This window comes from Rhinichthys klamathensis, unplaced genomic scaffold, assembly GCF_029890125.1.
Source record: "Rhinichthys klamathensis goyatoka isolate OS25496 unplaced genomic scaffold, OSU_Roscu_1.1 h1tg000237l_1, whole genome shotgun sequence".
Taxonomy (NCBI): domain Eukaryota; kingdom Metazoa; phylum Chordata; class Actinopteri; order Cypriniformes; family Leuciscidae; genus Rhinichthys; species Rhinichthys klamathensis.
The window spans coordinates 471,308-543,396 of record NW_026606760.1 but is presented as its reverse complement, the minus strand read 5'-3'; the positions used below and the strand labels follow the sequence as shown (position 1 = coordinate 543,396).

At 37.6% G+C, this 72,089-nt stretch overlaps 1 protein-coding gene across 1 annotated transcript; it reads left to right on the top strand.

Moving 5' to 3' along the window:
* The first annotated feature begins 12,856 nt into the window (after positions 1–12,856).
* ube2e3 (ubiquitin-conjugating enzyme E2E 3 (UBC4/5 homolog, yeast)) lies at positions 12,857–57,912 on the top strand. Its single transcript, XM_056265703.1, has 6 exons — positions 12,857–13,004; positions 14,604–14,810; positions 15,855–15,905; positions 46,687–46,819; positions 53,944–54,091; positions 57,336–57,912. Exons 2-6 carry the CDS (start codon positions 14,611–14,613, stop codon positions 57,431–57,433), a joined length of 630 nt encoding a protein of 209 aa, XP_056121678.1. The 5' UTR covers positions 12,857–13,004; positions 14,604–14,610; the 3' UTR covers positions 57,434–57,912.
* The last annotated feature ends 14,177 nt before the right edge of the window (positions 57,913–72,089 follow it).

Genomic DNA, 72,089 nt, shown 5'->3' with positions numbered 1-72,089 from the left:
GTAGTAAATGAAAAAAAAGTGTAAATGCACTTTTCGTTGTATATATGCTATACTTTAGATGTGGTTTCCTAAATATGGCTCATCCATCCATCCATCAATCCATCACAGGTTTTATTCTATGCAAAAAATGCAAAACAAAAAGCTCACAGAAAAAAACCACACACATTGATTACAACATAATCAGTTATTAATATGTTTTAATATGTTAATTAATATGTTTTTGCACGTGTTCATAATTTTTGGCCAATCTGCCATACACAGATATTATTTCGCCACAATTTGGCATGTTTCATTGTGTTATCACAAATAAAACAATTGATGGTAACACTTTTTTATTTTAATGTGACGTACACGTTACTACATATACTAACTAACTATAGTATATAGTGAACAGTAAATGATGCATAATTAATTACCCCTAAACCAAACCCTAACCCTAACTGTAACTCTATATAGTTAATTAATATTACTCAGTACTTATTTGAGTAAGTAGGCTACAATGTAACTACGTCACCTTAAAATAAAGTGTAACCCAATTGACTCCAAGCATAACTACGCAATATGCGTACAAAAACTTAAATTTGACTACTGAAGTTTTTACCACCACAGTGATACAAGAATACACATTAAGCATGTACATCTGTACCAAGGATAAAAATCTGCATTCACATAATGTACTAGTGTAGTGTGTTTCTACAATTCTAGTGAACCATAGTCAAACATATGAGCATGTTCTAACCTACAATGTCACAAAATAGTATATCCTACAACACATTTATTGCACTATATGTAGTAAGTATATTCCTGTTTGTCATTGTGAGGCAGGTAAGGTGTGGAATTATTCAACACTCATAAGTAACAATATTAATTCAGTCTATTTCCATTTGAACACACAGCCGGTGGCAGCGTAGCAATTGTGCTGTCAGAGGACAATGGACCCGGTGGAGATGCAGAAAGAAAAGAGGAACGGGAGGGGGCTGTTGATGATTTGAGTTCAGCGGCACGTTAAAGCATCACGCCAGAGGCAAATAAAAGACTATAAAACACTCCTGGACGGCACCCTCCACATCAGGTTTCCACTCCATCATTGTAAACCACTTTCCAATCTTTGAATACCACCAATGACTGACAGTGTAGGATTCTATCCTGAGAGTTTCACATCTCGGATTTAGTGCACTCACCCAATTCTGCTATTATTATCGGAGTAATTCCACAACTTTGTAAATTCACTGCATATGTATTCTTGCATTCTTTGATAAATAGAGAAAAGTTCAAGTACTTAAATGTGACAGCAATAATCAATCATTTAGTGGCTTGAGTGTTTTACAAATTCAAAATGGTTCACACTATTGTTACTTATTGAAGATTTTGTAGATTACGTATTGTAGATTTATTCTGAACTTCACAAAAGCGTAGATTCTTTTATTTCTCCACTCCAGAAGTATTGCAGGTTTTGTATTCATACTGTATAGATGTGCAAAAATGGCCCTCATATTTAAAGTCCCCATGAAATCAAAATGGAAGTTTTTAGGCTTTTTGTATGAATAAGTTAGTCTTACTGTTATCTATAAGCTAGTGTGCTCCAAAACAATGACACAATTCACATTTAGAAGATATAAGCATTCAAAACTTAGTCTCTCAATCTGCCAATGTGAATCAATGATGTTGATGACATCAGCTTCTCATCAGATTTTCTGTCCAATCAAATGCTCTCTAGAATCTACAGCATCCCGCTTTAATAGACACTGAAGCTGTGGCTAAAATTGCTCACTTTTTCACACATTTAATATTTTCTACATGGTGAATACACACTATATTGTACTATAAAAGAATGTACGTAATTCTAAAATAACACTGGAATGAGCACAATCCCAATGCCTGCACTAGCGACTATCCTGAACTGTAATGTCAACAAAAACAGATAGTAAAAATGATAAAAGTACATTTATCTGTTACATATTACAAGGATATAATTAAATGGTTTATGTTACATGCAAAACAAAACAAAATTCTTGAATGCACGGCTACGTTTGAGTGTCAATGGAAAAACATGCTTTTGGCCACAAAATATGTAGTTATGGCATCATCCAGCAGGTGTTAACTGGGCCACGCTAACCAGCCAAACCTGGACCCATTTAACATTTTGCAGAGGTCTCAACAATGCGTTTTTTTTTAAGTTATGATGACACACCATCTTATAAAAAGATTATAGCACAAGAGACACAGTGGCACGGTTAAAAAGGTCCATCTGATGCTTATGTACACTGACCAACAATTAAAAATAGAGCCGATGTACATTACCAACTCACTCCCAAGACCTTGGTTGATTATCTGAGTAGTTAGGTAGACCAAATGAAAAAAATTCCCATCCTAGTGGGATGTTTCATTGACAACTAAAAGAAAACACAAACATCCAAACAGTAGCTTCCAATAGATGAGGCACTGTTTTTTTTCTGCTGAAAATAGAGTTTTTCCACTGCAGACAGGGCACCATTCACTGGAATCTCATCAATCAATGATGCCTTATCTCTGCTGCAAGTGTCTGGCATACTTCCATGCAAATTTGCACAACACAAACAAACACACGCTCACAAGTCTGGCGCAGTTTGAACAGACAGAACAAAGAGAAGACAATACATAAATGACCAGTTATCAATTTCTTCTCTGTTGGTAACAGAAAAATATTTACTTTTAGCATAACCTTTCTTGTTTACAAAAGCAGTGAGTGAGTACAGTGCCTGTCAGCGACAGAATCAAAAAGATCAGAAAGATGGCTGTTATCAGAACAATAGTGAGGAATCATCTGAATTTATCTGAAGAAATATTCATCCACTTAAATGCTTTATTTATAAGGCTGACACAGTAGGTATGTTTGAAATTGAGAATAGCAAGTTATATGCATAACGATCACCACCAGGTGCATGCTGGGTACAAATGCGGTAATGTCATGCACAAAGAAATACTTTCATGACGCAAGGTTTTCAGAGCCAACACTGTAAAAAATGATCGTGATTTTAACGGTAAAAGACTGTAAAAATGCTACAGTGAAAAACTGTTAATTGGATAACAGAAAGTTTCCTTACTATGTACGGTAAATAACTGTGATTTATATAATTGTACATTTAATGTAATTTTACTGTAAAATACCATTAAATTTACAGTTTTTGGAAGTGAAAAAGAACAAGTCATTGTATAATTTACAGTGAAAAAATGTAAATTGACATTCCCACTATTCCCTGCGTGACACTTCACATTTAATGTATTTTTTTTTAAATAACTGTTTCTTCATAATTTTCTTATTTTTTTCTAATCAGTTATGTACATTAGGGTTTTATGTTAGATTTTTTAAATTTCAACATGTTACCATGATGGTGTTTAATGTTTGTGTGAATGACACTGTGCAGCTTTATTAACTTTCTTGTGGAAGAGCTGCTTATGATGAGCTTTGATTGATCATTTGACTCTCATCACTGCTGTGATTGTTGGCTGTCAGTGTATTACAATGGAACAAAACAGATATTAATACTTCAAAAGGTCAGTAAATTAACATTATATCAGATAATGAAATACGGTTTATTGCTGTTGAATTATATACGGTTAAAAGTCTGTAAAAACTAAAATGTTGCTACCGTATTTTTAACAGGAAAACTCTGGTAACCAGAGCTGCCAGGTTTTCCCCGTAAATATAACGGATTTTTTTTACAGTGAAGCACTGCAGATGATCTTCACAAACTGCGAAAGCTAAACGCATGATGAGAAATAGAGGGTATGCATTGACATCACTTCCCGTCAGGACACGCCTCCTCAGTGAGACGAGTGGCAAAACCTCCTTCAACACGACTGGCTTTGGTTGGGGAAACTGAAAACGGTTGAGTAAAACAAACGATTATCTGCTTAAAATTAAAGGCTGTTGGACTCGACAGTGTTCTTTACAACTTACCAAAGACCCAGTGGTCCATGGACATTGACACGTGGCCAGGAATCGGGTTGACATTTATTGACACCAGGGAAATACATAACGCAAAGCCTGTGAATGCTTAATCTGCTAAACAGTATAAATAAAATATAGAGCTAAATCCTGATGATTACTTATATCATTGTTATATTGTCATATCACCCAACCCTAAAACTTGTTAGAGCACTAAGGCATTATAGACATAACAATATGAGTTTCTGTAAAGCTGCTTGGAAACCATGTGTATTGTGAAGCTATATGCCAACAAATAAATTGGACTTGACTTAAAAAAGGGATTTGTTGGTGAACTTTAAGTGATGAGAACATTAATGGATATTCTGGTTGTTTCAATATATTTTGTAGACTTTTTTAAAAAGTTATTTGGATCATTAAGCTGCTACCATCTGGCAGATGATAGGCTACAGAGCAGTGTAAACTGAATTTAAGAACTGCTTTGTGCTCCTATTTATTTATTCATCTAAAGTTGCTTTGTAAGGAAAACTGGGTTTGTAGAACATTACCCAACCATCCCCCTTTGTAGAACACAAGGCTCATAATGGATGTTTTTTAATAAACGCTGACAAACTTTACAGTTACGCAGAATATAAGATGGTAAATATTTAAATGAGTTATGAATACAATATATAACCTAGAGTATGATTTTACCCCAAAATTCAACATATCTGATATCATATCTAATGTTAACTGAAAATCCACGTTTCGCTGCCTGTATCCAGTTGTTTCTGTGAATTGCAGCGATTCATTTGCTTCTCTTTTCTGTAGCTTTCAGCAGTCTGTAATAAGATAACTCCGATTGCTTGTTGAATCTTTTTGTACAGTCAATCGCACAGCACTTTCCCATTTTAGATGTTTTCACTGAATTCAAGCTGAACACCAACTTTGCTACTCAGTGGGTGTAAAAGCAGTGATTCCTACCTACTGTGACATCATGTGCATACACAATGCTGATAACGTAGCTTAGCGCTTAATGTTTATTATTCTAAAAAAATTCTGGCAAATGGAGCTTCAGTACACAGATGTGCCAAATATATTAAAAATTAAATAATAATAATAATAATAATCATATTTTGGATGGATGGAGACAGATAAACAGAAAGACAGATAGATACAGTAGACAGATATATATACATATCGATAGATCAACAGACAGACAGATAGACAAAAAGATAGACAGACACTTCACTTCAATACTGTAATGCTGGGTAACCTAAAAAAACAACAAAAGAGTTGGATCCAAATGCAGAAATAGTTTAATAACAAAATAAACATAACAAAACCACTGCGACCAGAGAACAGATAACAGAATTAGCATCACCAAACATACATCCAACAAAGGACAACACCAGACAAAGAACAAGAGAAACACTTGGGTATAAATACACTCAAGGGGAGATTGGCAAACAAGACACACCTGGGAACAATCAGGAACTAATCAGAAAAACTACAAAAAACTACAAAATTTGGCACAGAACAGGAAATGACATAAGTCCACACAAGACAAGGGGAACACAAGACAGGAATCATGACAGATACACTTGTCTACAGTGCATACTCAGTTCATTACATTGAGGGAAAACAGAATGTACTGTCGAATTCTATACTATACGTCATAAGTCATATACTATATAGTAATTCTTATAAAAATACAAAACATGTCCGCACAAGTTCGTCCAGACCAATCAACAGATAGACAGATAGATACAGTAGATAGATAGAGTCATATAGATAGATCAACAGACAGACAGTACAAACAGATAGATAGATATAGATAGACAGATAGATCAACAGACAGATAGAAAAACAGATAGACAGATCAAGAGACAGATAGAAAGACAGATAAATATAGGCTATAGATAGATCAACAGACACAGATAGATAGATAGATAGATAGATAGAGATAAACAGACAAACAGAGAAATAGATCAACAGACAGATAGACAGATAGATAGATAGATAGGTATTGTTAAATGGGTACTTGATGTCTTACTGATGGTGCAATGTGAGTACACAAGACATAAAAGGTTTGGAAACATTGGTATATACAGCATATACTTCACAGCATTCCTAGTACTACTAAGCATTTTGGACATTTCGAGGCTCTGAGCCAGTGTCAATAAGCTCAGTATTGTGTCACAAATGTAGAGCCCGGTGTGCTATTCCTCCCCTCTGACATCAGACATGTGTTCATAAGTTCACACAAGCTCCTATTCAGACAGGGTCTCTGTAAAAAGCCTCAGTAACTGGTCTCTCACACTTGAGCAGGTCCTCAGCGTCGCACTTCAGCGCATCTACAGTGCCGTATGAAAAGTGGCCCATCATTGAACCTGTGAGGTCAGGAAATGCAGAACAGATTGCACACAGCTGCTCTCTTAGTAATATCTGCATACAAAAGCCGTTGGAACAAAACGCTCTGTTGCTGCAAGATATTGGTATTCAAACAATGCTAATTGAATTAGTTATAGAGACTCTCTTTCAACACTACGGAATACGCATAAACACATCTCATCTACTCACGCACTGCGTGTCAGCCAAAATGCACATGGTATAAAGTAAAGTTGACTTTCAAAAGCCAGTCCTCTAGTGCTATTAAGAAGTGTTGTCATGAATCAGTAAAACTTCACTGCAATAGAAACAGCAACCAGCTGTGCTATTAAATATTAATGTCCATTTCCGCCTCTGTATGCTGACAGCCTAATTAGGAGCTCATTAATATTCAAGAGCACAATCATTTAGGGTTAAAGCAATCCCAAAATGTACTCTCATTTAACCTTTAAGGCACGAAACATGGATTTTTAGTGGAGGCAGTGTTGTATGTTTTTTAGCGATGCTCTGGGTAAAGTAAACTTGATATTTACAACAGGACTCTTTTTTTCATCATATCAGGTTTTAAACGGCTTTGAGTTGCAGAGGATTTGTTGCATTCAAACGGTTTACACAAATGGTTGTAGGTCAACCACAACCCCACATGGATTTTCAGTTTCCAAAATACTGCATCATTCATTGTTATAGACCCCCCAAAAAACCTCTTAAGCGAATTTCTCTTGGCAAGCACAATATCCATAACAGCTCCCTTGTTATAGGCACTATTATTGTCTGTCCCAATGCTCTTTCCTTCCTGTATATGTCATTCAGCGCATTTTCCAGTACACACGAGTATATTCAATCAGAAACAGCTTCCCTAAATGCAACATGGCATTTATAGGCCATCTTGTGCTATAAATATATAGAGAAAAGGAAATAAAAGGATCCTAATTCATGTGTTTAAGGGGAGAGTTCACCCTAAAATGAAAATGAAGTCTCATTTACTCACCCTGGTGTTGTTCTAATGCAGTATGACATTTTTTATTTTTCTGACCACAAAAGGAGAAATAAAACAAAACGTCCCAACACGTGCTGCATTTTCCCACTTGGAATATACGGCACGTGTTGCATGGGATCCCTCTGTGATCATTTTGCGTCTTTTTTAAAAGCTTGATGCTGGTCGCTATTCACTGCCATTATATGAATGAGGGCAAGCGGGTCATTTTTTTTTTAATTCCACCTTTTGTGGTCCGAAAAAGAAAGAACAGCATACGGCATTAGAACAACACCAGTAAATGATGACTTCATTTTCATTTTAGGTTGAACTATCCCTTTAGAGTCAACATGATATTGATATCAAAATGAACCCTTTTGACTTTCCTAATGCACATTCAAAGACTTACTGCCAATAATTCATCGGTTGTGTCCACTCTTCACAATTTAAGCAATTCACAATGGATCAAATCAAGTCTCATCCTACATTTTTTCTTGCTTCACACTGAAACGTTAAAGTATGGAAGTAAAATGGGTTGCAAACAGCATTTCGACTTTAAAGGGGTCATGAGTCATGAAATTGATTTTTTCCTTGATTGCATTAAAAGTTAGCCTGGATGCCAGCCCGAACCCCGCCCACAACATTTTTTGGTCGGGAAGTTCGGTTTGGACTCGCTCCATTGAGGAGTAATTATGATCAGTCAAAAAATGTTCGGGCCAATCAAATTGCCAGGGCGGGCTTTATACGATGATGGACAGATGATCTGCAGGGACGTAATCATCACGTTATCAAAGAGCGCTTAACTGGTTTCCCTCAGAGATGACTGCCGCTGGAGAACTGAGATGTATAGATTCCGCTATCGCGTCTGTTGTAAAAGAAATCGACAGCGCATTCATTTTAATAGACGAACAGAGAACTGCAATCAAGGCATTTGTCGATCGTCAAGATGTGTTTGCCGTCCTTCCTGCGGGATTCGGCAAAAGTTTAATTTATCAGCTGGCTCCGATGGTCACTAAGAAGATGGGACGCAATGAAAACCCTGTGGTCGTTGTGGTTTCTCCTTTGGTCGCACTCATAGGACCAAGTAAAAGAAGCAACACTCGTTATTTTACTTCTTCCAGCGTGCGTGCATTTGAGTTCTGTAGTTGACAACTGTGCTATGCAAAGTAGTTGACTTACTGCGTTGCTCTCATTGGTTGTAGGTCTATCCAATTGAGTGCAGAGTTTTTTTTTTCCTGGTTCGGTTAAGACACGCCTCATAATCAAAGCCCTATGGAGCAGTATCAGACTCACATTCTGACTAGAATATGAGTATGACGAAGTCAGGCTAATTAAAAGTGTCATATATTCTCAAAAATGATTATTTTCAACACTCATTCTGGCCCAAATGATCAGTTTTAGGGGATGTGTGCTTTAAGGCTCGTCCGTAAACGGCAACTGTTCTGATTGGCTAATGCATTGAATAAATTGCATGAGAAAAAGTATTCAAGTCTCTGCTATTGCATGTAAAGGTTTTTAAAACATTATTAATATAAAACCGTCGTTTAGAGAGAAAGCATTATGGAATTGTTTTGTCGAGACCCTTTTAAAGACAGCAGTCACACTAAAGAGATTTAAAGTGCCCCTATTATTCGATTTAAGGTCTTCTACAATATACAGTTTACATGCATCCTAGGTCAAAAAACACTTTCATGTTCTCATAATATACATTGCAGCATCACTGCTTTTCTCACAGTGTCTGTAAACGATTTAATCTTTCTAAACCCCTCTTACTCTGATCTGATTGGCCCAATCTGTTGTGATTGGTTGACTGCAGGGGTGTCCAAAGTCGGTCCTGGAGGGCCACTGTCCTGCAGAGTTTACAGTAGCTCCAACTTTCCTCAACACACCAGCCGGAAAGTTTCTATGCCTAAAGACCTTAATTAGCTGGTTCAAGTGTGTTTAATTGGGGTTGGAGCTAAACTTTGCAGGACAGTGGCCCTCCAGGAACAGGAATCAGGATTGGACACACTCCTGGTCTACTGCATACAGTGCGTGTCAGAAACTAGATGCCTATTACCATATCTGAATTTCAGGATTAGAAGCTTCCACAGCACTTTTACACAGTGATATAAACAGTTACGATGCTGTCAATTTTATCGCATCAATTTGAGTGAGAGTCCTCATCCTTTGGAAGGGCATGCGAAGTGAATTTACTTTCGCGGCGCAGTAAACAGCATCTTCTTGAGATTTCAACAACACGAAACGAACTCTTCCAGGCCTCGGATAAAACGACAGTGTTTAAGGGCGAGTCAAAGTAGACATTGTTCACAGGTAGTCGCTTCTATTCTGTTGTTTCTTAATTTTCAACATTCCTGTCCTCACAAGCCATCTAGCGTTTTATCTCTTTTCTTATATTTGATTCATATCATGGCTTTTGTATTTCACTCTAAGCTCCCGTGTCATTTTTTTTGACATCCAGTGGCAAGCACAAACCCACACGGTTCTGTTTTCTTTTCCTTCCCCCTGCTGTCAATGCGCTGTCACACACGATAAGCACAAGAAGCGAGACACCCGCACACATCACGCTGCCGAGGCTCTGAAAAAATAGAAAAAACTAATACAGCCTCCTAAACCTGCCCTGCTCCCATCTCACCTGGAGATTATCACTTAGAATGTGCTTAGAGTGACGGCCTTGTAGCAGACGGGGAAAACAGCGTTGCACTCACAGCTCTCTAGTTTACTGAAGCGTGACATCATTTGCTTCAAAAGTGTTCTTTAATCTAACATTTCAAAGCAGGCGAAACTGAAACCGAGTTCCTACGAGGCATACAAATGATACAGAGATTAACATCTCAGTCCACTGACAAAGAACAATCACAGTTTATCACAGATAAGGGCTCTGAAAAGGTATCTGGACACTTGAAGTCATACAACCTGCAAACAAATTGTGCTAGACCTTTTCTGAGCCGTTTTAACCAGTTTGTGTCAAGATGATCATCATACACGCATAAACAGCTCAAGGAACTTGAATAATGTCATCAGCAAAATAAAGGTAAAGATCTTACTTTTGGACTGAAAACTAAAAAAAAGAAGAATGCTATCTAAAGCTAGCTGGGTGGCCACTAGTAGTAATGCAGAATAAATTGTGCATTTTGGAGATACCTGAGTGGCCTTACTGTACAGAAATACACATGCAACCTCAGAGCTATTTTTAAAAGCTGTCAGAGGAAGGATGACTAACAATCCAGCAAGGGAAATAATTAGGCAGTGTTCCTTAACATGTCAAAACATTTATTACAAAAAACAGACAATTTCATCTAGTGGAGTGTCTAAATATATATCTATTCAGATTTACTATAATAAATTAACAATGAGATTTTTAAAATTGTATTGGCTACACTTCTTCAACACTTGTCTACAGTGCATACTCGGTTCATTACATTGGGGTAAAACAGAATGTACTGAAGAATTCTATACTATACGTCATAACTCATGTACTATACTACAGACTATGACTTGTAGTATTCTAGAATCTATACTATACTATACATATATAGTCAAGTACTTTATACTGTATAGACTATTAAAAATGCAGAACATGCTGTTCGAACAAGTCCATCCAGACCAACTTGTTAGAGCAATACAAAGGCCTGCAATAGATTACACAGAACTCAAACAGTAGGAATATGCTTTAGAGCAGTATGTACTATAAAGAGCATTTATATTACTATAGTATGCTAATATATGCTAGTACATTGTACTACATAAAGCAATATACTATTCACTATAGAAAAGTCAATACATTATAAAGCAACATGTTGGCCTACTTTAAAGTAATGCTAAAATACAGTAATTAGAATGCAGTATGTACTATATACTTTAGAGACATCACACATTAGAATAAGTATATACTATTAACAATAGAGAAGTCAAGCTGTACATACAGTATACAGCCACACAGATTGTAGACAACAGAGAAGCATACTAAAGAGCAGGGATCTCCAACCCTGCTCTTGGAGAGCTACCATCCTGCAGACTTCAATTCCAACCATTCTCCAACCGAGTGTACAGCCGATGTACGCTCAACAGCTGCCCGAATTCGCTCGTTGGACGAGGATTAGATTGGAACTACAAACATGACGGATGTGCAAGTCCAAAGGTTAAGTAGAGAGGCTTTGATAAAGGGACTGATTAATAATCAGTATCTACCCTGATGAAAAGATAATTTTTTTTCAATGCTATCCACATTATATTTAATCTGCAACACTACAGCATTGTGAACTTTTGTAAAGATACGTTTGGTCATTAACTTTTAAATGCATTATTATGCAAATTACAATAACATTAGGAGAATTCTCCGCATGAAAGACCCACGACTGGCTGTGCTACTACATGTGTCTCCGAAATGGTAGGACATTAAATTAAATTGAATGTGGAGGATTTTTACTGTGACAAGATGATTGACAGGGCAGTTTAAACGGTGACAGGATGCAAGTGACTAAGCGACAGAGCTTTCCGTTAAAGCCGCAGTTATGACGAAGCACTCAAAATTATGTACTTTTTCTTCACAAAAACATTACATTCTTTTAGGGCATATAGGTAGGCAAATTAGTAGGCTATGCAGCGACAGTACTGACTATAAAAAGCCAAAAAGTATATACTATAACAGTAGGCTACATACTGCAGTGTAGACAAATGAGAAGCCATATAGTACAAAGTGTGGACTACTCATATAAAGCAGAATGCAAGTATTAGAAGTCAAGAATACTGTAGAGGACAATGTAATATAGGCTATAGAGAGCAGTAAGAAGTCTAATGTTAAACTAATGACTTTGGAAAAGTTCAGCAGTAGCATATTATAACACTACAGATAAATCATACAATACTTTACAGACAACAGACAGAACATAGACACTTTTCTGACCATAGAGTCACACTACATACACAGCAGAATAGACTACTAAGTCGTGTATTATTATAAAGCACAATGTTATTGACTAGAAGTCCCAGCAGTAGACTATTTTTATGGCACTACAGACAATATATAGATAAGTCATATACTATTTTCCATAGCAAAATGTATTGTAGACTATAAAAAAATAATAATGCAGACTATACCACTGATCAGAAACTGTAATACAGACTATAGGGAGGTAAAACAGCATAAATTACTCAGCATAGAGAAGTACACTCTATAGAGTATAGAGTACAGACTGTAGTGAAGCAGACAATAGAGAAGTCATGCAGTAAGTCATGCAGTGCTGCACAGGGACTCCCACCTGCACTGGAATTCCAGCCAAACTTCTCACCCACGCTCAAAGTTTCCGTGAGCTGATTGCTCTCACCATGGAGCCCTCACAACAACAACATGTCAAAACTTCCTCCTGACGCCACAACATCCCCTCATTCTCGACGACACGAGACACGACGGTCGCCGGTGATGTCTTCTTGTCTTCTCCACACGCATGGTGTCACAATTTTAAATCCATCTCAGGTGGAGCATATCGAGAAGTGATACAGTTTCACGTTGGTTTAACTAAAGGTTATGTGGGACCATCCAACGCAGTAGACGCTTATGTCCACGCGCTGTACAGCGCCACCCGTCGGTTCCGAGTAAAACTGCAGCGCCTCCTCTCCTTCCTACTCTCCAATGTTCACAGCTCGGCCGGAGCCCGTCGTCTTCCCGGCTCCATTTCAACTGGATTTTTAACACTCCTTACCACCCCAGATCAGGACAGGACCGCGTCTAAGGTAAAGGAGAAGCTCCAAGGGGGTCGTAGAGTCCACATTAGGCGGGGTAACATCGTCCTTTCTTAGTGTTTTCAGCTCTGAAGAGAGGGGAGCTCGAAACTGACTTCACGCATCAGTTGGTACACCATGCTGATACTGGAGTGCCTCCTACCATAACAAACCTCTTACAAAGGATTTTAAAAGATCCAATCTGAATCTTTTCGCCCCGGCGTGCGTTAAACGACTCGAATTTTTCTCGCAATCCGCTCGCGATATCGCCTTGTTCTCCTAAAGTGAAGGGGGTGGACATGCTGCGAATAGGTGCAATTATTGCTTTCCTTTGCAGCTCTTGAAATCTCCTTCTTCTCAGCGATAGATTCTGCTGGAACAGCCGTGTGTTTTTCTCGTTTAGTCTCACAAGCTCAGCCACTTGCACCTATTCAGCAGATGGAAAGCGAAAAAACTCAAGGCTGTTTTTGCAGAGGAGGGTTTTGTGAACGTGTGATGGTCGCTCTGCAGCTTGTAACATTAAGCGCAAAACTGATACAATGTTATCGCGGATCCATGTGAAACGTCATAATGGTTGCAACAATGTTGCCGCTGCGCTATTTACAAATACTATCAGCTCAGTCGCTAATGGATTAAGTTGGTGTGTATGTGGCTTAACGTGTAAAAACGTGGACGTTTTGTCCTTCAGAATGACAACAGTTTGATGTAATTGGATCGGCTATAGGTTTGCTTGTGTTTTCAGAGTCCAAATATTGGAGTCCTTTTGATTGTTGCTCTTATGGCAAGCAGTTTTAGCGTTCATTCCCTAAACGAATACCTATTTTTAACGTTTACTAGTAGTAAGTATCAATGTAAGCAATCCATTAGATACTAGTTGTGACTAGTTGCTATAGTGTTGATTCATTACTATTATTCATTCCAATAGTGACAAGTAACTATTTTTTTTTTGGCTAGTTGCATGTTTATGCAATTAAATTCTATGATAATCTGTGATTCAGATATCAGCTATTCACTTCCATATAGTATGCATTCCAGCTGTTGCTGGTACCTTTTCAAGTTTTACTTTTACCTGTTCAGATACCTGTGATTATTAATGTTTTTTTTTTCTTATAACTATTCAAATAGTTGCTAATCTATTTTAGTTTCCCTGAAAGGCCTAATTATTAAGAGACTTGTGTGGATTCTAGTTGTTACTTACATCTTACTAGTAATTTTTAAATTGAACTTTAAAGTAGCCATTCTGACTTGTGCACACTTATGACTTTTAACAAGGAAGTGTTACTTGTATACCAGTGTGTTTCTAATAACTAAGTACTAGTAAAGCTGAAGTGGATAAAAATAGATACAGAAATACATGTTTAAAGAGCTTACAACTGATTGTTTGTAGAAATAGTCTTCAAGAAGTTTCTGTGAAAACAAAATGTGTTTGCTTATTTTCCTGGCAAGCTCATCAAATATGACTTGCTTCTGTTTGTGTTTAGAAACTTAAGGGTTAGGGTTCCAGGCAACGTTGAGTTACTGAGCAAATTTTCTTAAACCCCAGAAGAACTTTGGGCTATTCTGTGATCGCAGTCAGCCCTGGTTCAGAACCTCATGTTGTCCTTTACAAAGGTGGAAAATGTCCAGTGAAAGACAACGGTCAGATGATGAAAGTCCCAGCACCAGCAGCGGTAGTTCCGATGCGGATCAGAGAGATCCTCCGGTGCCAGAACCAGAGGAACAAGAGGAGCGAAAACAACCCACGCCTCCACAACAGCAGAAGAAATCCACCAAACTGTCCAGCAAAACAACAGCCAAATTATCCTCCAGTGCGAAGAGGTAAAGTTGCGAAGATGCCATTCACTCTCTAGCTGTTTTGAGGATTAAATGTCATTTTGTAAAGCCAGGCATGTATTCTGTCAACACTCTTTTTTTTAATCATCACTTTTTGTGAATAAGTGTTTCAAGTTTATTTTTGCAATGTGCCAATTAACGGTTTTGGCGTTTGTGTGCCGTACTTGAGAACAAAAGCACTAAGCTTAGACAATGACTTAACTGCCTGAGCAAAGAAACCGTATGATGTGTCATCGGATTATATTTAATTTCAATGAAGCGCACTAAGCAAAAGTTCTCCCGAGACTCCGGAAACTCCTACATAAAGTCATTGTGAGGAGCAAGAGAAGTGAGTCAAATCGCTCTGCCTCGTGGTCTCTGTGTTAACCAAGATGCTTTTTTTTTGTTGCAAATACAGCGATCCTACCCATAAATTTCATAGCGAGGTGGATTTGGCGCTGAAAAAAAACCCGTTAACCAATCAATCCATATCAGTGCTCATTAAAACGCCATAGACTTTCTCAATGTGGGAGAAATGAAAGATCAAACAGTTATTCTTAGAAAATGTCAAAAATCCTGCCCTGGCTCCCTTACAGGCTGTTGATAATGCTTTAGTAACAGCACCCGAGCTGTGCATTAAAGCTCTTGTCAAATATGCCGAAGCACACCCCCCTCCCTCCCTCTACCTCATTTGCATATAAGCTTTAAAAGAAAATCTTTTGTGCTTAAAGTGACTTAAACGCGTAGACGAGGGGTGGGGTGTGAACTAAGGGCCGAGGGCTTTGAGCCGAGGTGAAAATCAACGGTGTCAAATGGAGAGAAAGGCAGAAACGAGCACTGCAAAGTTTTCCTGTTATGGGATTCGGGTTATGCCTCCGAGAACAAAGAGGAAGCAGCCATGTTAGCTGTGCTGAAGGGAGAGCCAGCCGTGCAGTAAACGCAGCAGAGGTAGAGGGCAGTGTAATTCCCCGGCTGCTTGCAATTCTCACAGCTTTCTCACCATCTCTCCCTTTCTCTTTTCTCTCCCTCTCCCTCGCTTCTCTCTCGCAGAATCCAGAAAGAGCTTGCAGAAATCACTCTGGATCCTCCACCCAACTGCAGGTATGTTATTTAATGCATGCTGTCATTTTATTTCTTTATGGGCTGGTTTGAAAAAGAATCGCTGTAGGAAAGTATTGACTTTCAGCACTAACTGTTGGAGTTTTTAGACTGCTTTTAAACTGATGGATTCGCTCAGGACGGATGTGGCATTTTGCTCCTCGGCTTCAAAGGGTTAGAAGGGATTGAGTTTTTTTTTCTCCAAGCATTATTGTTACTGATGTTCCTGTGGTCTTGGTGCTGTTGTGTTTGTAATAATATGGCAGATGCTGCTCCGAAGCATATGGCTTTGATTTCACATCCTCATGCTGAACTTACTGCTGAACCCCCATCTGTTTTAATGAGCTGACCTAGAGATGCCAGAACAAGACGAGGGAGCTTTTAAAATCTGCTCTGTTGCTCTTGTTCCCCCCCTCCCCCTCTTTTCTTTGAAGGATGGCAAATTTCTGATTGTTTCTTGGTGTTTTAAAGTGCTTTCATTCATTGGGCTTTTATTGGAAGAGTCTCCTCTGGTTGGTTATCATTTTAAAAGACCATAATGGATATGTGTTTTGGCTTTCTATAATATTGGCAGAGATGCTTATTGATTTATGCCTCTCAAACAAGATTTTATAGATGTTGTGTCATGACGATTGGCTTTATCTGAGGTGGTTTGATAGTATGAGATTGCATTTATTGAGATCATATTTCAGTAATAGACTGATATACTGATCATTTTGAGATTATCAGTATTGGTTGTAAACTGCACATTTGGACATTACACATTGTTTGCTGTTCAGTTTAGTGATGGCACAGAAATGGCATACTTGGCTTTTAAATGCATGTCTACATCTCAGTTGCTTAAATACAATTTAAACCCTACTGTTCAAAGGTTTGGGGTTAGTAAAAAAAATATACTTTTATTCAGCAAGGATGTATTGATCAAAATGGACAGAAGTCTTTTGTAATATTATAAATGTCTTCATGATTTCATACAAATGCTGTTCTTTTACACTTTCTATTTATCAATGAATCCTGACAAATCAAGAAATGTTTCCTGAGCATCAAATCACCATAATAGAATGATTTATGAAGGATCATGTGACACTGTAGTCTGGAGAAATGATGCTGAAAATTCAGTTTTATCATCACAGGAATACATCTTATTCATATACATTTAATACATTAAATACATTTTAAAATGGATTAAGCCTTGGTGAGCATAATAGACTTCTTTCAAAAACATTAAACATATCTTACCGACCCCACACTTTTGAACAGTATATTGCCCACAATTTGTGGTATTGAAAAATCCCCATTGGTTGACAAGTTTTATGTTTGTTGTAAGTGAAGCTGTAAATGTAGAGTTTGGGTGGAAAATGAAAAAATCCAAAAAACCTTATACCTGCTGTGCAACAAATGCATTTGGCCTTGTTGCTTTTTGTTAATTTAGCAGTCAAGGAGAGTGTCTCAGTTACCCAACATCAGATAAAGCTGAGTGCAAGTCCAATGTCCAAAAGCAGGCATTGAATACAGTACATTCATTTGATCCAACGTCATGTCAAAAACACCTCCAGCAACTGGTCTCAGCTCGCTTGACAGGTCATGCACTACTGATACTGCACACTAGGGTTCAAAAATGTACCATGATGTGATTATCTTTTTTACAAATTTCAGTAGCTGACCCAGATGACAGTGTGCTGCTATTCAACACAGTTTAGGCAGAAGTATTTATGCATGAGATTCATTACATTTTGACACTATCATTCTTAAATTTATCTATAAATTAAATCCAGATTTGATGTTTAACAAAGTAGATTTGTAATTGCAATAAAAATAGCAACCAGGATCAGAATTTGTTCCCATTTTATGTTTCACTGAAGAAAGAAAGTCCTATGGGTTTGAAACTACTTGAGGTATAGTAAAAGAATACATCATTTCCATTTTTGGGTGAACTGTTCCTAAGTGCAAATGTTGAGAAACGAATGTTTTTTCTGAGAGGGCACAACACAGCGTGCGCTCTGCCAGCCGTGAGATCAGTTCAGCAGCTTGGAGCCGTGAGCCAGAGATGCTGATAATGGTAATTGACAATGCAGGGATTTGGTGGCTTTTCATGGTCGGATCTGTGCAGCCACACAGTTCAGCACACTGAGATGTTTATCCAGTAACGTTCATCATTAGCTCCCTCACTGGCTCTTTTCCCTTGAGCACAGTTTACCTGGAGGCTGACATATTATACTGATTTGTTGGTAATGTGCCACATCACATAGTATCTCTGGAAACATATCACATATCAGTCTAGGCTTTCATATGGCTCTGGGTTTATTTCTTACAGTAGGTCTGGGCTTCATTACTTGAATGGAATGAAATTTGTATCAGTTACTCACCCTCATGTCATTCCAAACCTGTGCTTATGCTGTTATTTGTTCTGGGCAAAACAAAAGTAGAAATTTTTTATGCATTTTATTTCAAAGCTCTTTCCATAGTGTGAAGCTTACAGTGACCGGATGCTGTCAAGTGCCATAAATGATTAAAAACACCAAAAAAACGTTATGAAGTTGTCCAAATGACTCATGCACTGTATTTCAACTCCTGAAATTATGCATTTATTATTGGGGGTGGAAAAAAACCCCGATTCTATCTTCAATGATTATGAAACTTCAGATTTGCACAGGATATGCGCTGTGCTCTTTGCTGGACAATGTGCAGTTTCACCAGCTGATATTTCATTGTTTTCTCTTCTAAATGCTCTATGAAGGCATAATTTATGCCGTTTGAAATGCAGTATATATTCATGAAACTCACTTATATTATTGATAGATGTCTAAAGGATGCTCACGGCATGCAGCTGTGCTCGGCTTCATGTAAGCGAGTAAGGTGCCCAATCTGCCCATGCAATGCTATTTTGAAAGTTCCTATTTTAGTTTTGGAGGTCCCCCACATGCATCCAAGGGTAAAAAAACGTTAAAATTTTCTAATAATATACATTGCAGCATCGTCTATTTTCTCACAGTGTCTGAAATGGTTCGATAAAGGATCCGTTCTCTCTAAACCCCTCCTTTCCGAGAGCCTACTCTGCTCTGATTGGTCAGATTGCCCAGTCTGTTGTGATTGGTCTACCACTTACAGCACATGTTGGAAATGAAACACCCATTACCATACCTGAATTTCAGCTCTGGATCTTCCTTAGCACTTGATACACAGTGATACGAACAATTTTACCGTATCAGTTTGAGACAGAGTCCTCATCTTTTGGAAGTTCATGCAAAGTGGATTTGCTTTCGCAGTGCAGAAAACGGTGTCTTCTTAACATGTTGATTACACAAAACAAACTCTTCCAGGCCTCGATTACAACTACAGTGTTTGAGGGCGAATCAAAGTAGACATTGTTCACAGGCAGCCAATGAAGACCATAGACTGGCATTATGCAAATTTGTTACAAACCTACGGTTTGTGCAGGAAGTAAGAGTGTAATTACTGACGACTCGTTTCAGGCAGTTCAGAATCGGTTCATTCTTTTGGGAGACAATAACTTCCTTTGTCGTGCACTTTGATTTTTGAAACTTTGCAGACCTTTTACATTCACAAACAGCTCTATTACACACTCCAAAAAAGCATAATGGGGCACATTAAACACACTTGCATCTTAAAATACTTTTATGATGTGAATTTATTGTAAACAGTCAGTTACAGGACAGAACTTCTGATATTTTAAAATAGATATGTGCCTTAGTGTGAATGCAGCCTATTAGACTTATTAGACTATCTGTCATCAGTAATAATCATAACAATTACTTAAGTAATTTTGCACAAATAAATTTGATATTCAGAGTTGGTAAGAAGGAAATAATTGGACCGTGAGGTGCCTAAAGATTTCCACCCCTATTTATTATAGCCAAATGGACGTTCAAAAACCGCTAGACTCATGTGCGCAGTATACAGCCGTCTCGAGAGAATTTTTTGGGGTGAGATATTCTTTTAATCAGGCAGTGCTCTGGTTTTTCTGTCAGCTCTCCATCAGAGATTGATAGGGTAAACTGCACTTTTGTCCCTGGTTTCACGCTGCTGTTGTAAAGTGTTTAGGCAGGCAGAGTTACGCTAACATGTTTGAAATGATGTGTTCCAGCATGACTAAAGGGGAAAATAGTTCTGGTGATTCACTTATCCAGAGACAAATTCAAATGCTTCAGGTGCTGCCTGACTTTCTGCATTTTCCTTCCAGTTTCTGTCCAGCTACTTGCCCTGTCACTGTAATTTACAACTAGATTCTTCCTAAGAAGCAGATTTTTAACAGTGATGTGGAGAGCGCTCTGAGTTTTTAAGCAATCTATTAAAATTCATGCCGTGGAGCGGGAGACCGACTGCTTCCCAGCACGAATTTGCATGTCTTCATAAAAATAAACAGTAAAACTCAAATCGCCTCTAAAGATGAATGATGAGTGCTATTGAAGCCTTGCGTCCATGCTGAACAGGCAGAAAGAGGAAGAAGTACAAAAAGGAAGCAAAAAAGGATCTTTGCGCCATAGTCCCATTGAAGCTACTTGCGGATGAAAGTGCATTTGTTTATACACTCAACGACCGCGCTGTAACTTCAGCAGTTGTTTACTGTTTGAATTGTCACATTTATGAGAATATAACATGTATGAGTTGTAAATAATTCCCCTAAGGCTCTTAATAACCAGAGTGTGTATGTTTGAGGAAGTAAGCGGCTTTGATATGAGCTTGCTTGGTGTGTTACAGTACATCTGTTCAGCCGTGTTTATCCCTGAAGTGTGTGTGTTAGGAGGACTAGGCTTTATAGCTATGAAAATATCTTAATAACTTTTTAATATCAATTATATAGCTTATCCTGTAGAAGGTTGATTTACTTTTTTATCTTATTTTATTTTTTGTAGTAAAGAGTAAACGATTAAAAATAATCAAGACGGGTATCTTTAAATTATTTAAACTTCTGTGATCTTGTATGATGACTCATGTTGAATCATGGAACCGATTAATTGAAGCGACCATTTCAAAATAACTGCATTTTTGCTGTTGAGGTTTCAATCAGAGACAATATTGAAACGTTGAATCGTTTTAATTCTCTAAAACTGGCTATAGTAAGAAGCAGCTTTGAATCTAGATTAATGATGTGGTTTTTCGGAAACTGAGTGGGCAAATAAAAAACACAATAAAATAATCACAGTGATTGTTGATTTATACATTGCCAACAAATTAGTATTGCATTGTACAGTAAATATCGTGTATCGACCAGCCCTAGTGTGTTTGTGCTATTATGAATGGAATTTTCTGGGATTTTCTTTTTTTCTTTGATAGAATTCCTCTGAGTAATGAGTTGCCATATTGGCCCCCATTATCAAAGCTCTCTCAGTTGAGAATTGAACTTTCATGCCTCTGTTGTGGTGGGTTTTTTATTCCGTCTAGAAGTTGAGTTTACGTGACCTGTGGCTACAGTGTATTCGACTTGTTGAACATGTCAGCAGCTCTGGATGAAGGTGTTTAACCACAGTGCTGATGCAACAGTTTGAAACGCCCGCTGTAGACAATCCGCTCCAGGATGTCTGGGTTTCTTTTTGTTCTTGTTACTTAATACGGAGTGTGCTATGTTAGTGGTTTAATGTTTATCATTTACTATGCTGTTTTAATTTAATCTCAACATTGTTTTACTCAAACGCTCTGCATCATTGGTGTACAGTCTCACCAGTGTGTGATCCAGGTATTCAGGCAGGAATGTTGGCTAGGGTGCTCCGATTGATCGGCTAGCGATCGCTATTCTTCGATTAATCGCTTCTAATGACTCGATCAGGGATCTCTCAATTTGCCGATCTCAGAGACCAATCTGACAGCGCATAAAGACACGTTTGCTGTAAGAGGCATACTGTATATGACATGCTTGCAGAGGTGCCATCTCAATTTCTGTCCGGCATGGGTAAAATAATTATAATGCTGAAGGTGAGCTACAATTCATTAGCCTGGGAAAACCCAGGCAACTTCCGGCAAATTTAGATTTGCTCTGAAAGTTAGTCTGGCAAAGAGCTCATTCAAACTCATTTCCAATCCGTCGAAATCGAGGCACCAATCAGAAACGTTGGGGGGGGCTTTACACGATGACGACAGCGCTGGGATTTTGAAGCAGATTTTGCAGCCTACATTACAAAGATGGATGCCGCCGTCGAACATCACTCGCTCGAATCAGCTATCGCGTATGTTTTAAGCGATTTGAACTTTTCCTTTTAGTTAAAAACCGAGCAAAGAACAACACTCGGAGATGTTTCTGCCGCTCTGCATACGTCATCTCCTTCATCGCTCTGATTGGTTTTAGGTCTATCCGCGACGTCCGTTGGTGACGTCCCTCTGGAAATGATTTGTCTAATGTCTACGCTTGTCTACGCTTTGCCAGACCATAACTCAGTTACAACTGAGAATGGTCTGGTTTTAACCAGGCTAACAATTCATACATCTTTATTAAATAACTTTTGACAAATTAAATCAGTAATTTGAAAACTTTCTATAAGACATAATTTCCCAAACAGCGTGAGCGAATTTCATTGATTAATTTATGAATAATATTTTGGTTTGCATCTATTAAATTCCAAATAAAAATTATTATATGAGATGGAGTACCTTGTATTTGTAAAATATTTAATTCTCTAGATTATCCAAAAATAGGCCTTATTAAATAATATTTATTTAATTGTTTAATATATTAACCATTCATTTAAAATATATTGCAAGTTATCTTTATTTATGCTATTACCATGATATAAAAATACTTGTACTGATTTCTGCCATATCATAACTAAGTTTTTGTTGTTTTTTACACACAAGTGTTCCACTGTGGATTCATCTATTGACCTGGAAGTGTTCGGCTTGTTTTCTTTATTGATTTGTAATTCAGGCCACTGCTGTAGATTTCACACACTGTTTTTTTTGTCCTGCTCTGCAAATATTGGAACAATAATATAAAATTTATGGACCGAAAAACTAGACCTTAGATTAAAACAGAAAGCAATTTTATTTTTATATCTTTCCCTTACACTGCAACACAGAGACGCAGTTTAAGGGAATTGAGTTCACAGTTACGGTGTTTAGACTAATGAAGAGACTCATTACAAATGTAAGGTTCAGGAACTTTGCAGCCTGTACGGCATAACATACCATCATCGTGGTTATTATTGCAGACTGCCGCAGACTCCCCTTCATTATGCCTGAATAAAGAAGTGCAAGGACAATGGATGGAAGCAGCACACGCTGCAAGCCTGCGTGCTGAGACGCTCTGAGTAAATATTTAAAGAGGACTCTTGGCAAGATTGTGTAATTGAGATCTGATGCATACTCATGAATCACAGAAAGCAATCACGTCGCCAATTATGGCCCGGGTTCTCCCGTAGCCTGTGCTGATGGTGCTCTCAGCGCTATTACACACGGGTCAGACTCTCCGCAGGCAGTTTGTACACTGAAAAAGCCTGCAAATGTATTCAATGCTCAGCAACCCTTTGTCTAAATTGAAAGGTAGCCCTTCAGCAACGCCTCGTTTTCTCAGGGGGTCTTCCTTAACCCGCTTTCTTTCCTCTGTCTCTCTCTCCGTTCTCTCTTTTTTCTCTTTCCCTCGGTGAAGCTCACATTTATTACAGGCTTGTGACAGTGACAGCGTTTATCACGCCCTGGCTCTGGTCCAGCTGTCAGATTCACTGTGGGGCTTTTTCTTTTTTTATTGGTGTTGTGTCAGAGAATGTCCTGCGGACAGCCTCACAGCCGTCACAAGACACCCGTCTTTCACACGAAACAGAACAGTATAATGCTCAGAGAGGTGGTAGTCAACACGAAAATTGATCCGATTTCCGATTTACTTAACGCACGGTTCTGGTCTTATTGTGAATGCATCATGGGTGGAATTATTTTATTAAATGAAAATTTGTCTCTTTGTAATCTTTATTCAAATTGTGATCCCATGCACGCTTCCCCTAGCCTGGTTAAAACCAGACCATTCTCAGTTGTAACTGAGTTATGGTCTGGCAAAGCGTCATAGACAAATCATTTCCAGAGGGGCGTCACCAACGGACGTCGCGGATAGACCTAAAACCAATCAGAGCGATGAAGGAGATGACGTATGCAGAGCGGCGGAGAAACATCTCCGAGTGTTGTTCTTTGCTCGGTTTTTAACAAAAAGGAAACGTTCCAATCGCTTAAAACAGACGCGATAGCTGATTCGAACGAGTGATGTTCGACGGCGGCATCCATCTTTGTAATGTAGGCTGCAAAATCTGCTTCAAAATCTCAGCGCTGTCGTCATCGTGTAAAGCCCGCCCCAATGTTTCTGATTGGTGCCTCGATTTCAACGGATCGGAAATGGCCTTGAATCCTTGAATGAGCTCTTTGCCAGACTAACTTTCAGAGCAAATTTGCCGGAAGTTGTCTGGGTTTTTTTTTTTCGCTTCCCCGCCATTGACGTAATTTTCCGGCTTTCCGTGTTTTTACTTTTATATGGTAGGAGGCGCTATTAGGCATCTTCTGAAAGAGTACTGAATCTCCAGATCAAAAGACATGTGGAGAAGAAGCAGAAACAAGCAATAGCATATAAGCAGACGCAAATGTAAAATAAGGCAATCATCAACATTAAACGGCATGTAAATCAAAACTGCCTAATGTTACAGAATGAAATGTCGACCCAGGACAAGCTATAGGACTGTGAAGCGTTGGAGTTTTTTTTTGTTTTGTTTTTATCGCTGGGGGGGAAAGAGTAAATATGTTTAAATTCATCCCTGCTTAAGCCACTCATTCAGTTGGCCATTGCGTCACATCTCAAGGTGTTTTTTTTTACATTCGTATTAATTCATTTAGCAGACACTCTTATGCAAAGTGACTTAACACAATCGGACAAAGAATAAAATAGGAATAAGGCCAAAAATAAGGAAATTAAAATAAATACTCATTTGTGTTTATTATACATACTTTGGCTAATTTACTATGCTTTTTGCTACCAATAAGAGCGTAGTACATTTCTGGTCTGTTTAACATATTTTACCATATTTAAATCCTATATCCACAGAACTCTCCATATTTCCCCCCAAAATCGTTCCAGAAAAGGTCTGCAGATTTCCTTTAGGCATGCTTATAGTCCAGAGCTCCGACAATATATAGCTTTCTCAACATGTCTTATTCCTTAGTGTTTTATTAAAATAAGTGTCTAGAATGGTGAAGAATTCCAAATTTTTTTTGTGCTTGATAAAGGGAATGGTTGGGCCATTTCCTTTGACTGGAACTGCAGACATTACTTCTATTGTGTCAGCGCTCACAAAGGCGAAATGGTCTGAGCCGCGTCTATCAATAGTCAGCGATATCCCTTGCCCCTGTCTCTGAGACTGCCTGAGGAAGCTGGCATGTTTATTTCTGCAGATCTGTGTTAGTGCTTTGACTGCGCTTTGTTGAAGCTGTTATTTTTTTTTTAACCTTCCGCCCTCACTGTGATAATCACTTATCAGAGTGCTTGAAGCCTTGGTTTGCTGGTATTGTACTTCATTTTCTTGAAGTAAAAGTAGGGACGGAATATCTCGAACCAAGAAATCGCGCATCAAGAAACCATGCGCTTGTCATTTGATTTCCTAAAATTGAGGCAATATCTTGAAAAAGATTAGATGAGTGTTTGTATTTACTGTGCACAGAGTTTCCATAGTCATGGGAGTTTAAAAATGCTTACCAGACCTAGGTACTGTATGTCTTGGAAATTTCTATATTGTGAATTTTTCCTTTTTAGTCTCTACATTAGCTTATTTGTTTGTGTATAAAATCTTGATACAGTATTACTATTCAAAAAAGACTGGAAACATATATTTATCTGTCAAATAATGTGGAAAATAAGAATTCAACTTATATGCACTCGCAAGTGTGTTATTAATAACGATTTTAAATGTGACTTAATCCAAGCATATTTTACTTTTAGAACTAGTTAATTTTTTGTTATATTTCTAGGGTTTTTCTCTCTTTTTTGTATTGTTTTGTTTTTGTATTTTTAGATTGAATTAAGTTAACATGCTAATAGCATGTTGGACAAAATTCTTATAGGAAGAATTGCATCTTTTTAAATTCAACCCTGCTAAAGCCACTCACATTTAGATGGCCATTGCGTCACATCTCAAGGTTTTTTTTTTTTTTTTTACATTTGCATTTATTCATTTAACAGATACACTTATGCAAATTGACTTGCAAATGAGATCATCACAATCAGTTTTGAGCTGTTCTCCACAAACATTGCTGTGTCAATAAAAATAGTCCCTTCATTATGATATAGTCCCTTCACTATATCAAAAAAAAGTCCCTTCACAATGCACGAGGACATTTCTTTTAGCCACCGAATTATATGAAGTTATATGAAGTTCATATAATTCGGTGGCTAAAAGAAATGTCCTCGTGCATTGTAATGGAAAAGAAAACACATTCTTAAGGCTAAAAAAGCCAAATTTAAACGAGTTTGGAGCTCCTTCTTGTCAAGTATCAATATTAACCCTAGAATGCATTTTCAGATTTGTGTCAGTTGAACCTGAAACCAGGCTAATTGCACAGGGTTTCCGTTTCCTTGTCCAACTGCTTTTCATTCACACAACCCACTGAGTAGCTGGTTTTAAAAATATGTAGTTTTGCACATCTCTGTCAAGAACTCTCTTATTTTTTCTCTCTGGAAATGCAAATGTAGCACTATTCTGACATTGGATGTCCAAAGCATGTATGTGTACATAAGCAGTACATGTCTGTTGGATTCTTGTGTCCGCCCTGCCTGTTAATGGTGCATGATCCTCCCCCACCCCCACGCCGCCGAGGGCCATCGCTCCATCACCCACTGCTGATAAGACAGAAGAGTCATGTCGTGGCTCGACCGTTTGGCCTGGTCTTTAGATAACCACCCCATTGCACCTCACACTGTGACTGTGATAACCAGAACCTTTTCACACACACACACACACACACACACACACACACACACACACACACACACACACACACACACACTAGGCTTGTTCTCTGGCGCCATTACATCAACTGTGCTACCCTATACATCTCTTGGTTGTGTTCACACATTCTGTGTTTCACAGATTGGTCGGGATGTGTAAAGGCATGTTGTATCATCTGTATGGTTTTGTGGGCCTGTATGAGTGGGGCCCTGTGAAATCAGTTTTATTTTTTCCCAAATTCTGTTTAATATTCATATACACTAGTCTGTATCATGATTTGATTTAAGGGATAGTTTGCCAAATATACAAATTCTGTCAATTACTCACCCATAAACCATGATCAACGAACATAAACTGAAGCTTAACCTTCATTGTTTGACGCGCAACAGCAAACTTCATTTGTTCTTGTGGAAGCTCACAAATGCTGGAGAAACATGTGATAATGAACCTCATTGGTCGTTGAGCGTCAAACAGAGTACTGCTCGGGTCTTGTTTGGTAAACCCACACCCGCAGTATTTGACAGAATACCCGACCCGTTCTCCGAGAGCAGCACTGATTTAATTCTGTACCCAACCCGACCCGTTTGACATACAGACCGCGACCTGTCCTGATCTGCACCCGCATTAAATCATCTACATCAGGTAGAACAAATGATTTATTTTGTCATGTAACTCGAGCAATCTAACCAACATTATGCATTTTGAGTTGATGCATTTAAAAAAATAGACGCACAGCCCAATAATTAAAAGAAAAAAACATGAGAATATGCATCTGTCGTGTAAACAGTACAAAACTTTCGCCTACATCATGTGAATAATCTGCCCATACAGGCTATTTTGAACAAATATGCATGATTATGCACATTTGTTTAAATCATATCATAGGCTATACAGACGCTTGGAGGTCTCCATAAATTAAAAGAACATTTAGCGAAGTATGAGCCTTTACTGTCATAATATCAGGGATATTTCAGATATTTTTATAGGCAAATTCACTCTGTCTCTCCTGAAACTCTGCAGTTTATACTGTACGTGGCCGTTGGCCCTCTTAGCAGCATGAAAAATAAAACTTTTATTCCCCTTTTATTCATTTGTGAATAGGTTGTTTGACTGAAGCTGTCAATCACTTCAGTTGCAGCGCACAAACGCTGCTGTGCTCAATGCTGCAAATCGCGTTGTAATTGGAAACCTTTGACGCTCTTTAGACTACAGAGTGTGAACACAAATAAACAGTTGTCTATCAGTGGGTACCGAATTGAGTCGAAATAGTCTTGGCTATTGGACCAGCAGTCCGCCCGTGCCTATTGATTCCCGCACCGCAAATGACCAAATATTATTCCACCCATTACATCATATTTTAGCGGTTTACCCGTCGGGTACCTGCGGAGAACTCTGGCGTCAAGCAAGCATGCTTGAGCTTCTTACCAAATTTGAATTCTCCACGTATGTTTGCTGATCAATGTTTACATGTGAATAAACACCTAAATTAAGGCTAATATTGTCTCTTCAAAAGATTCATATAGATTAATTTTACAATCTCTTCATGAACGTTTTAAAGCACGAGAGTCTTGGATGACTAGACTGACTAGAGGGACATACGGTAAATTCCATTTTTATGCCTGGAGTCCGTGATTCCCTCCACATTTTCCACATCCCAGAAATCATAGATCTCTATTTAAGGGCTGAAGATCATTAAAAGGCTTATAAAGCAAGAATCATTCCCGTTCAGGCTCGTTAAAGTCGTTTATTATTTATTTATAACACCACCGATACTTGAACACCCTGTTTAATACGGGGTGTCAGCCCCTCTGTTGTTTGCTCTCAGACCAACCCCCCATTTGCTGTGTCTCCTATGGAGACGTAACCTTGTTAGGCCATTACTGCTGCACTATAGCCCCCATGACACTCGGGCTCTCTGGGGCCGCATATTATGATTCCTGCCGCTCGCTGCTGGGTTATTTGCATTGTTTTGACATGAAATTAGCTCCTATTCAACTCACAATTATCTTGAGTGTAGACTTAAATGCTCAATAAAGCTCAGTGATTTCTTCATTCTTCAGAGCTGTACTGTTCATTTCCTTTGGCTTGTGTTTTAGATGAAGGCTGATGAATAATGAGCAGATTTGGGAAGTAACTACTCTAGTAAAGTGTAGCTTTGCCTTAAAGAGCTACTTTTCAAAGGTTTAGGGTCCTTATGTTTTTAAAATAAGTCTCTAATTTGATCAGACAGTAATATTGTGAAATATTACAGTTTTAAATAACTGTTTTCTATTTTAAAATATATTTATTATATATTTATTCCTCATGGCAGAATTGAATTTTGAAAACAGTTGTGCTGTTTAATATTTTTGTGGAAACTGATTTTTTGTTATCAGTTTTCATAAGAACAGTAATTTGATTGCTGAACAAAACTATTCATTTCTTAAAAAACAACCTTTCAATGTTGGTGTCTTTTGTCATGCAGCTTTACAGGATAGCGAGATTAGACAATAATTAATTGCACTCTTCTATTTCCCTCTCTCCCTCACATACCATTGAGAAATCTGATTTATTTTATTGAATCCGTTCGTCCCTATGGGTCATTTTTATAACACAATGCTACTATTCAGCTTCAATTTTGTTAGATACTTTTTTAGTTTTTTTGTATAGATTAACTACTTTTTCCAAAAGGTTGAAATAAGTCTCTTATTTGATCAAACAGTAATATTGTGAAATATTACAGTTTTAAATAACTGTTTTGTTTTCTATTTTAAAATATATTTTAAAATATAATTTATTCCTGTAGGTACTTTAAATGTGTGTAACTGTTAATGACAGTTCAGAGTAGCAATACATGGATATGAGTTGTTGTTGTGTAAACTCACTGTGCCAGAAATCAACTTTCGCCCCATTTCTTTAATTGGGCACCTTTCATCTTCCTGTGATTTTCAGGTTTTACCTGTTGCTCTAATGGAGAAACAAATCATGACAGTTTTATTGTGTGTGTTTCTAATGCTGTCTTGTTACATTAAGCGGTCTCGGATTTAGTAAGAACTATTTCAGACAGCTGCAGTAAGTCTGCCAACATGTCCTTATGTAAAGGGAGAAATATTTAGCCACATTTTTATCAGATATCTTGATATGGAGTCACAACAACTCAATGCTTTATTGCTTCTTTCATTTTAATCTCTCAGGAAATGGGTAAAGGTTTGGAACAACATGAGGGTGAGTAAATGTTGACAGTTTTCATTTTTGGGGGGTGAACTATTCTATTTAAGGATGATTTCAATGCTCTTGTCCAAAAAGCATTTGATTTAAATGCAATTATAGTTTTGAGAATGGTGTAGTTTTGTAGGAACATTCCATTGGATTGGAGTATCATGTCAGGACTGTTATGATAGCTTTAACAAAACAAATCCTCCTGTCATATAAGCAAATGTTTTGCTCACTTGACTGAGTGTCACACATGCTCACCCACCATTTACACCGAGCATGCTTGTGTGTATGTAGGACAAAGGAGAGCCACGGGTCCTAAAGAGAGCCTCGCTGCTCTGCACGGCTGGGACAAAGGCAGGCAGGCCCTTAGGCCGAGCGAAGTCTCTTTCCAACACACACACACAAAGGGAGGATCGCCTTCAAAGCATGTCAGCTCAAATCGATTAGGCATTATCACAGCTCTCCCCTTTGAACTCCACAAAGGTCCTTTTCTTCAGCTCAAAGTGGCTTGTCAAGGAGATGTCCTTCAAAACGCCACTGGTTTTCAGACAGGTTTCTATACTTCAGTCGATAGCACATGTTCAACCTACTGGTGTGTGACCGGATCAAGGCTGTTTTTGTTTATTGTTTTTTTAAGGTCTTGTTATTTTAAAGAATTTGTTTGTGTTGATTTGTACAGAGTAGATTTCAAAAGGAATAATTCACCCAAACATGAAAACTCCATTTCTCTCTTCTATCCTGTCCTATTTTTCAGTACATCATCAAACTGCATTTTTAGATCAGTGTTATTTTAGCACGATGTGTGCACTTTTGTATTTAGTAATATTTTTAATTATTCTAAACACATTTTTAGTAAGTGTTTTTTTATTTTAAAAATATTTCATTTGAATAATTTCAATTGTACAACCCTTGTTTGGGAAACCCTGGTCTATTGCCGCTCTTAATGGCCATCAGATATCTCACAATCCTAGCCTGGTTAAAACCAGACCATTCTCAGTTGTAACTGAGTTATGGTCTGACAAAGCGTCATAGACAAATCATTTCCAGAGGGGCGTCACCAACGGACGTCGCGGATAGACCTAAAACCAATCAGAGCGATGAAGGAGATGACGTATGCAGAGCGGCGGAGAAACATCTCCGAGTGTTGTTCTTTGCTCGGTTTTTAACAAAAAGGAAACGTTCAAATCGCTTAAAACAGACGCGATAGCTGATTCGAACGAGTGATGTTCGACGGCGGCATCCATCTTTGTAATGTAGGCTGCAAAATCTGCTTCAAAATCCCAGCGCTGTCGTCATCGTGTAAAGCCCGCCCCAACATTTCTGATTGGTGCCTCGATTTCGACGGATTGGAAATGTGTTTGAATGAGCTCTTTGCCAGACTAACTTTCAGAGCAAATCTAAATTTGCCGGAAGTTGTCTGGGTTTTCCCAGGCTATCACAATCCACTATTAAAGGATTAATTAACCCCAAAATTATAGAATAATATTTTTTATAAAGTGGTAAAAACATTTTTTTTTGCGCAAACAAAGCACTCGTGTTGCTTCATAAAATTGAGGTTAAACCACTTGGGTCACATTGGGATTACTTTTATGATGCCTTTACTACTTTACTGGGGCTTGAAAGTGGAAGTTGCGTAGACTGTAAATGAAGGGACAGAAAGCTCTCAGATTTCATTAAAAAGATCTTCATTTGTGTTCCGATGATGAACGAAAGTCTTACGGGTTTGGAGCGACATCAGGGTGAGCAATTAATGACAGAATTTTCAGTTTTGGGTGAACTAATCCTTTAAAAATCCTGACAGATCCCATGGCAACAGGTCTCAGCTGAGGGAGCTCAAAGATCCCGGTAATTCTCTGTCTTTCTCTCTTCTCTATTCTTCTTTCTTGGATGGAAGTGTCGTTGACTTTAGTCTGCTTGTTTAGTGCCCTGGTGATTTCATGATTGTGAGATCTTAGGCTGATGGTGGGCTTGACGTGTTTAGCGGGGTGAAGCTGCCTTAAAACGCACCGCTGGAGCAGGACGTGTCCTTTAAGCCCAGGAAAACACATACAGTAGGTCCTGCCATGTCATAACCCGCTAAGGTGTAATTCCGCAGATGGGATTAGGTTCTCCCTCATGAAGCATGTGGAGGTTTTGCATGTTACAAGTGAGGGCTGAGCGAGCGGGATATGCAACCACTAGAGATTTTTGCGATACCGTTTATAGCTATATAAGTGCGGGGATTGATAAGAGTTTTAAAAATGTTTTTGAAAGAAGTCTCTTATGCTCACCAAGGCTGCATTTATTTGATCAAAAATACAGTAAAAATACTTATTTATATTGTGAAATATTATTATTATTTTCTATTTGAATAATTTTAAACATTTAATTAATTCCTGTGCTTAGCTGAATTTTCAGCATCATTACTCCAGTTGTGCTACTTCATATTTTTGTGAAAACTGATACTTTTTTCCCCAAGGATGAAAGTTTAAATGGACAGCATTCATTTGAAATAGATATTTTTTTTAACAATGTTAAAGTCTTTTGATGTCACTTTTGATAAATGTAATGCTTTCTGAAGAAACGTATTATTATTATTTTTTAAATGCAGTAACTCTTTAGTTTAGGGTACAATTCTCATTTTATTCTCATTAACTAGTTGCTTAGCTCGCATAGTACTAGGATATTGGCTGTAATTGTACATACATATCCCTCAACAATTGACTGGACTATTCAATAATAGTCATTAGCACATTATTTAATTTATAAACACTTTTTCATTTGAATTTTGAGGAAAGTTAATCATATTGTGATAAATCATTACTGTGATTTCTAATATGACTCATACTGTGATATAAGACTGCTACCGCCCACCCTATTATGAGATTATGCTAACAGATGACTTTACAATAAGCACTAATGCGTGTAGGCCATTTGCAGCAGTGACTCTCTCACAGTTATGTGGCGCGTACTCTGAACATGGACTCTATGTGGTTAGTGCTTAAAAGCTGCTGTAAATATTTCAAGGAGTAGAGAAAACCACTTAGCAAGTGCATCTTAATAGAGGTGACACACACACCTCTCACTCAGGGGTCTCGGGTGTCTATTACAGATGTTATCCAGAATCAGACCGGCACGCTGGAGGATTTCATAATAATGTTTGTTTTTCTTCAATACAGCACAGAACTACAGTAATTGCGATTGGAGTAATTGTAGCTCATTGTAGCCTAACAATGGAAATCTCTTCATTCATAAGTGTTTGAGTAATGCCAGCATGAAATGAAAATCCTCCAATTTAGAATATGTATATATATAAAAATAAAGTGATGATAATTCAAAACAGTGAATGAACAGAATCAGATTAATACTGGGGTTTGGTGTATTAAGATAATGGCAGAGGAATGTTTAAATTTCTGTGAACAGATTATGATTACTGTTATTGTTTTATATAAACTCACTCATAAACTTTTCTCGATTTCAATGTGATTATTTGGGGTGTCTAGTCCTTTGCATCCAAACTGATCTGTATAAATTCCTTTGACTTTTGCTCATTGACATTGGGTCTGTCAGGGACATATATTCAGTATTCAGTTTTGCTTCCAGTATAAAGTTACATTTGGCATGAAATAGAAATTGTGATGTGTGTAAAACGACTTTGTGAACGAGAATAATGTATGCCAAGTCTTTGGGATTGGGAGGAGAAGAGATTGTTTTTGAGGGCACAAAAATATAAAAATATTTGCTCAGAAAAAAGTAATTTATAATAAACACTGCAATATTCTATGAAAAAAAGAATTGTCAATTTGACTTCATGGTGACTTGGCTGTGGACTAGTTTCTTGCATGTGTCTGCATGGCATTTACCAAGCTTCAAAACTTTTAGTAAAAAAAAAAAAGTAAAATGTTGTTTTTTTTACTATTTAGTTGCGCAATTAATAATTAAAAGATTGCAATCTTGGTTTTAAAACACACGCAATCTCATTCGATTCTATTAAACCTTTGACAAAATCACACCGAAACATTAAAATCCGTGTCATTGAATCATTCATTCAAACTGTTTAAAAAAAAAAAAAAAAAAAAATCAGATTAATTAAACATTTTAAGTAGACTACTACAGCATTCCGGTACTTGATTCTGATTGGTCGAGCCGCCTTCGAAGCCGTTGTAAATTACTCAACAAACATATTACACCTGTGACTGCATTGCATTAGTATCACTGCGCAACTGCCGTTTGTGATTCTTTGTTGCTGCATGTGTTGCTTGGCAACCTCTTTGGAACTACATTGCTGACTACATTGCAGCTAAGGGGGTTTTAGGCACTCCGCTCCGTGTTGTGCCTAACAACGCCCCTTAGCTGTTCTAAATTCACTGTAAAACACGGCTTCGCGGGGCTTATTGCTTTAGTCAGAACCTCTAGTAAATTACGTTATTTTATTAAATTGTCTGTTCAGAATCGTGATCTTTTTGAAACAAACATTGTGCAAAATGATACTATTTATTGGTTTATTGATGCATATAAATAAAAATGATTCAGTACTATCCCTTTTAGTTTTTGTTAATTTAGTTAATATTGTTGTGGATTTTTAACTAGATTTTTTCTACATTTAAAGAATTTTGATTGTACTGTGCTATGAAATGGCTTAAAAACAACTATTCCTACAACATAAATATCAATTTGATCTCTTTGGTGAGTGTGTTATCATGCTCTCTCATTCTCTGTTGTCTCTGAATCACTGCCTACAGTCCTGTCATCATGCGCTCCCAGACCTCACAATCAGCATGGCAAACTCACGCTCAGTGTAATGAATCACTGTCAGCGTTCAGCCCAGACAGAGCAACTTCATCAAATCACACACTAGTTCTTAACCGGCACGGGTGGGTGAACTTCACCCTTAATAGGGAAAGAAATTAACTAGGACTTGCTGCAAAACCTTAAGTAACGAAGATATAAAGAAAGTAATTTTGACACATTTTATTCTGTTTAAGCCTATATGGCTATGGCGAGTTTTGTTGAATGTGTAACTAGTATTTTTAATATAAAATGTGTATTTAAATATAAAATATGTAAATGTATATTTTGGAAGAAAAAAAAGTGCGTTTCACAAAAATACGTTCCACATAATACGCTTTCAGACACTGATTCATAGCATAAAATCCAGCATCTGATTTCTGTTGTTTTAACTCACTTTGTAAAATGGGCATACCGGTAAGCATTTCTCAAATCATCTTTCTTAACCCCTATAATAATGCCAGCTCCTTTCTCTGGACATCAAGAAGAGTGGGCATTGCTTAACTTATTCCACTTCCTGTTCCTCTACGTGGCAGAGGGCAGCCCGACTGCTCGCGCTGCTTATCTGAGCTGTCAGCCTTCATCAATCTGCTCTACATCATCATCATCACAGGCAGATGCGGCGGGTGAACGCTTCGCCTACTGATGTCTCAGCACAGGTTTATTTATACACACTGGCCGTATTGACTCAGGGCTTATTTTTGCCTTAGTGGCTTTTCATGCTGAGCAGAGAGAGGCAGCGTTCGTCCAGGGGTCCTGTATCAATGCACTTCAGACCACTGAAATCAATAGCCCATCTCCACCAATAGCAAGGATTCCAGGGCACACAGCATTGGTATTGGTATCAACCAAACAACCTCTTTATTGGAGACCTGAATGTTGCTGATAATTAGCCTATGTATTTGTTTTATATATAATATCAGGACCAATCATATATATGTATTTATTTTTATATTCATACATTTATTTATTTGATGTCAATATGTATTTTTCAGATGAACCTACTGATATATTATAAAAAAAATTAAAAGATCAAATTTTATATACATGATATATATATATATATATATATATATACACTGAACAAAATTTTAAACGCAACACTTTTGTTTTTGTATTTCAATAAAATGCACCTGTATTCGTTGTCCATAACATACGCCTGCCCATACCATAACCCCAACACCACCATGGGCCACTCGATTTACAACGTTGACATCAGCAAATCGCTCACCCACATGACGCCATACACGCTGTCTGCCATCTGCCCTGTACAGGGAAAACCGGGATTCATCCGTGAAGAGAACACCTCTCCAAAGTGCCAGACATCCATCGAATGTGAGCATTTTCCCACTCAAGTCGGTTACGACGACGAACTGCAGTCAGGTCGAGACCCCGATGAGGACGACGAGCATGCAGATGAGCTTCTCTGAGATGGTTTCTGACAGTTTGTGCAGAAATTGTTTGGTTATGCAAACCGATGGTTGCAGCAGCTGTCTGGGTGGCTGGTCTCAGACGATCTTGGAGGCGAAGATGCTGAATGTGGAGGTCCTGGGCTGGTGTGGTTACACGTGGTCTGCAGGTTGTGAGGCCGGTTGGACGTACTGCCAAATTCAACGCCTTTGGAGACGGCTTATGGTAGAGAAATGAACATTCAATTCACGGGCAACAGCTCTGGTGGACATTCCTGCAGTCAGCATGCCAATTGCACGCTCCCTCAAAACTTGCAACATCTGTGGCATTGTGCTGTGTGATAAAACTGCACATTTTAGAGTGGCCTTTTATTGTGGCCAGCCTAAGGCACACCTGTGCAATAATCGTGCTGTCTAATCAGCATCTTGATATGCCACACCTGTGAGGTGGATGGATTATCTCGGCAAAGGAGAAGTGCTCACTAACACCGATTTAGACAGATTTGTGAACAATATTTGAGAGAAATAGGACTTTTGTGTACATAGAAAAAATCTTAGATCTGAGTTCAGCTCATGGAAAATCGTGGGGAAAACAAAAGTGTTCCTTTTATAATTTTGTTCAGTGTATATACAACATTTTACTTTAAATTTTGTCTAATAAATTATTTAAAAGATAAAATTGTATTTACATTTTATATATGCATATACATATATTTAACGTATATAAAATGTTATCTTTTGAATATTTTACTAATATATTTTATTATTCATATATCAGTAGGTTCATCTAATTAATTAACATGCATATATATATAGTAAAATATTTAAGATAAAATTATATAAAATAACGTTATATATAATAAATATAGATGATACGAATATAAAGTTATTCCTCCACCTGCGTACTTGGATTGCTCTTGCTAAAGTGGACAGATTATAAAAGGTATCAGTCGGTAATATTTTCTCCATTCATGTTCGTTATGTTCTTTTGCCTACATTCATTTTCTCTGAGCAGTCTTTCATTTGCTCATTGATGTAAAACAATGCGTCTACCGATAAATAATGTACGGCGATAAAAAGGGAATATAAACTCGGTCATGGTCTGAATGAAAAATTACAACCGCATCTGAAAAGCATTGCTACTTACATTCACAGCTGATTAGATTACAGCACAACCATCAGTGTGCATTCCGTCTTAGTGAAACGCTGAGGGTATCTCATTAATTCCTACTGAACAGTTTAGCAAGTACAGTGCTGCATTTCAATAACCTGCTCGAAATCAATGTCTGCAGGAATAGTGTTGAAAGAGAGCAAGATCTCATGCTTTCTGCTTGATAAATGGACCAGATTGATCTAACGTGTGTGTGTACACAGGGTGTGAGAGTGGTTCTGCATATATTTGATGTCACAGGATGTTTGTGATGGGTTTTATGCGATTGTGTCATGCTTCTGGAAAGCATCAGTCAGATAAGCTCCATCTTTTATCTTTGAGTTGCTTTTGTCGAATATGTCATTCTGCTATAGCAGAATAATAGTATTACTTTAAGGTGCTTTTCCAGTGAATTGAAGTCTCTGGTGTTACATTTTTAATGCTGTCTTTGCTTCATGCAGTATTGAAATGAGGCAAATTTAATGTTACCCACACTAGGAGAAAGATATGCTTCAATCATCTGTCCAAATCCCCCCCCAAAAAAAAGGCAAAATAAAAAGCTTTATTCTTCTGAAGTAACCAAAATTGAAACCGTTATTAACTGAAAATCGTGCCCTCTGGAATCTCATTTTCATTTGCGCATATTCAAACTTGCAACACAAGAACTAATGATTTATGGTATCTCTGATATCCTGATGCGTAGCATCTTCCCCTGGCAAGTTTGAATATATGCGAATAAGACTGAAAATGGGGAAAAAGACTTAAATTTCAAATAAAGACTTAAATTATAGTCTGTTCCTCACATTCTCCCTTTTACATATTCAGAGGAAAGCAAAAGCTTTAAGAAACATCCCACTCATTTCCTCAGCAGTGAATTAGCATATGAACAAGCACTTATCCTCCAAAGAGGTTAGTGTTTATAACACCATGAATATAAACTGGATGTGCAATGACACTAAGATTCTTAGGAAGGCGTTGGTGAAAACGTTATTAATGTCTGTAGACTCCCTTATGTATTTTGTTTGAGTTTATGTATATATTTTGCAATGAAGTTGTCAAGGTCTGTACCAAATGCTGCTCTTGTGTTGCTCAGTCCGTTGTGTGTCAGCTATCCTTGCTTTGGTAACGTAATGTCCCATAGATCATCAGGTAGCAAAAGAGGTCACGCGACCACAAAGAGGACGCTTGTTTGAAGCCGTTTGAATCATACTATGACAAATGGTAAACACTGTGGTTTTGTAAACTTCATGAGCAAAGACCGCAAGTAGCCTACATGTCAAGTACATTATTTGGGACAAGGCCTCATTGTTATTGCTTGTCACTAAATATTTTTATTTCATGAAATAAAAATGGCCATTTTCTGACTTTTTCTCCATGTACATTACACTCTCAGAAAAAATGGTACAAAAGCTGTCACTGGGACGGTACCCTTTAAAAAGGTTCTAATATGTACCATTTAGATACAAAAATTTGTACTTTTTCGGAAGGGTACCGCCCCAGTGACAGCTTTTTAAGAGGGTAGCTTTGAGGCGATCTACACTGCCATGTTTGGGCTCGGTACGATTTTTTAAATGTTTTTGAAAGAAGACTGTCAGGCTCACCAAAGCTGCATTTATTACAGTAAAACTGCAAAATTTTGAAGTATTATTACAAGTGAAAATAATAATTTTCACTTGTAATAATGATGTTAAATAAACATTTAAATGTTTTTAAAATGGATATTTTAAAAAGTAATCCATCCATGTGATGCAAAGCTGAATTTTCAGCATCATTACTCCAGTCTTCAGTGTCACATGGTCCTTCAGAAATCATTCTAATATTCTGATTTGGTGCTCAAGACACATTTCTTCTTTATTATTAATGTTGTAAAAATGATCAATGTTGTGCTGCTTCATATATTTTTGTGGAAACAGTGATGGTTTGGATTCTTTGATGAATATAAAGTTTAAAAGAACAGCATTTATTTAAAAACTTTTGTAACATTATTAATTTCTGCCACTTTTGATAAATTTAATGCAATTTAATGCAAATCTTATGGACTCCAAACTTTTGAGTGGTAGTGTATATGCAAGTGTACTTGTTGTAACCATTGCTAAATTAACATTTAGCAGATAAACACAATTTCTCTCCTGAAACCAAAAAATATGGATGACTCATCTTGCACTTGTGGGCGTAAACAAATCCGTTGGCATCCAAACGAAATAAAAATTTGCCCTAGAACGAGAAAGTCCCTCCCCCTAATAATACCTGCTAACAGCATCTAACTAACAATTTCAAGTAGCAAATTATAGTTCATGGCTGTAATGCAAACAAAAGCCTGAAATGTCGATGTGTCCTTGCTTGCCGGAAATATATTAACAAGTGATATAAAATGGTGTTTCCCTGCTAGTGAATTTTTTTTCTCTCTCTTTTGTTTTCACCATAGCTTACTGATGTTGACAACTGATGTTGTTCTGTTTTATTCTTCTCTTTTGCTTTTTGTATGGTAATAAATTGCCCTGAATTTGACATTTTAAAAGCTGAAATTATAGTTATTCATATAATGTCATCATAATTACAGGTCTGACTATGACTTTATTCCAATTGTCAGATAAATAACCGAGTGGGACACTGGCAGGCAGTTGATTATAGTTGTGTATGCCAGCAGGAGAAGAGGAACAGGGGGTTGATAGCTGAAAGAGAAAGTATAAAGCCCAGCCCTATAGAGGTTAGTGCATTAATTGTGGCCAATTTTAAAATCAGCATCAGGTCATTGACTCCGCCGCAGAATATTACCTGACATTTCTGTGTGTGTTCGCTGGAAAATGTAATGTTGAGTGGCGTGTGAATTATTGCAGCATGTAAAGCGAGTATGGTTTTATTAATATTATGTTTTAATTGCTGACATATTCCCCTGTGCCCTGCTGTGAAGTGTGAGAACATATATTTGAATGGTTGCTTCCAAATTTATAATGGATCTATGTAAATGTATGACTATTAAGAGGATTTTTGATGTTGCTGTTTTATGGAATTGATTGATATTGGAGCTATGGCTTAGTGGTTCACACATGCATGGATATATTGGACTGTGATGCTGATGCGGGTGACTTGGTTTTAAGCCCAGCTTGCCTATTTTGTCAATTGCTGATATTACTAAGTAATAATCATGATGAACATATATCTCCGGTGAGCTCTTATAACAGGTTCTGTTGTATACTAGCACTGTGAGAAGTGATTGGGAGGATGTGCGGACTCCAGAGGTCGCGTTAACCGAATATTTTCCATCATTGACTGATTTTTGTATTAGCAGTGATGAAAAAATCTGAAGGCCATCTGTCATTTTGACAGATTACACTGAGTGTGATCTATTGTAACTTGTAATTCCCAATCCCACTCTGTCCAGTTGGTGGCGAGTGCGCTCCAGTGTGGCAGCAGAGCACAGGTTCAGGTTCTATCCAAAAATTGAACAACTGCCATAAGAAGTGGGCTGAATTTGTACCCTATACCCTCAATCACTATTCCCTACGTTAGTCCACTAATACAGTTCACTTGAAGGAGTGAATGAAAACGAGTGAGCGAATTCGGACAGCTGCTGAGCGTACATCGGTTGTACACTCGTTATTGTGGTGCAATGTGTGATTGAATGAGTGCACTCAATAGCGTCCACTGTAGTTTCAGACACCACTACAAATGGCTGTCCCCTAAAATAATGCCCTATTTGAAGGTATAGGGGCGATTTCAGATTCAGCCGTGGTCTTTCCGAGGCAAAGATCAAAATCAAAAACAAACATTCATCTGCTTTGTTTGGTGTTGAACATGAAAAGTGACGCACAATTTCTCTTAATCTGTTCTCTTAGTAATCTAGCCTATATGCTTGTCCTGTAAGTCCGTGTTTAAAAATTAAAATGTGAATGAAAACAAAGGCTATTAAATGTCTTATCATTAAAATATGAAAACTAAAATGATGGGTAAAAATAGATTGACTGCATTAGGAAAATGACAGACAATGCAAAATTCTAACGCAACCTCTGGTGTGGACATTCTGTTTCTGACTTTTAGCACTCATGTCACATCTTACTTAGATATATGTACAGATATTTGTTTAAATTACTTATTAAATCCCTTTTCAGTGTATTTTTCCTCCCTGTAACAACAGCAACAGATTTGGGAATCGAGCTTTATTCCAAGGTTTTTATTCCAAGCCAGATTATTCCAAACCCGGATGAATGTCTGTGAAGATCTGTGTATTTACTAAAGATACACTTTGTAAGTTTTGACAATAGTATTTATAAAATAAATCAATTTAACCGTATCATATTTTTTGTTTAAATGTTGTTATGCTGTAAATTGGTAAAAGACTGTAAGGGGTTGTTCGCACAGTACAAGTTTGTTCATTTCATTGTACTGCTTTTCCATTGCTTATGTAACCTCAAAGGAATTGGAACCGTTCAATTCCTTACAATTCTCATCCAATTTAATTTACATTTTACATGTGTGCATTTGGCAGACGCTTCTATCCAAATTGACTTACATTGCATTCAAGGTACACATTTTGTCAGTCCTTGCTTTCCCCCGGGAATCTTACCCATGACCAGGTTAGCGTTGTTAGCCCCATAGGAAGGCTTTTTTGTATAGGAAATTACCATAATTACCTTTTAAAATTGACACTCTAGGTTCATAAACCATTAACTTTTCAGAGGCGTTGGTGGATGGGAGATGAACCGTGGTACAGACATGCCAAACTGTGAGGCGAACAGTACTATTTCACTATTAGTGGAACCTTTGGTTTCTTTGTGTGTACAGAGGCAGGAGTTTCTCAGGTAGACTTTTGATATAAATTAATACAAGACCACCATGCAGAATTATGACTCCATTCTCCAGTGCTTCGCCTGCCCTCGCCTTCTCTCTGGGTAATCTGAAATGATAGATGGAGATTGATAAATGGTATATGTTGGCACTTAGGTTTACTTAATTAGTTTCTCAGGACTATCTTCTGTGTAATCCGCTACACCCGGAGCTCTTCACAGACAAGCTGATAGATTGGTGAGCCAGCAGGCTTCGATTCCCCAGCCACAGCGGTAGCTTAATATCATAAAGGCTTGCTCCTTTCAAGAGTGTGTAAGAATCTGAACGGAAGCTTGTTTTGTTAAATGGTTGGAGTTTGCTCTGAAGCGTTAAAGGATAACAAGTCCTTGCTTGGTCATTAAAGCAGTCTCTGCAGAGAGAAATGTGTGCTACAGGAAGTGGGCGAACTGCAAACACATTTGAGGTGATTATAGTGTGTGTGCGCCTCGAGGGAGTGCTGGATTACACAATACCCGAGCCCAGAGCCAATCGCAGCGGTGGCAGAGCTGCCTTCCATAGGGTCGCTGGATTATCGAGGTCGCCCCTGTTTTTGAGCAGGATTACTGCCTGAAATTCAGCGCTAACATACTTTCCAGGTTATATAACATCGACACAGGGTATCTGTTGTAATTGCATCATAAATGTGGTTATGGAACGCAGGCGTTCCTCCTTGTACCTGCTTCAGGTTTACCTGAAACCCCTACAAAAATCTTTTGAGACAGTGGCAATCTGTCGAAGAGAGAAATTTGAAGAATGAATTTGAGATTAATTCTGGGTTGACACAATTAGCTTAAGTATTTGGGTTTTTATTGAGCCTCTAAGGGGACATGGGGAATGATGAAATTGGAAGAAAAATGATTCAATGCTTTTGTGTTCTCTCACAGAAGAATTGCGTTTCCTCGAGAAACTTTGCGTTCGCTTCCAGAAGCACTAACATCAAAAAAGTTTTTCGAGCAAGTGCAAAGTTTTTCTGAGAACTCAAGTTGAGTGAACGCAAAAGTTTCTAGGGGAAATATTTTTCTCCGATCTCATTTTTTAACCATTAACATGTCCCATTAAGGGCTCCGTAGGGTTGCACCCAGACCAGTTTTTTTTTTTAGTTTTTTTTATAGTTTTGACCTTTTTTTTGGTATTTAAAGAGTTTTAGTTTTTTTAGTTTCTTGAGAATTTTCTATTTTTGGTTTATTAGTGTAGATTTATAACATATTATGTAACAGATTTGTTGCCTTTATATTAGTTTTTTGTAGTCATGAAACTGTATTTTAGTTTAGTTTGAAATAAACCAGTGTAATTGGGGAAAAACCAGTTAATACAAATGTTTTCATGTAGTGTTTTAATTGAGTTTTCTTTGCATCTCAGGTGTATTGAAGACTAAGAGTTCAGTTCAGTACGGTTCAGAATGCGGTTACCATCCTAATTAATAACTAAACTTAGCCATATTTAGCACTCTAAAATAGAATTTATGATATATTCTGCTGCTTTGTGAACGTAGCCTATGTCATTTTACTCTGTATAATTTCTGTGTAGTTTTGATCCTTTTAACTTGCCATCTCCTGTATGAATCTCTTGTATTTTCTGGAGACCTGTGGAGGTGATTGTGTTTCCGAGAAGCATGTGTCAGCCTTGGCCTCAACAAACAGGATTGTCCACTTGATTGCCAAGAATTCATTAGAGTCTAGAGGACTCGTTCGGCTATTAACAGTGGCTTTTTTCAATCATTTGCCACTGTTATCTTCTTGTTAAGAGTTTGCTAAATCTGTTACGAGTGGCTCTTCAACGTCAACATAATTGCTTCAAATCTTCACAGTCCAGCAACAAGAGGGCAGGCAGACACTTTACCATAGATGTTAATACATAGAGCCACATTAGCAGCAGCTGCTCATTACTGCGATACGTCTGTGCATCCACCATATTGAAGAGGTCATGATCAGCTTGTTAACAAATAAAAATGAATTGACAGATGCGGCAGCTTTCCCAAGATTTTCACGAGATTTGGTTTGTCATCCATGTCAGACAATTTTGCATATTGCAGATAGTAAAACACAAAATGTATTCGTATTTATGAGTTTTACGATTGGGAATGATGCTGTGTTCAGGGGTGACTTAAAATCTTAACAGGCCCACCTATCTCTCATATAAATCATTGCAAAGTTTGTTTCAATAATTCATTTGAATGATTCACTTTCTATTTCAACAAAATGTATGCACTACTGTTCAAAAGTTGTGTTGGTACGATTTTTTAAAAATGTTTTTGAAAGAAGTCTCATGCTCACTAAGGCAGCGTTTGTTTGATTTGAAATGCAGAAAAACAGTAATAATATGAAATATTATAGCAGTTTAAAATAACTGTTATCCATTTCATGCTCTTTTTTTGTGGAAACTGATTGGTTTCTTTGATTAATAGAAAGTTAAAAACAACAACATTTAATTTAAAATAGAAATATTTTATAATGTTATAAATGTCTTTATTGTCGCTTTCGATCAATATTGATATTTTATTATGAATATAGGACTAACCTGAAGGAAAATGCTATATCTACTGTAAATGCAGGTATACTCGCTTACTCGATCTCCCACAATATCTACAAGCTTCAATGAACAATATCAATGAAAAGATTGGGTTATATATATATATTACTGAACCCAAACTTTTGAACCTTTTGAGTATATTATGTTTATAAGTTTTTTTTGTTTTGTTTTTTACTTAATAAACCCCCCCACTCGTCTTTAGGCAGTTTTACTCTGCATAAGAAATGCTTCTGTTTGGGGTTGGATGGACTTAAAACAGTTTTTTTTAAGACAGCTTGTCAACTATAGAGTTCAGACGACCCACTGACTAATCGATTATGAAATGAAGTAGTTTTTCACATCCTTATGGTGAGATTGCACATTTCCTTTCATCTGTATTTAGTTGCTCTGCGGTAATGCTGAAAACCCCTGACAGGACCGGGGCAAAGCGTTACGCCGGCATGAAGCTCACCTCGCTTTTACCAAACACCCTACTTGAAGACCTGTCAGATTGATGTTTAGAGGCGTTAAAAAGATTTTTCTATCTCTCCCTCATTTTACGGTTATATGATTCACTTTGACGTGATCTAAATCCTCTCTAAATGTCATGTTGATTTTATGGCGATAAGCGATGGCCAAAGACAACCCGCATGTGTTTGTGCAGTTAAATTATCTATGTAGCAGGTTGTTTTTGCTTAATCTGCCATTTATTGCTCTCTGCTGCATTCAATGCATTTTTTCGCCCTTGCTGCGGTGCGAGAGAGTCCCGAATAATTTATCAGGCTCAAAGAATTAACTAAGCTACATGGTGCCAATGAATTGTTCTGTTACTCTTCACGCCGTCCGTTCCTATTATCTTTCCGCTTTGCTTTAATCCCGCTTATTCTTGGCCCTCCACTTTATGCCGAGTTGGGTTTGACAGCCGTCTTCTCTCGCTCTGAAGCATGAGTGGATATCCAGTGTGTGTGTGTGTAGGCTGGTGACTTGCTGGCAGAAAAGAGCGTTTCATCACATGCTAATTGAGCAATAGATGCCGGGGATAAGTGCCTGCTACATTCACCTGTCTCCTCCATTAGAGGCAGGTCTCTCCAGCAGACCATCACTCTGAGCGGGCCTTTATTTTTTCCTTTATTGCCCGTATTTTCCTCCATTAGCCATATTTGTGTGGTTGTCCCTTTATCTCAATCTGACCTCAATCTGACTGTGCTTCTCCATGACCTGTTGCAGATATTTGCCTTGTTCTTTAGGCACCACATAATTTGCTCCGATTTTAGGGCATTTCAAAACAATCCATGATGCGTTTTCAGTCTAAAGATTCTGTCGTACTAACATAGTTTTGCTCTGACCTGTCAATGCAAATAGTATATAATCAAATTCTTGTGAGGGCGGGACAATCTGTCAATCACATGAGATCACCGCAAAAGCATTCCACAAACATCCAATCGATTCCCCATTGATAAAATCAAGTTCTGCGACTCCCGCCCTACTTTTTTTTTTTCTTCAAGGCTATTTTACTCTGATATACGTCACAATAGGGCAGAACATACTAACACAGCTTCAGTTTCATGATTATTTTAATAGCTGTTACATTGTTTTTATAAATTGAATTAACCTGCCATTTTATTTCATTAATATTGTTCAATGCCACATCTGAGTGACCCTAAATGTGTCATTGTCAATCAGTGCACATCTTGTTTTCTTTGTCTGTGACCAAGAATGATCACCTTTCAATGTGTCCTGCGATTGTTGTCCATGTGTAAATATTATTCATGCCACCTTTGTGCTGCATTAAAAAGTGTGTTGTGGTGTCATGCATGTAATACTAGATTAATAACATGTTATCATTTATTATTATCCGTTTGTATGTTGGTAGACATTGGAACTGACATAAGGGATGATTCTGTCAATCGCCAGTGCTGTATTCTCAAAATGGCCAAATATCGGACGCTATTTTAGTCTGGATGTATGATACTAAATCACATTGGTCTGTGTTTGTGTTTTTTCAGTGCGGGACCCAAGGGCGACAATATCTATGAATGGAGATCCACCATCTTGGGCCCTCCAGGTTCAGTCTATGAGGGGGGCGTATTCTTTCTGGATATCACCTTCTCTTCCGATTACCCCTTCAAGCCACCAAAGGTACAGTATGGAAGCATCTCTTCCTTTTTATTGACTATTTTTAGCTATTTAAAGGTGCATTAAGCGATTTCTGAGAATCATTTTGAACACCGTTAATATTTGAAATCAACCCAAACAAACAAGTCTTTTTATCATAACAGAAGCAAAGCAAAATAAAGCTTTGTGAAAAATAAAGCAAAGATGGCAAATGAACATCAGGAAAGAACAAAAAACTAACATACAGTACACAAGTATTTACAAGCAAGAGTTGGTTGTTAGTCGCCCAGCAGCACACACTCAAAACCAATTTTACTCGCGTATGGAGCAGAAACAACGTAATCTCTGTGTCTGTTTTTGAGGCCTTCCCGCTTCTGTCTCTGCAGCGCTGGAAAGCTTTTCTAATATTTTAATATTAATATCTTGCCTGATCTTTTTCCAGTGATATTCCTCTGACCTTTTCTCTTTTGTTATGTCTCTCAGCCATGTCTTTTTCTTCAGTCTTTCTTCAAATCTCCCTCCCGCTCATAAATCTCCCTCCTGCCGCCTCCTGTGTATACGCCCCCTACTGCTGATTGGTTAGAAGTGTGTTGTGGTGCTCGGTCCGATCCACTTTCATCAGCGCTTTTCAGAAATCACTTACTGCACCTTTAAAACGGGGGATTCTCAATCCTGCTCTAATAGATACCTTCCTTTAAAGTTTTCTTACAACTCTAATCAATGTTTTTGAGCTCACTTGAGAATTACAGACAAGTGTACAGGCAGGGCAGAGGTTAGGCTCTGTTTCAAAAGCTAGTGAGCTGCCATGCTGTCTAGTGTGTAGTGCCTACTACATATGGCTGCTGCTTTCTAAGGGAGAATCCTGACTGAAATGGATCCTCATAAGTGTATTATACGTGAAATACTTGCCAAAAGGCGGCGTTTAGAAGGCAGCATAATCATGGTTTCAGAAACTGCATAGGCAGCTCATTAGGCTTCACAACAGGCTCTCAATCTAAATGCAAAATCAAATGGATTGGAATGTATTTAGAAGCACTTCAAAGTGAATACTTCAGATTTGTTCTTGAATATGGGGCAGAACTTAAAACTGCTGTATCAGCCATTTGGTACTGTTCTTGAGGTCATAAATCAAAGTGAAGTCCCATGACATTTCTAACATATATGAATGTAAATGATCAGTTAAGCATTATATAATTTAATAATATTCGATGTGGTCCTCAGTTATTATCAATTATTATTGGTGCTCAGTTATTAATAATGTTGAAAACCCTTTTTGCTGCTTAATGTTTTTGTGGAAACTGTATTACATTTTTTAGTTTAATAGAAATAGAAAGTTAAATGAACAGCATTCATTTGAAATGGAAATATTGTGTCCTTGCCGAATAAAAGTATTTAAAAAAAAAAAAAAAACTAATTATTCCAAACTTTGGACCAGTAGTGTAATTTGCAATGGAAAAAGCAATTAAACTATTATAGTAAAATACAAAATAGATGCATTTTCACAAGTAGACACCCATCTGTGTGTGCTATTATTAGCCTATAGTCGGTCACAAAAGAGCAGTGGCCTTTAATTAAGATGTATTAGGTCTACCAAGGACACTCTGTAACAGATCATTCAGAACAAGTATGACCTCTGTTAAAAATGCCTCAAGAATAATGTGATGCTGAACTATGCTATTTTGTGTGCTGGATGGCTGTGCATACTCCTTCAGAGCACCGGCTATTTCCAGCGTAAAGTAACTAGCGCGATGCCGCAATGTGAATGTGGTTTAGGGAAGCTGGTTAACTCCTGCTCGGCCTATAAACGTGAAGTGTCAACCACGCCATCTCGGATTAATTAGCATCCGAATATCCTTCCTGAGCATGTTTGTGAATTTGTGCCTCTGCATGTGAACTGAGTGGCTCTTCGCCTCAGTCTGGCCCTCATCTCAACCGTCAGTGGCATCTGTAAACAACAAGTTTATATAAAGCTCATGGGCTGGTGTGGGCTCTTTGTTCAGATCAAGCCAATGCAAAGCTCTAATCCACTAATTATAAACAGGATTCATCCTCTGCGGTGGATGCTGGGCAGAGCCAGCGGCCCACACCCCCTCATTCTTTTGTCAGCAGATGAAACGCAGGGTAACTTGGGGGGCCGATCTCGCCTACGTTGGTTTAGGGTCTGTGCTCTGTGAAGTCGCTGCCTGCTCTCGCTCGCTGAATGGTGTGGCTTGGTTTATGGTCCACTAATCTGTGCTTTTGTGAATGAGTCTCTCTGTGTTTGGAAGCAGGGTGGAAGACAGAGAGACAGACGTTTCTTCCTGAAAGTCTAGAAATAAGAGTATTGATTAACTCGATCTGTAAAAGGCTCTTGTGCATTGGCTTGTTTACAGAGTAGTTTGGTTGGGTCATTGTGTGTTTTTAAAAAGAGCTATTTCTCTTTTAGCTTGTGTCTTTGTTTTTTTATTTTATTATTTCTCTCTATCTGTTAGAATCTCTACTAAAACCCCACCTGGCTGTCTACTTTACACAGATAGCTGACTTTGTTGCTTAGCTAATTATACTATTCCCTAATAAGCATAAAAGGGTGATAATTCAATTAAAATCTGATCATGGCCAACTTTCAAATGGATTCAACCTTCAACCTTTTAAATAAAACTATCAGACTGACTGATCCGATGAAAAAAACAGTGGTGTGTGTGCATATACTATATATAATATTTGGTGTCCAAAGTTATTTCTTTCAGCCTTTTTTAACTGGTTATGTTTTTAATTATTTGAATATTTTTTAGTCATTGTCATGGATCACAAGATGTTACAGGCCATAACAATATAATATTTCCTGTAAATAGTGTCTTAAATAGCTGAAAATCATGATTTCTTGTTGTCCAAATTAGTTGTGTATTTTTTTCCATCATGTATCATTGTGTAATAAATATTTTATTTAACTTTTCTTTTGCTAATATTTCATATATTTTATTTATAAAAGCCCAAAATAGTAATTTTCCTAATTCTACAACATTAAATTGTTTAAAAATAACGTTTATCTTATAATAATGTGTCCATAAATATTTTCACTTGTTACCGTACCATACTTTTCCTTTAAATTGGTGGAATTATCTCCCACAACTATGTAAATACAGGAAATGATGTTACTTTCCCTCACTGATAAGATCTGAAGCACTGAAAGGTGTGTGTGCTCTCTCTGAGAAAATATTTAAATTTAAATCTAAAAAGTTCTTACACCAAGAGTTATTTTCTAAAACGTCAAAATTGTTACCACAATATTAAAAGGAAAACAGAATTTATCATTGATTCTTTTAATCATGATTTCATTAGTGCCATGTGCTCTTAGCATTTATGCTAGCAAGTGGAGTTTTTGGCTAAAGAGTTTTAAATTGTCAATTCTGTTACCGTCAAACTCTGTTGCAAAGGTAGAGTAACAATGTTGAGAGTATGTAACAGAATTGACAGTAACTGAGTTGACAAACAATACTATAAATGAAAGTTTTTTCATTAAAAGTAAAAAAAGGGAAGTAACTTGTGTTTGGCAATCACTGAATTATTCAAATTAAACAATTTACACTGAACTGAGTCTACAATTCAGGCAAATTCAAAAATGTTGCCCTCTTAAAACTTAATTGACGAATTACTCAGCAAATGCAATATTGGACAAAGTAGTACATTTCTTAATATTTAAAGGAATAGTATATTTATTAAGTGCATGGCTGTTGCACTAACTACACTCACCTAAAGGATTATTAGGAACACCTGTTCAATTTCTCATTAATGCAATTATCTAATCAACCAATCACATGGCAGTAGCTTCAATGCATTTAGGGGTGTGGTCCTGGTCAAGACAATCTCCTGAACTCCAAACTGAATGTCAGAATGGGAAAGAAAGGTGATTTAAGCAATTTTGAGTGTGGCATGGTTGTTGGTGCCAGACGGGCCGGTCTGAGTATTTCACAATCTGCTCAGTTACTGTTGTTTTCACACAGAACCAATTCTAGGGTTTACAAAGAATGGTGTGAAAAGGGAAAAACATCCAGTATGCGGCAGTCCTGTGGGCGAAAATGCCTTGTTGATGCTAGAGGTCAGAGGAGAATGGGCCGACTGATCCAAGCTGATAGAAGAGCAACTTTGACTGAAATAACCACTCGTTACAACCAAGGTATGCAGCAAAGCATTTGTGAAGCCACAACACGCACAACCTTGAGGCGGATGGGCTATGACAGCAGAAGACCCCACCGGGTACCACTAATCTCCACTACAAATAGGAAAAAGAGGCTACAATTTGCAAGAGCTCACCAAAATTGGACAGTTGAAGACTGGAAAAATGTTGCCTGGTCTGATGAGTCTCGATTTCTGTTGAGATATTCAGATGGTAGAGTTGAATTTTGCGTAAACAGAATGAGAACATGAACCATCATGCCTTGTTACCACTGTGCAGGCTGGTGGTGGTGGTGTAATGGTGTGGGGGATGTTTTCTTGGCACACTTTAGGCCCCTTGGTGCCAATTGGGCATCGTTTAAATGCCACGGCCTACCTGAGCATTGTTTCTGACCATGTCCATCCCTTTATGGCCACCATGTACCCATCCTCTGATGGCTACTTCCAGCAGGATAATCCACCATGTCACAAAGCTCGAATCATTTCAAATTGCTTTCTTGAACATGACAATGAGTTCACTGTACTAAAATGGCCCCCACAGTCACCAGTAGGGGTGGAACGGTACATGTATTCGTATTGAACCGAAACGGTACGGGCGTCACGGTTCGGTGCACGAATTTGCACGCAGAATACACGGTACAAATTAAAAAAAAAAAACTCTTAAATAGCGATAAATTTCGCTCTATTCGCTTTTGGTGTGACTGTTAATGAAGCAATGAACAGGCTGCGATCAAGATTGCAATGCAGGAGTGTGTGTGTCTGTGTGCGCGCGAGAGAGAGAGAGAGAGAGAGAGAGAGAGAGAGAGAGAGAGAGAGAGAGAGAGAGAGAGAGGCGCGATGAACAGTGTGTGTGTGTGTGCGAGAGAGAGAGAGGCGCGATCGAACAGTGTGTGTGTGTGTGTGCGCGCGCGCGTGCGAGAGAGAGAGAGGCGCGGGCGCGAATCGCGCGATGAACAGTGTGTGTGTGTGTGTGCGTGTGTGCGCGCGCGCGAGAGAGAGAGGTGCGGGCGCGAATCGCGCGATGAACAGTGTGTGTGTGTGTGTGTGCGCGCGCGTGCGAGAGAGAGAGAGAGGCGCGGGCGCGAATCGCGCGATGAACAGTGTGTGTGTGTGTGTGTGTGTGAGAGAGAGAGGCACGGGCGATCGAACAGTGGAAACGTAAAAACATACTCCGTCATTTTTTTCATACAGGACATCATTAAAACTGCAAATTGTTTACTTATATTTGTGTACACTGGCAATAAAACACAACATTGTGCTTTTGTCACACTCTAAACTCTTGTCAAACTGTAACCTACAACTGTTAACAAAAGTTTTTATGGTAGTATTATTTTATACGGAAATCAATTATTTATAATTCAGATGAGAATAAAGTTAGTTAATTAAAATGAAGGAAAACAAATATCTTGATCTGAAATAGCAAATTAATTTTAAATTCATTCAGGTACAATTACCAAACATATCTCAAGGTCTTTTCGTCTTTTTAATAATTTAATTAATAAACTAATTATATAAAACTACTGTCAGTGCACTACAAATAAACTGGTTCTATGCCTTTATTAATAAAACTTATTTAAAAAAATACAAGGTTTAAGACATTTATAAAAATGCCTTCTGCATTTTTGCTTTGCTTTTCACTCCATTGTACCGAAATCGTACCGAACCGTGATGTCTGAACCGAGGTATGAACCGAACCGTGACTTCTGTGTACCGTTCCACCCCTAGTCACCAGATCTCAACCCAATAGAGCATCTTTGGGATGTGGTGGAACGGGAGCTTCGTGCCCTGGATGTGCATCCTACAAATCTCCATCAACTGCAAGATGCTATCCTATCAATATGGGCCAACATTTCTAAAGAATGCTTTCAGCACCTTGTTAAATCAATGCCACGTAGAATTAAGGCAGTTCTGAAGGCGAAAGGGGGTCAAACACAGTATTAGTATGGTGTTCCTAATACTCCTTTAGGTGAGAGTATAGTAAATATTTTATGTAAAACATTATACATTTATTTTTATATAAATATTATGTAAGTATATTTACATTCAACATTTCTGTTGACTTGTCAACCATGTTGGATTAATATTTCTGCCTAAATGCGGCACAGGAATGCTTCACAAAGAACGGATGGCCAAAACAGTAAATATTATGTTATTTCAAGCTATATTAGTGTGGGATTTTTTTATTGTCTGTTTATGATATTAGTTTAGGATAAAAAATATTCTATCAGTATTTTTTTTTTCAGGCGTGCAAGGTATTTCTCTGTATTGTTTGCCTAAATGTGACCTTTGCCTAAAAAGACAGCTGCCCACCTTCAGGAAGATTTTAAAACGCTAGGCAGCTCACTAGGTTTTTCTCTTCATAGGGGAGTGTCATGAACTCTCTCTTGTTTTTTTTCCCAGCGTTGTCCGTGAGGCCTGACACTGGCTGCCTGTGTCATGCTGGCTGTGTTTTTCGACCGAGTCGGACTCCTAGACCACCGTGTTCATACAATACCCACATTGTGCAAGGCAGGCATGGTTATTTTGGTCGCTCTGTTTATGCTGCATCATGTGACGGACGTCTTAGTATTTGCTGCAGGGGGCAGAGTGAGACGCAGTCAACAAACAAGAAGCACTCTTTATGTGCTAAGGGAACAGACTAATGCATGACCCGGACTATCCCTTGACCCTTATCCGGCAGACACGGCCCGTCCCACAATACTGCGGTCAGCGGTGTCCCGCTGGTCCTGTATCAGTCGTCAATACTCTAGATAAGGGCTACTGACACAGTTGGGAAGCTGGGTCAGGTTAAGCTTGCTTGGCTCTCTTGTCTCAATGGATCAATAGCTTTCAGGATTCAGCCCTGGTTCTGAGAGTGCTGTTAATGAGACTGAAAGCTGTGATCCAGCTCTCAAAAGCCCCCTATATAACAAGCATCCTGGTTAGGACTGGTGAGCTAACATAATCCCTTTTTAGATAGACTTGTTTTGTGATCGTGTCGGTTTCCTCCTGTGCAGGTCACGTTCCGTACGAGGATCTATCATTGCAACATCAACAGTCAGGGTGTGATCTGCCTGGACATCCTGAAGGATAACTGGAGCCCAGCTCTGACCATCTCGAAGGTCCTGCTTTCCATCTGTTCTCTGCTGACAGACTGCAATCCAGGTGAGTACCGCAACTCAAGGCTGAGCAGAAAAATGTTCCAATAATTGGTTAATAGGAATGTTGTTCGGGTCACAACACCAAAAATGAAAATTCTGCCATCATTTACTCTGCCTTAAACCTGTATGGCTTTTGTCTGTGGAACACAAAAGAAGATATTTTGAAAAATGTCTCTGTGAATGGAAATAAATAAATGCATTGTTTGGACCCAAATTACTTTCAAAACATATTTTGTGCTCCACAAAAGATTGAAACTGGTTTGGAATGACGTAGGATGATAGAATTGGAATTTTTTGGGTCACAATCTTTTTTGTTACAGACAACGTATAGTATCAAAGAGGCTTCTGACATAATCAATTATCAAATTAGAGTACTTCCAAAAAACTCAATTTTTGAATCGGTTGTCTTTTCCTGTTTATCTGCAAATGCGTGTTCTTGCAGAGCATTGTGACAGTACTTGGCCATAAAAGGTTGGGTTCGGGCGCCAGGGACAAAAACCACCACAGTTATTACGTTTAATTAATAATTATCAAAGTCAGTTCATATAGGGATGACGCTTAATCAGTTATATTATGGAGATCAAATAGGACAAGGAACAACAAGATTTGATTTAAAACTTCTCTATTCAAGCTCAATTCAGATCATATCACAACACATCTCAATTCAGTACTTCATATTCAAAAAAATGTTTTTAACCACAACACTTTTAATTCCAGGCCCAGGAACATTTGCCTTTTTATACCTTAAAACTATAATAAATGAGTGACAAATAAATCAGCAAATAATTGAATTACATTTTTTTGATTCGATGCAATAAATCTTATGCAGGAACAACAAAAAAATAATAGTCCACCACACAAGAGGAAAACAGGCATAATAAAAATAATCACATGGATCCCAAAGTTCAAAAAGAAAAAAAAAACTTTTTTGAATTCATACCCCTTTACAAATCTACTATTTTAACAAAATTATTCTTAAACACAAGCTATACTAATCCAACAAATTCAAAGAACAAACATTAATTTGCTTACCGTGTCACTCATTGAACTACTGGGCCTGGAAAAATTATTCAAAACATCACACATTATTCTGCATGCAGCAGTGAAAACATAATATTTACAAAATAAATCCAAATTAAATGACTCCCTACTCCAAAATCCTCCTCATTAGTTTAGTCTCTAATTAGTGTTTAAACCACAAGATGACTTCACTACCGAATTGGGAAAAGCTCCCTCACAAAACGCTCCATTTACATGTGAACCACTCTCAACACAACTTTCCGATGCTTTACGAAATTCAATGAGGAGAAAACATATTCCTCAATAATAATCGTAAGCATCAAAAGCACAATAAAAAGTGCCATTAAATGTAGCATTGGCGGCTCATTTCAATACCGAGCGGTGCTACAACAACCTTCCAACAGCACTCAACCGGGAATAACCCACTCACCCGGCAACAAAGGCTAGAGAGAGAGAGAGCGACAAACGCAATCACACTTCCTTAAATAACTTCCTACATGGTATATATAAATGACAGTCACAATGTTCACTCTAATTTCGTACCTCATTTAATGCATGATTGCTTTACTCAGGTTCACTAGTAGGCCTCAGTCACCATGACATCTGGAAGACTACACCCACCACATCATTTGATTAGATAATGAATTTGACCATGTGACATTTTTCAAATTCATTTACGCTTTTGATAGATTTACCGTATTTATTTGACTGAAGGCCCTGGGTGTCCAGTCCTGCTCCTGGAGAAACACTTTCCTGCATAGTTTAGCTCCTTCCTGCTACCACACACCTGGATGTTTCTGAAGACCTTGGTTAGTCGGTTCAGCTGTGTTAAACAATGATTAAGGTTAAACTCTTAGGATATATTCCACAATATATTTGTTTTTACACTGACAATGCCTCAAATGGGCAGAATCAGGAGTAGAGAGTGATCGAAAATACAGCATTGGCTAAAAGCCTTGGAAAATTGACTTCTTCCATTTATTCAGATATAATAAACTTTTTGAAGATTTTGCAAGCATATCAATTGTTTTTTTTTTGATAACGCAATGAAACGTGCCAAATTGTGTGGACATAATTTTTGGCCAGGCTGTCATTCAAATAAATTATGAATGCATGCAAAAACGAGAGAATCAACAAAATATTAATAACTGATTAAGTCAATGCATGTTTTTTTTCTCCTGTAAGTCTTTTTTTTTTGCATAGAAAAATTAAACCTGTAGCTTTAGATTGCCTTTTTTCCAGATAATTTTGGCAGATAAATACTACCTTAACCAAGTTTTAAAACAAAAGTGATTCATTTTTAAAATATTAAGAAAATATATAAATATTTTCCTCATATTTTGATCATTTACGAACTTTTAAGTTCATAAAAAACAAATATCCCCTCTGGACATCACTTTTGGCCATTACTGTACATGGGCAAATAAAGATAAATTAAAATTAAACTGGAAAAAAATATTTGATTCCCGTTATGCCATCAGAGAGGTTACCGTCGACTAACCCTAAAATCATATGAAAAATAATGATTTGAATGGCAAAGTATCTCGACCTAAAAACATGTCCTACATTAATTGAAATAATGCTAAAATAAAATATAAATATTAGACGAAAAACTTCTTGACAACTAACTGAAATAAAAAAGTTTGTTGAAATACTGCAATGACTAAAGTAATTTTACTGTAATCTTCAACTGAAATACAAATAAATTAAAGATAATTAAAAAGATTTAAAAAAAAAAAAAAAGCACATAATAAAATGACTAAAACTTAAACTAAATGGAAATTAAAATATTAAAAATAAAGGCTAATTCAAAATATGTCTACATTTTGTGAATTGCTTGAATCTAGAAAAGATTGATCACATTTATCTATGAATGAATTTGAAGCTGATGTCTAAATGTTGCATGTGTCTAGTCATGTTCGTTTAAGGTGTTCATTGTTGTGTTGCTTGAAGTAAGGGAACACCGACCTTTCGGAGCAGTTTGGAATCCTCTGTAAAACCGTCGCCATGTTTGTCTCAAACATCTCTGACATTGTTGTGTCAGCTGAGTCAGCGCATGACAGATGTGACTGTTGAAACCCACACAGCTCTTTCATTTACTCTCTTCCCACTTCTCTCTCTCTGTGTCCTTCCCAGCGCCTGTCTGCATCTTTCAGAAGACTGTGTTCTCGTTGACTCCTGGGTATAAGAATGTCTCACTTTTTTTTCCCTCTCTGTTCTTCTCTCAGCGGATCCTCTGGTGGGAAGCATAGCTACTCAGTACCTGACCAACAGAGCAGAGCATGACAGGATAGCTCGACAGTGGACCAAGAGATACGCCACATAGACGGCGGGCCGCTGACACCTAGACCCCGCTCACCCCCATCCACCCCTTCCCAGATTCCCTTTGTCCACCCCTCCTTCCCACACTCTTCTCCTCCGCCGCCCCAGTTTCCATCACCCGCAGGAGTGTAAAGATCCAGGAGAGGCAACTTTACAACGTGCAACAAATCTTTATAGCCTTTACAATACGGACTTCTGTGTAAATGTCATACTGATTCTACCCCGTGTTTTTACCCGATACGGACTGGGAGCGCAGACAGGACCCGCCAAGGTGTAAAGGCTGCCGGAGTAGAATTTTGTAGCTGTAGATTTAGTTCTGTTTAAAAGCCTACTTGCAAGTCTTGCGTCTTTGGGATATAAAAAAAAAATGTATTTTGTGATGTAATAAGGAAAATGTTCCTAAAGTCAACCAAATATTATGGTGCATTTTAGCCTAATTCATTATCTGTATGAAGTAAAAAAAAAAAACGACAAAAAAAACAAGCTGTAGATTATTAGAAATGATGTCATTTATATGAGACCCACACTCATTTCCAGTTCTGTGGTACATGCTGTTGTGAATCTGTTATACCTTTGTCAGTTTGTAATGAAGCGATCTCATTGAACGTTTTGTAGCTCAGCTGAAATGAGCAACCACTGTAACATCCCCTCAAACACAATAAAAAAAACTGTCCCCCGGGTCAAGTGTTTGTGTGTGTTCTGTTTTCTCTGCTGTTATTCCACAGCTTTAAAATCTTTTTATTGTATACAAATTAATTAATAGTTAACTGTAAATAGTTTATTTTCTGCAGGAAAATGCACATTTACTCTTCTAAACTCTATAATTTGTTATAATTTATAAATGTGTTATATATATTTAGCTATGGCCCTGGAAGTATACCTGATGCCCTCTGAGTTCTGGTCATGGTTTTAGGAAATGTAAAAAATCATGGCACTGGCAACATACCCACTGTATCAATGAAGTACTTGCATGCATACAGTTTGTATATTGCTTGCAAAACATTTCATCAGAATATGTTTTTTTTTTTTTCAATGGCCATCAATGGAGAAACCAGCTTACATGATGATGTTCAGCCAAACCCTGAACTCTTTAGTTTCCACTCATGTATGACTGACACAAGCAGATGTCCATCAAAAACTACCATTTTGAGAATACTTCCTGTTCATTTAGGGTCACATTAGTCCACAGCTGACTTGTGGAGTTGCTCACTCCACAAAACATGTGGGTATGACATTCATTAGCACTGTTATGTCATTTTTTGGCATCCATGAAGGGGTCACTTGGTCTCTTGTGTACATCTCACATTCATATTGGCTCTGCCTTCTGGGTGTTTCTGTAGTGAGAGTGAGATGAGATTTTTTTTAGGGTCGCTCCTAAAAGAACATTGGTCTCGACTCACTTTCTCTTTGGCTGTGAGTGAACTGAGATTCATTCTGACCTGTGTTGATAGTGTCAGATTTACCCCCTGGAGGGCAGGGGAATGCCAACTACTGCCTGTCCCAACTTGAATGTTTGCAGCCCCCTAGTGGCACCTTTCTTAATCACACTTAGCTGGAAGGCGATTGGGATCCATCCAGTGTCATGTAGGGATTGATTATTTTATTGGTTGTCAGTTATCAGTTGATCATCCGTTTTATGATGTCTGGGGATGTTTTATTATTATTATTTTGTGAGTCTCAATGGAGTCTCTCAGGCTGTGTTGTTTCTTACCTGAAAACTACACAGTATAATACATATTATGCATTATATGCAACAATAAATGCACATGGCCTTGTGTTGCATGTGAGTGCAACACTCCATTTGTAGGTGCATTTTATGTAGTACAAATAGCAGAAAGTGTAGCTGTTTTAGTCTTTTAAATAATATCATTTATAGATTTATATAATGGAAATAATATAATTTAATGAATCATTATGCTATTCTTTAAAACTTCACATCATCAAAGAAAATATATCATGGTTTCCACAAAAATATTGTACAGCATTATTGTTTACACACACACGCACGCACGCACGCACACACACACACACACACACACACAGAGTCAAACGTTTGGACTGTATTCATGTTTCAATTGATCTTTGAATTTAAATAAACAAACATAAGCTAAATTTGAAGAAATAAATTTATATTCATACATTTGTTATTATTATTTGTAAATATGTCATTTTATTTACATTTATTTAACTTTATACATTTATACTTCTTTTTGCATTTTTGTCTTATATTTAATCATATTTATTCATTTTTAGTAGATGAGTTGGTTTGGATGGAGGAAAAAAAAAGTCAAAACGTGTGCAGCAGGGAATTTCTTTTTTGATTTTGATGACTTCACTATTTTTCTAAAATATGAAAAATGGTAATTAATTGTTAATGAAGAACCTGTTGGAGACAGAACTGGGTCTTCATCACATGACCACACGAGGGAGACAAACCATGACGCCCACTCCTCTCGCTGACGATGTACTGTTTATAGCCTATATATTTACTGTGGCTTTTATTTGAGTTTGCCTTTTGATAATTTATTCATTTCATTGATCCCATCAGGGACCGTTCTCATTAAATGACCTGCGGCAGGTAGAACGTGAAATAGTGCATTAAGGAAAAGATTAGTTTCATGTCCATGGTTGATGAGAGGGGTGGAATACTGATGAAGCACACACACACACACACACACACACACACACACACACACACACACACACACACACACACACACACACACACACACACACACACACACACACACACACACACACACACACACACACACACACACACACACACCTACTACAAAACCAGCGGTGTGTCAAACAGCCTCAGATTCAGTGAATAATGAGACGGGACGCTCTGCTGTGATCAGGGCGGAGAGGACAGACATGACCTCCGTTATGATTTATGTCTGTTAGAGTACAAAAGGAGATCTCACTCTAACCTCGCTTCATCCCTGCACAAATCCCCTTGCCTTGAGGTGTTGTGAATAAATGTGCTTTCTTTATGATTTCTATGTGGTTTTATCGACGTTATGTATGACTTGCACGTGGATCCATTTGTGCTCACATGTGTCCTATAGTTTATCAAAGCAATAACCAAGATATTGTGAAAGAAAACTCCTCCTTGGTAAAATCATTATAACAGACAGTCACAAGTGGCTTGTTGCTTTTTAAAAAGGCAGTAATAGAAAGAAGGATAATAAGACAACATTGTTAAATAGTTTAAAACTTATTGGCAACACTTCACGGTAATGTTCAGCTTGTTAACATTAATGCATTATCTACCATAAACTAACAATGAACCACTTTCTACAGCACTGATAATTGATAAATATGGGCCTACTACTTGATGTTAATTCATGTTCATGATACATTAACTTATATTGTGGCAATTTACAATAAGGTCTCATTTGTTAAAGGGGTCAACTTGTGCCCATTTTCCACAAGTTGGTATGATTCTTTAGGGTGTTCATGTAAAGTTTGTAACATACTTTGGTTAAAATTCCTCAATGTGTAAACAACACCCTTTTTACCGTTTCGGTGCATGTCTCTTTAAATGATAATGAGCAACTGCTCACCCCAGCCCTCTCTTCCATGGGGGGGTGTTGACACAAGACTGCCTTGGCAACCTGCATTGCTGGACAGTATACAAATGGCTGAGGGCAGAAATATGCTAATACGGGACAGTCCGTCAGTGGTCGTGGGCGGAGCATGAGCAATATGACATAATAGTGGTCAGAAAATCCAAACGGCCTGATTATTGAGAGTGTTTAGACTCTCAATAATCCTTTTTGAGGATTCAAAAAAGGAGTGAATGGATTTTTTTCATTGCATGGTGGTTGTGTGAATTTTGCATCCGATGACCCCTTTAACAGTTAATGCGTTAACTAACGTCAACTATGAGCAATATTTTACAGCATTCATTATCTATGTTAATTTTAGTTAATACAAATGTTTTTTCACAGTGCTTTAATGTTAACAGATATAACTTTTGATCTTAATGTGTCTAAATGTTGAGATTTACATTAAATAAGATTTAAAAAGTGTTAGCACATTTATATATATATATATATATATATATATATATATTAGGGGTGTGCAAAGCAGCCGGTATTTGTATCTGTATTTGTATTTGTTGAGGGGGGAAAAGTATTCGTATTTGTATTCGTATTCGAGTAAAATTCAAAATAGGCCTAAAAATCTAGCTTTCATAACGCATACACGCAAGGTCTCTCGCTCTCTCCCTCTCTCTTCCGTGCGCGCGCTACACGGTTTGGAGCACAGTTATGTTCTCTCTCGCATGCGCGTTAGATTCCGGGAGATTTGAACTAATTTTAGGGAGCCGCTATCAATAGAGACTTGGGATGTCTGCGTACCATATAACTCCCACAAGTGCATACAATTCGACACAACTACACAAGCATTTTTTAACCTTTTTAACCGAACGTTAACATTACTTGTCAACAGCCTATTGTCTAAATTACCGAGCTAACAGAGCTACGTAAACAGAGCGATCATGAGAGCATCCGACTGCAGACGTCAATAATGCAGCGTAATGGAATAATCTCCCGTTTAAACTCCGCTTCCCGAAAGTTATAAACTGCCTCCGGAACCCAGTTAAGGTACAAAAATCTATTCAACAAAAATAGTGATGCAGTTAAGTGTTTTTTCGCTCAGCCGAGCCCTCTCTGTTGCTGTGTGGAGCAGCCTGTGTCAGTCACCTCTTCCTGAACGTCACTCACTCACTCTAACTCACTCATCTGTGCATGCACTGCGGTCTCGTGAGGAAACGCAGCTTTTTGATATAAAGTTTTTCTTGTTCCCGAATACAAATATTTTTTCAAGTATTTGTTCGAAATAACTATTCGTAAAAAACACGTTATTTGTACCTTTCCGAATACCGTATTCGGGTTCGGCTCCACCCCTAATATATATATATATATATTTAAACAACGTGAAATTTAAATTGTATTAGTATGTAGAAATGAACATTAACCAATATTAAAACTGCCGTCTGCAACATTTTTTTGATCATATTCAGTGAAATCGACACTATAATCCGACAGAACAACATAAATAAAGTGGTTTTAGAAAAAACCCCGAGCTTCTAACTCCACCTGGAGCGTGTTATTTGTTTTGCAAAAATCCACAGCTCCCGGATCATCGGGTCCAATCAGCGCAGGGGGGTGTGAGATCTGACTGTCAATCACAGATCGGGCACACGCCACCCCTCGCGCACGTTACAATCACATGCACACGCCTGAAGTTCGCGCAGTAACGAAGAGTGATGGCGGATGTATCTCGCTTTCAAAACACTAACAAATCAAGTAAGCTCATTTAGAGTATAAATGACGTTAGCAATTGCAATCTATCGGTAGATTAGCCAGGGCAGCATACCTCCAAATACTCCATGGTGTTGATGGATGCTGATGAGACGGGCGCGTTCACAGATAACCTGGTGCACACGCATTGACGAGCACGAACTCGGTGGGAGGGTATCCGTTGATAGTGGGGGAGGGGCATGAGAGTTGTAAACATTCAAAATTTTGCCTAAGTCCACTCAATCTGCCAGACTTGCCGACTGCAGCTTTAATGCTGTTAACGTAATTTTTTTTTCATATTTAATGCATTAAGTATGTGTTATTGTTGTATTATTATTACTATTATTAGGGGCTGTAACCCCTACTGTAATTGTTCGTTTTATTATTGCTCTTCCCAACGGGAGACAATGGCAGCCCTATGAACTATGTAGGAAAATAATGTAAATTGGCACACTTGTACTGATGGTAATTAAACAGTAATCTGGCCTACTTTGGGGTCTCTAGGAGCACCACCACCAGTTCAAAATGTCGCTTTTCAAATGGTTATAACTTTTGAACCCTTTGTTCTAGAAAAAATTACACTGTACACCTGGTTCCTCTTAACATGCTGATCACATTCAATATCCTACATTAAGACTCGGCCCATTACAGTAGTGGCCATTTTGAAAAGTACAGTATTCAGTTTTTTCTCTACTCCTTCAAATTTTGTCAAATTCATATGAAAATGGGCTCAGATGATCTTTGGGCTGAGCCGCAAATAAATGACGGAACATATTTTTTTTTTATTCCTCTTCGTTCAAAAGTTACGAAGTCATGAACTTAACAATGTCGACTCAAAATTAGTTCAGAGGCTGTATCTCGGACCAACTTTGACCAATCAAAACGGAAATTGGATCGCTTCATTGGAACCATGATCTGAGGGTCCATGCCAAATTTGGGAACAGCACCACCTACAGGTAATAAGATCTGAAAAATTGCTATTTTTGCTCATAACTTTTGATTAATTTGTCAGAAATCACGATCTATGTATTCCTTGTGTCATGCCGAATCCAAGGATACCAATTTTGCCAGTATAAGACGAACCATCAGTCTGCTTGAATTGTCATAAATTGCAATATCTTTTTAACAATTTGACATATCGGCACGGCACAACATTAAGTAGGGATCATTGAAAGCATATCCTGAAGGTACCTGAGAAGTTTGAACACAGCGCCACTTAGTGTTCCAGAGATATAAGGATTTGTTAAATAGTTTTGAGATTCTCTTCAAATTTAGTTTTCTGTCGTTTCGTTCCCTGGCTTATGCCAATTCTGACAATGTGTCATTCGTCATATTCCATCAATGTGCCTGTCCGCCATATTGTAAATGAAAAACAGTTTTTCGCTGCTCCACCTACAAATTTGGTTCAATTTTGTCCAAAATGTACTGATGATTTTTGGACCAAGCCGCACAGAAATGACTGAATGGATTTTTGATATTTGCTACAGTTCCTGAATAATATCTCCAAAGTCGATTGTGCCTGTGTTTTTTTTGTTGTTGTTGTTGGTCGTATGTTAGTTAGCTTGGCATGCTAATTGGTTATCATGCTAACCATTTGCCAATCTTTCTAATGTGTCTCTTCAGCTATCAGTTAACCATAATCTATCTTTGCATTAAGTTAGCTTACCATGCTAATCTGGTTAACTTGCTAAGTAATGCTTTTGTGTGCTCATTCTCACGCTGAATCAGCGTCAACTGAGTGGCTCAATCTGTAATTCCACGTGTCACTAGCCCCAAACCATTCAGGTCGTGGGTTCGAATCCTGAGTGGCACATGCCCCGACCGCAAGAGGTACAGTGGTGCAACAGCTGCTTCTGTTCCAGTCATGGTGTCTTTCTGAGAATGATTTCATCTGAACTTATTAAACATGTGGTGGATGTATACCTTCATCTATACAGTTGAATCTCACTTGAACTATAGAGCGCTGCGCTGGTCATGAAAGTGTACCTTTGGTACATTCTGTTCATTTCCTTTTTGTTCTTGTAGCTCTGCACTACGCTTGCTGGGCATTAATCGCTGCTTGCAGCTATATTTATTATTAGTATTATTAGTAGTATTAATGAATACAACTGGTTTAAACCGTTTATTCAAACATTGTATTATTAATAATATTATTACTATTAATAATTATGAATGATTGTTTATTGTTATTATTATTTATTGTTAAAATATTATTATTACGTTAGCCTCATAGCATAATTGCCTAATTATGCTATGAGGCTAATTTTAATGAACTATACTTTCAATGAAAGAAATGTATTATTATTATTAATTAATTAAATTAGTTAAAAAATATTTTATTATTAGTAATATTAATGATTATTAATTAAGTTATTGTTGATATTATTTAAAGTTAATATTATTATTGTTGTTATTGCTGTTAATATTATTGTTATTATTATTGTTGATATTAATGAATTATACTGATTTTAAAAATGGATTATTATTATTATCATCATCAGAGTTAGCAGTTCTTCTACTAGTTCGAACATTTACTTACAGTTACAAGTGTGCCTTTATCCCTATTTTATGATGGCTCATCCAATCAGAGAACTCTCTGTTTTATAATAAGGGTTAACGTCCTTTAAGCTGATTTCCTTAAGCTATCATTACATTCTCATAAGCAGTGTTCTGGCTATTAACCCCTCTTTTCCCGTGTTAGTTAATACCTTTGAGACAAAGGAAGGGGGGTGGAGGCAATCCGTCTGTGAGTTCAAGTGTGTATGGGCCTATGAACGCGAGCCGCAGCGATAGGGGCGTCACAGGCCTCTTGTGTGCGGGTACAAGTGGAGAGCACAAAGGCTTAATTGAGATGAAGTGAGCCGTGGATTAGTATGACTGCCCTCATCCTGACTGACAATAGAGGCGCTCTGACAGGGGCCCGTCGCCTGCCACTACCCAGCCTCCTCTTTTGTTTTTCAAGGACCTGTGTGCTTGCCTCCTCCAAACCACACAGCATTTGCCCAGCAGAACATTCTTAAGTGTTTTAACCGTCTCTAAATTAGGCTGTATGTGAGTGAGCGTGTTAATCAGATTCAGTTTGTTGGGTTTTTATTAAGCAAATGGAGGGGGAAACTCAATGTTCCTAAAGATATGAAATCTAATTTTGTTTAGACAAATGCAATATCACGAGAGGAAAATTAATGTGTATAGTTGGCCACCATAATTCGTATAGGGTAGCCCAGGGCTGGTTGTCACACAGAAAATCATATTTCAGCTATAAGGGATTGAGTCAAAAGTCCAGTTGTCGTGCTTTGTATGACAGTTTTAAAGCATTGTTCAAATGTTTTTGAATGAAGTTTCTTATGATCAGCAAGGCTGCATTTATTTGATTCAAATACAGTAAAAACAGCCAATACTCCAGTCTTCAGTGTCACAGGACCTTTCAGAAATCATTCTAATATCCTGATTTAATGCTCGAGAAACATTTCTTATTATTATCAACGTTGAAAATGGTTAATGAATAGTTTTGCGGAAACATTCTTTTCAGGATTCTTTGGTGAATTGAAAGTTCAAAAGGCATGCATCATTTATTTGAAATAGTAAAGAAATAAATAATGTTACAAAATTTTTGTCATTGTCAGGGTCTGAATCGGGCTCGAATTGGTATGGAATTGACACTTTTATTATTCATATTTACACAAGAACTCGCAGTTATGGAGGGGCGGGACATTTCCCGAACACGCGCTAAGCACTGTATGTGAATAAAAGCCTAAATTCAATCTGTTCATCCTATAAAGCAATTGAGTCTCTTCAGAAAACGTGGACTAAACCGCTCTATTCATATGGATTAGTTTTACGATCTCTTTATGAACTTCTTGAAGCGTCAAAGTGGTAGTTGCGTAGCTGTCAATGGATGGACAGAAAGCTCTCAGATTTCATTAAAAAGATTTTCAGTTGTGTTCTGAAGATGAACGAAAGTCTTACGGGTTTGGAACGACATGAGGGTGAGAACTATCCCTTTAAAATGCCCCCATAAAGTGTGGCAAGCCCAAATCTCCTTTGCTTTTTAGGTTAGGTAAGTACAGTTGGCTTTTACATAATATTGTATTAATACATTTAAAAGTTGTGTGTTCCAGCATCAGCAATACTCCTCACTCTATTTTTATACACGACACAAGCATTTCGAGGAATTTGAGATGAAGTACAATCCCTGTAGACCCCAATTAAGTCTCAGCACATTCTTTCATTAACAAGTGTTCTGATTTTAGGCACTGAGAGGTGTGAAACTCTCCCACTCAACCCAGTATGTTCCAGAATCATAATATTTAGACCAACCGTGTGTTTTGAGACAGCTGATCGCATAGAGCGTTAGTTTCTCTAAAATTGTTTTATCAAAAATGCTGAAAATGTTCTTAAAAGCTATAGCTAAATCACACTAAACCACTTTCTTAGGAAATCCCCAAAAGAAAATAGGTTCATTAAAAATGTTCAAACTTTTCTTTCAGATGTGCGGTGTGTCCTTATGGACATGGATGGTTCCAAGAAGAGCCGTTAACATTCCACAAAAGGTTCTTTATAGTGGAAAAGGGTTCTTTAGATTTTTTAAATGTTCTTTACACAGAGAACAAAAATGGTTCTTTTAAGAACTGTTGACTAAAAGGTACTTTAAGGGAACCAAAAATGGTTCTTTTATGGCATTACTGCGAACCCCCCTTTTTGGAACCTTTATTGTGTGAAGAGTTTGGGTTAGGGTGAGTATGTAGTAATTATAAATATCTGTATTACTATGTTCCACTCTCAGAAAAGAGCTGTCAAAATGGGGCGGTACCCTTTCATCTTTGTACCTAAAGAGTGCATATTACCTCAAAAGTACATATTTGTACATATAAATGGTACCTTTTGAAAGGGGACCGTCCCAGTGACAGATTTTGTATCTTTTTTTCTCTACTGTATGTAGATAGCTTTGTAAATGTGTGCATGTTGCTGGGTTTCTTTATGGTGCAGCTATGTAAAAATAATTTGGACTGGAAATCTGGACCAAATTCCTTATAGCCTATCTTTAATAAAATTCCAAATATGCAGTTTAGACATGAGTCTTAAGACTCTTAATGCTTTTGTTCCCATCTTCTCCCTGGCCGACAGGGCGAGCTTTACGTGTAAAGCTGTCGCAGCCAACAGATGGCACTGATTCCACATGCGTGAGGCTTCTGGCCCACAAATTGGAGAGCCTTTGTCTTCATGATGATGCTCGGATAGCTCGCTAAGTAGCTCCTCGGGGAGGTTATTGTAATGGCAGTTTTTAGCAGTCACACACCAACACTAGATGCTTCCACAGATCGCAGCTGCTGCTGGGATTACTGCACTGTCGACCTGTCAACTTTAAGAAGTGCCTGCGATCCCCTTTCTCTATCTGCAGGAAAGATGCCAGGGAAAAATCATCAGCGCAACTATTAGAAATCCTTCTTCAGTTTCTTGGCAAAACGCTCGACGCCAGAGATGTTTATCATTGAAGGTCTTGACTGAACAACATTAATCTATTTATGACATGTTTATTAGGCCTACTGCAAAGAGAGATTGGGCGAAACACACAAAACCCATCAAGAATGTGTCCAGCTTAAAAGAATTCATTTTTTGAATATTTTTAGGACTTTTTTTGCACTCACATTTTCATAACAGTAAAAAGCTTAATTCATGTTATTAGATTCAGATAAAACAAACTGTAATACAATTTCAAAAAATGTATTTAAAGTATACTTATATAGTATACTTAGGTGCTTATATATAAAATGATATTACTATATAATATGTGTGTGTGTAGCCTTATTTGCTTTTAATGGAATTTATTTATTTATTTTCTAAACTAAATAAAAGCAAAGCAATATATATATATTATTTATTTATTTGATCTACAAATAAATTCATGTTTCTTTAGTTTGCTTTTTGGGTGAAATATGACCTGGACATGTTTTTGATGTATTGTGATATTTACTAAAATACAGATTCAGATTTGTTTTGGTTACATTAAAAACATATCCATTGCTTAATGGTGTGTCACCTTCTGTGAGATAGTTATTGTGAGAGTGAACACCCTTCCCCTCTCACTTCTCCCCTCACACAGCACCACATAGCCTTATATCACCCGTCCCACTTTGATCCTCAGGCTTTGAGGAAGACTTAGACTTAGGCTTAGACTCCAAAATGAATCTGTCAGAAAGTATCTGTGTTGATGACACATATCATCTCTGACACCAAAGTGACTTCTTGTGGTCAAGATCTCATTGTTGTACTCAAAGCCGATGCATATTATTCCTAAAAGAGTGTGTGTTTCAAATTAGTCAGGGCACATTTGTCCAGAATGTCCCAAACAATGGGTGTTTGTGAGAACTTGTGAGAAAAAGGCTCATCTGGGCTTCAAACACACAGATTGCTGGTGGTGAGGAACCAGTCGGCAGACAGTCGCCTCCTAATTATTTTAGCCCCTAATTGGCATTCAAAACAAGGCAACAACACCGTCTCTCACTCTCTCTTTCTGTCTTTGTGTCTTATGGTGGGAGTTTCCAAGCTTGTGTGTTTTTATGACATCCATCATAAAGTGGAAAAGTCGAAGTGTCATCCAGGATGATTATTGAGCTCACTCTGGATTCTTTCACCTAGTTTATTTGATTTTTAACGTTTCATATGCATTTTCCTTCTATAAAATCTGAATATATTATGTTCAAATGTTGCCACTTAAAGCAACAGTTCAGTCAAATTTGAACACCACATTAGGGCTTTCACACTTGAAATGGTTAACCCTGGGTCATTCTAATGTAAACGGATTCTGGGTTATGTTTTACTCTGTTTATAATTTACCTGGGGTATTAATGGGTATTCATAAGCTGTTATATTCATGTCGCTGCCATAAAAGCAGAGAAGGGTTCATAACCCCAGGTAAAAAGCGGTGCTAAACTAAACTACAAGTGTGAAATGTTCCAGGGTTAAAAAGCTGGGTTTAGAATGACGATAATCTAGGGTTAAAGCACAATGTGAAAAGCCCTGTTTTTTATTTAACATTTATTTAAATATAAATGTTAAAGTTCAAGGTACACTCTTTAAAATTAAGGTTCTTTATTGGCATTAATGGTTCCGATTAATGGCTATCTATGAAACCGTTCAATTTCTCAAAAGGTTCTTTATAGTGAAAATGTTCTTTAGATTTTTTAAATGTTTTTCACACTCGAAAACCCCCATTTGGAACCATTGTTTTTAAGTGTATACGTCTGTATAATATACATTTATTTATATAAAATTTATATTTTTTTAATTTTTGCAATTAATTTTGTTTAAAATTAAAGTATAATCATTTAAAATTATTTTGACCCGGACATTCTTAAAAAAAAAAAAAAAAAAAAAAATCAATTTAGTGTTCCACAGAATTAAAACAAATAATCATATGGGATTGCAATGACATGAGGGTGAGTAAATGATGACATCATTTTCATTTTTGGGTGAACTTTAAGCAAGAAGATATGTTTAAAACCACTTGATAAATTATTCACACTATTTTTTTTTCTTTTTTATCACACTCTTAAAAAATAAAGATTTATTTATTTATTATTTAACACCCTTGGATCCTTTAATTATACTGAAGTTTCTCTATAGTGGAAAAAGGTTCTTTAGATGATTAAAATGTTCTTTATAAGAAAAACAAAACTCACCGGAAGGTTCTTTAAGGAACCCAAAATGGTTTTATCTGGCATTGTTGTGAAAATTTGAAAACTTTACTTTGTTTGTCAAAATTTGGGCAAAGGGGACAACAGGAAGAGAAGTGAGACAAAGGAAGGTTTCCCTCAGATATAGTCTTGCACATGAGCTTTAGAGGCCTTGTCCTGCAGTCCACCATCTTGTGAAAGATTACGTTCTTTAGTTGATTTGAATGATCCTGAGTGTCTTGTAATCCAGAGCTGGGAGCGTGTGAGCCGAGCAGAGATCACACAGGAATCTGGCCAGCAGGAAGAGGAATCGCCTGCGTGTCCAAATAAGGATAGAAACGTTGTCTGGCTGTTCCCTGCCTGCTTTTGTTCTTACGGAAGGGGTTTCCCCCTCCCCTATAAATGCTTATTGCCAAATAAGTCAGCACTATTAGCACACTAAACCACCGTGGCCCCATCAAACCAAGCAAAGCAGATGGTTTTCATCATCAGCAATGACACCACTGGGCCATTTTTAGGGGGAAAGGTTGTGTTGGACTACTAAAGTATGACTAGCACTATGCATGATGCAGACCCATAGGGACTAAATAGAAGAGATGCTCTGACCTCTTCATGACCTCACCTCATAAAAACTTCAGAGGAAGTATCCGAAGCACCCTCAGGTCGCCTGGAGCTTGTGTTTTAAATCAGTGCGGTCCGCTCTCAGGTGACTCACGCTCTACTTAGCGTTGGATGAGCCACTTTGCCCCAGAATAGCTTGGATTATAAAAAATAATCACATGAAGATAAATAAACCCACAGCACACAGCTCAGCTCAGAGAGAAGCTCACTATCCTGCCAATTACAGAGAACAGGTTTTCATGGATTACCTCAGCCATGTGCAGGATCCATCAGCAAGACCAGCTTTCCAGATGCGGTCAGGCTCAGGCGTTTATGACCAGGTTTTTAAAGGGATAGTTCACCCAAAAATGAAAACACACTCACTCACCCTCATGTCATTCCTAACCTGTTTGATGTTCTTCTGTCGAACACAAAAGGAGAATTTGACATTTACATTGGGCAGACACTTACATTTAAGGTATGCATTTTTTTTTATGTATAATTGTAATGTATAATTAAAAATGTATATTATATTATATTATATTATATTATATTATATTATATTATATTATATTATATTATATTATATTATATTATATTATATTATATTATATTATTCAAACTAATTATTTATTTTCCTTCACATTATTTCAAATAAATACTATGCTGGTTAAACTTTTCTGTCCATTTACAATTAATGAAGACTGATGCTTTCCAGTTTCAAAAAGGATAAAAAGCACCATATAAGTATATTATAAAAATGTCTTGTGAACTGTAAAAGTGATATACGGTCACTTTTGCAACTAATATTCTAGGTTTGTGTGACGAACACACTGAAATTGAGATGTTATTCTCAACCACTGCAAGCTGATTCATTGTAGTTGCATGTAAAGGAGCAGCCAGTACATTATTCACTTTTTTCTATTTTATTATATTACACATTTTTAATTATATTTGTTTTATGCATAGAAAAAAAGTCATACGTTTAGAATGCCTTGAGTAAATGAGAATTGTTGATGACGAAGTGTTTTCTGAATGTTCCTGACACACTTTACACCATGTATCTCTTGAG

What these genes read in the sequence shown, in the direction of transcription:
- ube2e3 (XM_056265703.1), top strand. Translation starts at nt 14,611, where the DNA reads ATGTCCAGTGAAAGACAACGGTCAGATGATGAAAGTCCCAGCACCAGC. An exon ending in TTATCCTCCAGTGCGAAGAG is followed by an intron (nt 14,811 to 15,854) that starts GTAAAGTTGCGA and finishes TCTCTCTCGCAG; the next exon opens with AATCCAGAAAGAGCTTGCAG. An exon ending in ACCCCTTCAAGCCACCAAAG is followed by an intron (nt 46,820 to 53,943) that starts GTACAGTATGGA and finishes CCTCCTGTGCAG; the next exon opens with GTCACGTTCCGTACGAGGAT.